Genomic DNA, 72,089 nt, shown 5'->3' with positions numbered 1-72,089 from the left:
TTTCACCTTATAAGAAGGTCAGGTAATGTACCTATACTGGCTGGAGACACAGGCATGATGTGACTCAGAAGAAGGTCTCAGCTTTAGCGCTTGTTAGGCCAGACTCCAAGGAGTTTAGAAGTCAAAGGAGACCAGGCCTCTGGGCTGGCCTGATTGATCACGGCATTTGGAGTATTGGTGATGTGGGACCACGGCACACAGCTTGAAGGAGCACAGATCACAGCACAGATTAGCCATCAGACCACAGGTGTCAGCAACTGCCAGGGGAAGCATGCAGGTGGGCAGCCTGTGGTAAGGAGGAGCACTGAGCAAGTACCATGAACGAGAGCAATAGAGTGACAGTAGTCCATGGAGTAGAGCCAGGGGCAGAGCTTGGGGCACAAGGAAGACACCCTGTAAATGGAAATTTCTTTGTATATCTCTGAAGAGCCTTCAGAAAAAGGCAGAGAACTGTGATTCTGAGACTTGGGAGGTGAGTAAATTGATGGAGGTCACATTCAGAGTAGTAAAGTCATGGGGGAGGGGTAGCACCTTGGAGATACGTGGTCTCTGATTGTTGTGTCTTTAGAGAAGTTCTCCCGGGTATCACTAGTGCTATGATGGGTTCTTTGGGGGCCTTAACCTCTTATTTATCTTCTCTTGTCTCTGTTAAAATGGTGCTATTTGCTAATGTCCCAAACTGGCCCATATCCTTTGCTGGTCAGTGTAGCATCGTTGCTTCTCTTCTTCAAGGTTTGTAAATGGACCATTGTGTCATCTTAGCCTCTATCATCAGCTCTTTGCAAAGATTAGGAGTTAATGTGTGCTACTTTTCTGCCTTAATTGTATTCTTTTAATCAGTCTGACTTCCTCCCTCCCTCTCTCCTTGCCTCCCTCCCTCCCTCTCTCTCTCTCTGCCTCCCCCCCCTCCTTCCTTCCCTCCCTTTCTCCCTTCTCTGTGAGTTCTGTGTTTTGATTTTGTTTTTTATTACAAAAGAAGTTCATGTCAAATATAGAGAGTCATTGATTTTTCTGGAGCTTTGGGGAGATTTTCATTCTCTGTGGATGCCCCTTTGGGCAGTTTGGGAGCTGGTGAGTAGGCAGTGCTACCGAGTCCTCAGCAGCCTGGCTGAAGACAGGGCTTCCCTGGCTGAGGCTCAGAACACTGCAGGCGCAGCTCTTTCTTACTACAAACATTCTGGCCCTCGCATTTCCCCTCCACCTTTTAAATGTGTTTAACAGCAACAGCTGGAATTAAATGGCTTTTGCTCACTAGAAAGCACAGCCTAGAGAGGCTTTGTTGAGGACGCGCCCGCGCAGCGCACTCTCTCCCCTTGGCTGGGTAGATATGATTGGAAGCGCCAGCTCATTTATGTAAAATTTTGCAGTTTGTTCTTGCACCGATTTTCCAAGGTTCACTGTAGATTTCTGAGTACTCCCGGGTGGTATGCTTTTAACGATCATCAGAGTAGAAAGATTTGAGTAGTTAATAAAACCTATTGCACGCTGCATATCCTCTGACACTTAGTCCTTGTCTCAAACTCATTACGGTTTATGGTTAATATACATGAAAATTACCTGGTCTCATAAATGCTCAGGAAAGGAATGGTGTTTGAGGTCCATCGGTCCATCACCAACGACTCACGCTCTTCGTTAAACCTGCCGTACGGCTAGTCTTGATCCCCCTGTCTTCCTAACGTTCAGGTCAGACAGATGGGGAAAGTGCAACTCTGAGAGGCTAAGGACTTGTCCAAGAATTTAGAGCCATTTCATTGGTGTACTGGTGATTTCTGGTAAATCCTTAAATGTGGTCTTGGGGTTAAGACCAGAAAAATCTCAACTTGAGTTAAATGAGTTAGATTGTTAAATTGTTAAAGACCATTCTCTGTCTGGACTGGTCAACCCTTCCTCAAGTTGACTTCTCTTTTTTTAAAAAAAAAAGAAAAAAAGAAAAAAGAAGACCCAGCCAGCCATGTGCCCAGGGACTGACATTCCACCAAGGCCAGGTTTGAATGTGGTCAGGGCACTGACATGAAAATCCATGGGCTTGGCTGGCTGCTGGGGACGGCAGCTTGGTAATGGGCTTTGGAGAACGTACATATGAATTAGGCACCTTTCATTTCCTTTGCTGCAAAAAACATCAATTAAGGTTGAGTAATCCATGGGTTTGCCCCCATTTTCAGTCAGAAGAAAATCAGCACAAACTATCCGGAGTGTCTCTTCCCGTGGGCGCTGATCACTATTCCTCCTCTTTAGCCCCTTCCTGCTCATTCCTCCCGCTAAGCCAGGATCCACACACTCCCAGTTCCGTCACTCTGCATATGTACATTTACTAGGCAATTTGTTCCCTCCCTGCTATAATGAAGATATGCATTGTGTTTTGGAGCTTGGTTCTATTGAGAAGGCGCCCATCTGTTTTGCTTATGGCAGGAGAAGGGCTCATTCAGAGTCCTTTCGCAGGTTGGTCAATTGGCTTTGACCTCACAGCTTGGTCCCTGGCCAGTGCTGCCCTGTACTTTAGCCAAGCAGATGTGTCTCTGCCAGCCCCCCCCCCCCCCATCTGATACAAGCCAGAGAAACGCTCATTTGTCTTTGCCAGCTCTCCCCGAGCCTAGACTCCTTTGTTGAAATGGTCCTGGAAATGCTATGTTCCAAGGATGGGTCTCAGTAAGGACCCTTCCATCATCCAGGAGTCTAGTGTGCCAGTGGCATAGGTGGTTCTGGGCCAGCCTGACAGGAGCCTGGCTGCCTCGGGTGAGGAGGCCTTTCAGGAAGCCATTTACCTCTACCCTTGCTTCTTGGCTGGGCTTCTCCCGAAGCTTGCAGAACACGTCTCTTTTCCTAGGGTGACAGCTTATTGAAATGGATCGCGTACTCTGCCTGGGTAAAGCACTGGTGACGTGCTGATGCGGCTGCTACGGTGATGATTGTATTCAGGCAATTGAGGTTCAGCCCCATTTCCCAGATGAAGAAGTTGAGGCACAGAAATGTTTAACATGGTTATCGTGGTTGATAGAGTCAGAGTTTCTACCCAGGTCTGAATGGTTCCAAGGGCCACTCTTTATTTAGTTAAAAAAAAAAAAGTTATGTAATATTTTAATTACACAAAGAAACATCTCTCTCTCTCTCTCTCTCTCTCTCCATATAAATTTCTTATATAATCAAACTCTTCCTTCAATTTCCCCTCTCTTTCCTAAGAAAGATGTGCTATCTTAATGGTGACATACATCACCCCACATGTCATTTCATTTTCAGGCCATGCATTTATGTGAATGCATGATGTCATTGTTCTGCATTTAAATTCTCTATTTAATTGCCATCATCTAGTGGTTTTCTTCTTTCCTTCTGTGAATTGTTTTTGACTCAATGCTGATGTCTCAGGTGCCATCCATGTTGGTAGTGTCGTTCTATTTTATTTAGGACTGCTGGGTATTCTTTCATTTATTTGATAAGCCCTATTTCTTCATCCATTCTCTGGTTGATGTGTATTCTGGTCATTTCCAATTTTTCAGCATCACAAACAGGGATGCTCTGACATTCGTTATTGTGTCTCTGTATAAACGCTTGGAACTTTCCCCCCAGGAGTGGGGTTTCTGGGTCAGTGAGCACTGGCCTCGTCAAGTCTTTGGTGATTTCTGAATTGCACAGCAGAAGAGCTGGGCCAGCCCCACTCCCCGAGGAGTTTGTTTTTCCTCTGCATGCTCATCGGTGCCTGGTATGTTTAGACTTTTACATTTTTCAGAACTGTTGATATAAAATGGTTTATAATTGTTGGTTTCTCCAGTCCATTTCTCATTTTTATAACCAATTCAGGCAAAGAAAAATAAAGGTGAAAGGGGCTCTTGCTTGGCTCTGATTTGCTTTTTTAGGGGTAAGAGTGATGAGAACTGGGCATATGCTAGGTTGCTCAGCCATGTGAAGTTTTATTCTGTATCTTGGATGTTTGAGATGCATAGCACCCAGCCCTGACATTCAATCTTTCTAAGCTTGGAAAAAAATTCTTATTTTATGTGTCCTGCTCCCTTAGGTGGAAACCAGAAATGAGGGAGCCAGGACTTAGGCAGGGTTGTGATCTGTGAGTCAGACACACTCACGTAGAACAGAATTTGACAGATGGGGGCTGTGTGAGTTCTAGTCTGACACATAGGTGGAGAAGTGCCGTGCTTTGGGGGTCTGCAGTGGTGGCTCTGCCTAGGGTGTCGTCCTTAGCCATGCTCAGTTGTGATCCTGTTTTCCCTGGGGCAGCTGGTCTGGAGGTGCAGTTGTGCATAGGCTGGATGGCTGAGCTTAGGCTTTGATGCTGCAAGGATTAGCAGAATGATTTCCAGTTTCTACCTAGGTGGACTGGAGGTGCAAAATGGGAAGATTTTCAAGCACCGGAAGGTGTTTGGCAGCATCGGGTCCTGCTCATCTCACACAATGCAAGGCATAGTGGGGAACGATCCACTATTCTGGGATGGAACCCCACCATTCTGATCCCCCTGCGTCTACTCAGAGCCACCTTAACTCCCGGGAGTAAACCCTGTGTTCTGTGACCAAGAATGCTGTGACCAAGACCATTGCTCTTCCTTTCCATTTGCCGATGCTTCGTGTAACTTTCCTGAACCCTCTCTTAAGCATTCTGCAGACAAGTACCATCGGTTCGGTTTTAGACCTGAGAACACCCAGGAACACGAAAGAGTAATTCACCCAGGGACTCCAGAGGTGCTGACTCCTCAGCATTAAACCCGCTGCGGAGGCTCTCAGGCAAAACCTGCCTCCTTCCATCCTGGAGGCTCGCCTGTCCATCACAGATCTATATCTATCTGTCTGTCTATGCGTCTGTGTATGTATGTATGTATGTATGTATGTATGTATGTATGTATGTATGTATGTGTGTATGTATATATGTATGTATGTATGCATGCATCCGTCTATCTGTCTGCCTGTCTCTCTCTATCTGTATCTATCTATCAATCTATCTATCTATCTATCTATCTATCTATTTATCTATCTATCTATCTACCACACTTCACATCTTCAAATCTTGGAGTTGTCTGTACATTCACTTCTCATTGTTCACAGGAAGCATTTTCATTACAGAAGCAAGGACATTCCTCACTCCCCATTGCATCTCCGGTGCTGAGCAGAGCTGACCCTCTGAGAGGACTTGTGAGCAAACCAGTGTACCCAGCCATGGATTTTATTGGGGGCAATAACCCTACAGGACTTCAGCCTGATCCTCAGTGTTTCTCATGTACCCTGCCATTCAGCAGTCGCACGTGATGGCATCTCACAACTCAGAATCGGAGGCTCGACCCGATGCGTGCTTTTCTGAGATTCCTTGCAAATTTAGACTCTTTCCAGTGTCCAGTCAAATATGTCCCAGCACCTGTGCCTAGGCCCATGCAAGCAAGAGAGTTCCAGGGGCTCTCTAGGTAAATGACGGGCCTGTGTGAGAGACAGACAGACGCCAAGAGGAGAGGTGCTCTCCCCGGCATTCACTGCCTGTTTTCCACAGTGTGAGCGGCGTCAGTCAGAGGGCCTGTGTGAGAGACTAGAGGCCAAATGGCCTTTGTGAAGCACCTGGAAGGTGTCTGTCACTTGGCAGCTATGCTGTTTCTAGTTCATTCATTTCAGCTTAGCTCTCCTGCCCTTGCACCCTTTCCTATAGATTGTCCATTCTACGTTCTTTCAGGTTAATGTTTCCATGTTGCTGTGGTCATAACAAAAGTCAACACCAAACCTAATGGCCTTTGCACTCAGTTAACCAATTCCTTGTTTGGCTTCTTTTCTTCATGTGCAGGGTATATGCATGTATATGTGTGTGCTCACATTCTTGTGGCTATGTTTGTGTGCATATATATACACGTATGTACATGTGTGCATATATACATAATATATACATATATACATACATAATGTACACACACACATACGTGCATGCACACACCCGCGCGACCTCAGTGTAGGTGTTGGCAGTCTCTCAGTCACTCTCTGCCTTGTTCATTGAAGCTCTCTCAGCTGCACCCAGAGCTCAGCTATGATGCTAGTCTACAGCTTGCTCTGGGGAGCTCCATCTGCTTTTCAAGTGCTGGGGTCACAGGCAGGCCACCATGCTTCCCCAGCAGTTTCAGGGGTGCTGGGGTTCTGGACTCCAGTCCTCAGGCTTACACCTCAGGCAGTTAAGCTGCTGAGCTATATCCCCAGCTCCCAGGCTGGCTATTGATTCCTGAATAAGTAGGATTGTAGAAGCCACCCTGGTCCCCTCCTCCTGAATCCACTCACATGGTCAAATCAGATGACTGGGATAAATGTAATGGGTAGAGAGAACTTCAAAGAAGAGGTGCCATAAAAGGCAAAGAAACTCCACTCTTATCTGTGGATGCTTTAGTTTCTCTCATACTGTTACAGGTGCACAGCTGTCTCCCTTATCTGTGGGTGCCTACAACCTTCGAGGATACTGAACCCTGTGTACACTGGGCATTTCATTTTACTGACCTATGGGAGTTTAACTTAACAAATTAGGCACAGTACAAGATGAATAATAACTGATAATAACACGGGAAAGGCATAACAATATACTGCAACAAGAGCATTACGCAGTCTTCTTTACTTACATGAAGCATTGCATGACTTCTTTTTAGCATATCCGTAGCAGTACTTTTGGAGCAATTGCTAAGTAAAGTTAGAGTTCCCGGATGAGTTAGTACTCCACCACCCAGCTGATAACTAAGAGGACTAGTCAGAACCTAATGGGTGGGTAGTGTTCATGTGTGGGTGCACTGGACAAGGGGAGGCTCACATCTGCGTAGGATGGAGCTGGCCAGGCTGTCTAGAGCTTTCCGTAAAACACTCATACAGGTATGCAATTTCAACTCATGAATTGATATTCCTATTATTTAATATTTTCAGCCTGAAGATCACCAGTCAAGGAAGGCAAGACCTCAGGTAAGGGTTGCTATAGGTCAGTGCCTGATGTGAGCGAAGGAGGAGGAGTGTGTGGAATCAACCAGGCAGTCTTGCATCCAGTTTCACTCTGTTTACTAGCTGTGCGGCCTTGGGGAAATTGCCAAGTTTAACCTCTCTAACAATCATTTTCCTCATTTGTAAATAACCCTATGGGGTATTGTACAGTTTAGACTTAATGCATATAAATCACTCAAAGAGCAGATACTGTTTGTATCATGGCCAGGTCAGGGCCTAGCTGTGCAGTAGTCTCCAGTCCTGGTTCACTTCCCAAACATACACACATGCATACACACACAGACACACACACACACACACACACACACTGCAATGCCACATAGATACATAGAACCATACATGCAGGCACATACCATATACATGTATATATACATGAACATGAACACACACATCCCACGCACCTACACATTGCACACATGCACATAGAATACAGATATCTATGCCCACATATTTCACAAACACAAATACTACACTGCACATACACCGAGCACATGTCACATGTCCATCTCTTGGCAGGATGACCAAAAGCATGTCTTTTTCTGAGGAGGCAATTTGATTTCATGAGTACTGCCGGGCTCAACACCTTCCTAGTTTGTTCACCAACCCACATGAGTTAGATGTTGCTTTCCTTCCCGTTTCACAGGTGACAAAACTGAACCAGGTAACCCGCTGATGGGAACACTGGCAGGTGGCAGCGTCAGGATTCAGAGCCAGCCAGTTTTGTCTCCCACATACTAAGCTAAATGGGATGTCTTCCAGTACCAAGAGGAAGGTCAAAGGCACAACGCCAGGAGCAATAAGCTTCCCCATGGGAGAATAGGCAATGCTTCCTATAAAGAAAGCTGTGTCCGGTCACTGCTGGGTAAATATGCTTGCACCTTGGAGGAAGCAGTGAGAAAACCAGTGGTGGGCGCCATCTGGCTTAGCTTTTGACTCTGCTCTCATTCCCAGCACACAATTGGACTGTAGATGGAGTAAGAAGAGCACTCTTACCATATTGGTTGTTTAGTCTTGACCCTTGAGCACTCAATGCCAAAGTGTGCCTCGGTCACCGTGGCTGTCCCCAGACTCTCATCACCTGAACATCCCCCCACCCTGCTTGAGAACTAAGACAAAGGAATCTTGTAGGAGCCTGGGATGCTAGAGTCTGGAGGGTGCGGGAAGGCGTTGAAGGGGCGGGGCACCCTTCTGAGGATGAAGACAAAGAGGAGAATTAGGAGTGCACTGGAGACCAGAAGGAGGGTGCTGCACAGCAGGGGGTGGGGCTTGAGAAACTCTCTGTGGAAGCTCCGTTCTGGGGAGCAGTGATGTTGGCCTTCCTATAGCCAGCTCCTGCTTCCTGACATTGATCTGCTCTGGACTTGACCTGTGCGATGTGGACTGGGAGACCCCCTTTCACCTTGGGGCAGGGTCCCATTTTCACCTCGGTGGCCCTTCCATGGTCCAGAGTACCCCCTTTGAGAGACAAAGGTACTCCATTCAGTGAGAAACTTGGTAGATTCCACGATTTCCCACAGGCTGCAGCTCTGAGTTAGTAGAACAGCTATTATTGGTAATAGTGTCTGGAGAGAGAGAGAGAGAGAGAGAATATGAGAGAAGGAGGGAGGGGAGAGAATTAGTTGTAGCCTCACTGTCTGTGTTACTATATCTCTATAACAAAATATCTGAGATTTCAATTTATAAACAGAAGGGGTCTGCTTGGGCCACAGTTCCGGAGGTCCCAGCGGGAGGCATCGTACAGCGTGCCAGGTGGAAAAATCGAACTACTCCTCTCAAGGCCAGGAAGAGCCAGCAGGGAGCAGGGGCTCACGGTTCCCTGCAAGGGCACTGCTCCAATGACCCAAAGGCTATATTACTTGGATTTCCTTGGGTGGCCACTCTTTGATCTGGGTAGCAATCAGCTTTGGCCCTTCTTCCTCATATCTCTTATGCCAGTTAATGTTTTTCGCTCAACACAGCTAGAATTATCTGGGAGAGGAACCTCAATTTAGGAAATGCCTCCAGAGTAAGGTGTGGTGGCTCACACCTTTAATCCCAGTGATTGGGAAGTGGAGGCAGGTGGACCTCTGTGAGTTCGAGGCCAGCCTGGTCTACATAGTGAGTTTCAGGCCAGCCAGCATGCACAGTAAAGCCCGGCCTCAAAAATTAAAAAAAAAAAAATAAATAAATAAAAGAACAGAAAAAGGAAAAAGAAAAAAAAAAGATTGCTTGTAGGTCAGCGATTCTCAACCTTTAATGTAGCTCTTCATGTTGTGCTAACCCCCAGCTATGAAATTATTTAATTGCTGCTGCATAACTGTAATTGTGCTGCTGATATGAGTTGTAACACAAAAACCTGATATGCAGGATAGCTGATATGTGTCTCCTGTGAAAAGGTCTTTTGAACCTCAAAAGGGTCAGGACCCACAGATTCAGAAACACTGCTCTAGGGCATTTTCTTGATTAATGACTGGTATGGGAGGCTCTGGCTCATTGTGGGTGGGGCCGCCCCCTGGGCAGGTGGTCCTGACTTATATGAGAACGCAGTTGAGCGCGCCACAGGGAACAAGCCAGTAAGCAGCACCCCTCCACGGCCTCTGCCTCACTTCCTGCCTTGAGCTCCTACCCTGGCTTCTCTCAGTGCAAACAGAAAGAAACCCTTTCCACAGTTGGGTTTGATCATGGTGTCTATTGCAGCCGTAGAGCTCCAACCAAGACACCCAGGATTGACACATCAGCGCATCTGCGGATGCTCCTTCACCTTGGGGTCATCACTCTTCGAACCACCTCCTGCGCTACCACCCTGGCCCGCACCACTGCCAGCCTTCAAAGGACCATACACAGCCCTGGCTCCTTTCCTGATGTCGTTCCTGGCTCTGCCTTTGTTCTCTGCAAGCTAATCTCAACACGGCTGCCAGAGGGATCCTCTCAAAAATGTGATTCAGATCATGTCGCTTACGCTTAAGCTTTCAGCTCAAAGCCCTCCGGTGGTTTCTCATTTTGTTCAAAGTAAAAGCCAGTATTCCCCCACAATGGCGTGGCGCTTCCTGAACCTTTTTTTTTTCCTTCTTCCCTCCTGTGACTACTTTTCTGATCTCATGTTCTTTTCTATCCTCTTTGGCCACTCTGCTCCTGTCACAGTCTTGACTCTCAAATACACAGCAGCCTCCTGTACCTGATCCTCTGTCTAGAACGTGCCCTTTCATGCTGCTTGGCTCCGCCCCCCCACCCCCCCCCCCACCCCCTTTATAAAGCTCACTGCTGTGATCATCTCAGTGAGTGAGGCTCTCCCTGGCCACTTTTAAACAGCAAGCAGCTCTTCCCTAGTCCAATGCCAGTTATCCTTCTCATGTTGTGTTTGGATCACAGCAGTTGCTACCGCGCCTCACAAACCAGGTCCCATACTTACCCGACAATGTTTTTTTTTTTCCTCCAAGCACCTAAGTTCCACAGCGGCAGCTGGGGGCGATTTTTGATGAGTTCACTGGTGTACTCTTGCAGCTTAGAGAAGTGTTTGTAAGAGCTGAGCAGGCATTTCACTCAAAAATGAAGTCTCCATCCAGATTACCTGTAGGTCAGGAGTTCTCAGCCTTCCTAACGCTGCGGCCCAAAATACAGTTCTTGTGTTGTAGTGACCCCCAAGTATAAAATTATTTCATCGCTACTTCATAACTGTGATTTTGTTATCCACGGGTTGCGAAACATTTTCTTGGCAAACGATTGCTGGGGGAGGCTGCAGCTCACTGTAGGTGGTGCCGCCCTTGGGCAGGTGAGTGAAGTACTTGCCCTGTGTGGGAAGGGATCACCCGAAATCTAACTGAAATGCTTTCTAAGGCTTCTCATGTCTTGGTAGGAGAGCGTGAAGTCCCTTGTATAGTCCCATCAACCTGTGTTTTAGCAGTTCTGGCGAAACCCCTGGGATAGCCTGAGCTCTTGGGTTATCTCATGTATTCTGCCCAAGCTCTGACCAAATTGGTCCAGGACACCACACCTTTCCACACCCCAGTGGACCTCTGGTAGGTAGGCTTCCTTTCCCTAGAGTCTGTCTCTGATCTTATTATTCTCTTGAGCCCTAAATTTGAGGCCAGAGTCGGAGGAGAGACAGAAGAAGCAGGGAGTGAGCTCCTTTGAGGATGCCCTAAACAAAATGAGGTTGGGGAGGCACACCATTTCCTCAAAGCCAGGGAAGGAAAATTGTGTTCTGTTGGTTTAATGAAAACGACACAGTGGCAAGACAGAAAAATAATCCACCCATTCTAAAAGTTAGGCTCCATCAGGAGGTTAGGAATTCTTTAAAATCCTCCCAGTGTTTATTCTGTTTTGCTGGGCTCAAAAAGCAAAGATGGGCCCCAGGCAGGACACAGAGCCTGACGCCTGTGTGTCCTGGGCTGTGACATTCAGCTTCCGTATGAGCCTGAGATTCTGCTCAACTCAGGGGGTCGCCTTTGGGTTCTCAACACTGCAGGGAATGATTTAAATCTAAATAATAATAAAAAGCGACTGCGCTTTATTGGACTTTTATTTTGTAACTGGATGGAAACATCTCCTACCCACGTTAGGTTCTGCAATCTAATCTAGGGACTTGCTGAGTCCCAGAGGGGCCGTTCCACTGCCTGGGAGTTCCCTGGCATTTGTATTTTCCCTCCAAGGCAGAAAGGGAAAATGCTTTTAGTGCAGCCACAGTAACATTTTTTTTAAATTTATTATTTGAAAGAATCGACACTGGAGGAGAGGCACACACATTCACAGGTCCGTGCACGCACAACGGTCTTTTATACCAGATATATTCTAAACTCACAGAGTTTTAGATTTGAAGGGGCCCTGGAGACTGTCTGGTCTAACACTGGCATGCTATATATGAAGAAGCTTCTGCTCCACAGGGTAAGGACCTTAGCCAAGGTCACGGGCGGCTAGGGCACGAGAGCAGGCCATCCCTCAGCTCCCTCCATTCGGGTCTAATTTCCTTTCTGCTACACCACATTGCCTCCCAAATAAGATAATGTATATGAAATCACTTTGAAAAGTAGAATGCATCACACAAGTATTGGGTATGGAAAGAGAGAGAATGCTGATGAGCTGGGCTTTCTTCGGGGGGCGGGGGGCAAGTGTGACCTGTTCAGGTCTCTTTCTGAATAAAGAATATTCATGTTTCATGAATCATGAACCCTATTTCTAATTGTGTTTCCACATTTGGTCTACAGAAAATGAGCATCAAAGGTGCCAAACAAAATACATTCTTCATTCATGTACGTCAGCCAATAGTTGACCCTCCATATTTGAAGGTTTTGCATCCATAGCTGCGAACAACAGTGAACTGAAAATATTAGAAAAAAGAAAAGAAATTTAGCCTGTATTGAATATGGATAGGTTTCCCCCGTCATCATTTCTTAAACAATGCAATAAAGATTTACATTGCAGTAGGTTTTATAAGTAATCTAGTGGTGAGTGAAAATATCCAGGAAGCTGTGTGGAGCAAGTACGATGACGTTTTATATCAGGGACTTGGTATCCACAGATTTGGATATCCATAGGGAGACCCAGAGCCAGTCTCCCCCATACCCAGAGAAGGCTCCCTGCCCCACACTCTCTGTCCACCTTCCTCTAATGTCTGCTGCAAATTACTGCATATAAACCAACGGGGTATATCCCTGGTGCACACAGATCGTCATACTATGTCATTTGTTTGAATGAACTGGCCTAGGTCTTGATGTCAGCACCTGTTATCAAGGTCAATTACAATGTTTCCCACACCAACAGGAAATAACGTACTACTGGAAAGGCTTGGCTATTATTAAGAAAGGCCTCTAATATAGTTTTGCAATTTGAATGGTAATGTTCAAAGTTTGGTTATTAAATTGGTTTTTATAGATTTGAAGCACATAAAATTGCTTAAAAATAATTGAAATGTTTTAATTACAAGAAGATATACTCTCTTAGAGGTAGAAGGGCTATTCATTTAATTAACAAACGATTCTTCAAAAGAATAAATTGCTAACTTAAAATACTGTCGATTATTAAATATTATTGCAAATTACTTGAGGAATTAGAATTTTACTTTTGCACTATCAATAGGCTAATTTACTAAATCAAGTATTAATTATGCATAATTTAAAAGCAGTTCTATGTTGCTGTCTCTGGTGTGTGTGCATCCATTGTAAGATCTGAGTTTTCTTGAAAGAACATGGCAGATTTTCACCCTTCTAGTCTACCCATGCTTATGATAATGTGTAAATTACTGGTGGGCACACCCATGCTTCCCTGTCTGGAGACTCTTTGGTAGCCTTGGCTAAGCGCTCTGGATTGAGTAAAGCAAATTGGCTGTGAAGAGTCTGTGGACTTAGGATCCTAATTCTTGTTCATTCACATGTTAGCAACTGGGGGGGGGGGGGAGGGGAAGGGGGGGAACCTTCCTCCTGTTCTTAGATCTTTCCAGTAGGTGACAAGTCAGCTTTCTCCTCCCCACTTGACCCTTCACCTGTCCTCCACCCCCTCATAGTCTAGACACGTCTACTCGGCATGTGCGTTGCATGAGTAGGCAGCCACACAGCCATCCTGGAGGTTGACCAGCAGGAGCCAGGTCTTGGAGAAGAGAGGAGACCGGGGCTGGCTGCGTTCGCTGTTTCACTGCGTGACTCAGCAGGACAGACTTTCCTGTAGGCTATGTTCTTTTTGGACAACTCTTTTTCAAAGGAAACTGTCAAATAACATAAGAGGGGAAATTCAGCTTCAAATGAAAATGTTTACAGTTTTAAGGAAAAAGCAAACAGTGTTTTAACACTCAGACATGGCATGCTTTACTGCCAGGTGAATGAACTGAGCCGGCTCGTGACCTCAAGGATGGGCTTAATCCTGCTCTTAACGCAAGAGAGCTGGGCGGTCACTGCCTCATTGCCTTCCCTTTCTCTGCACCTTCTCCTAGTGGCAGACCTGCTTCCAGCCTATGTGATGGACCTATGGCCTAGAAGAGATCATCACAGCCGCTTAGATCCAGTCCCAATGGACACAATTCAGAGATAGACACACTATAGCAACCAGAACCCTTCTCTGAATTTCCCTCTGTGAGCTGTAAGGGGAAAGGGCTCTAGCAGTCAGGGAAGCATCCTAGCAGGGTGGACCGCTGAAGGGCAGCCCACCAGGGACAGACACAGAGATGCAGGACGAAGTACGTCCTGATGCTGTCCAGGAGGCCACTTGTGCTCCTTTTCAGCAGCTTAGGATTTTCTCCCATTTCTGGTATAAGTTAATTGGAACAGTTACTTGCAGCTTTGAGAACCTCAAATAACAGAAATAACTCCGGGGGGTTTGGGTGGGAACATGGCTTACCGAGGCAGTGGTTACAAGGGCAGAAGTGCTATCGCTAGTTAGCCTTAGCGCAAAAGCCATGCGTTGGCGCCCCGGAACAGTACTGTTTGGAAGTCGCTTTCCTGTAGACTCCCCTGGACACAGACAGCATCTTCAGAATCCCATTTTCCTCTGACCCACTGCTTTGCCTTGCAGAATTAATTTGGCTCTCAGATGGCGTTCTGTTCATGTGATAAATCTCCCCAGCTGCTGCCTGCTCCATCCACCCAGGGAGTTTCAGGCTTGCTCCTTAATTTTCAAAATGCAGAAAGACCCTTACCACCACCACCACCACTACCATCACCACCACCATCATCTCTTTCTCTCTCTATCTCTCTCTGTCTCTCTCTCTCTGTCTCTGCCTCTCTCTGTGTCTCTGTCTCTCTCTGTGTCTCTGTCTCTGTCTCTATCTTTCTGTCTCTCTGTCTTTGTCTCTGTCTCTGTCTCTGTCTCTCTGTTTCTCTCTCTCTCTCTCTCTCTCTCTCTCTCTCTCTCTCTCACACACACACACACACACACACACACACACACACACACACGTTACCCCCAAGGGTTCAGGCACTCCTCTTGGTGACCTGGAGACTGGGCCACATTCAAACTTCATGCATAGGATTGTTACCCCAGATCTGGAAGGAGAGGCACCTATATTTGATGGGGAAAGAATAGGACGACATCGAAGATGGAGTGCTTTGGCTGTAATATATGGAGCGTGGGGCACAGGAATGAGAAATGCAGATGAGGAGGCAGATGTTCAGGAAGGGGTTTCAGGAACCTTATCCAGCAGGAAGTCATACGATCCCATCTGGGAAGGCTGGATTCAAGCATCTGCCACACTCCTATGCAAACACCAAGGCAATGCCCGACTCAACCATTGGATTGGTATCAGTGACCTAGAAGGAATGGGCTCAGGCAGCCTGTATGCTGGACCATACAGGCCAGGACTAGCAAAGCAGCCACCAGAACAGCCCACTACCACCCTGTATGTACTGAGCACTCGTGAAATCCTCCCACAGGCTCTTTCTCTTTTCTGTTTACTCGACCGGGCTCCTCTCTCTTTCTTGGCTTGACCACTGTGAGAAGGAGGGAAAGAGAAAGGACTTGCAGACACTTTGCCAGGATCTTCTTCACATGGCACAGGTGTGTGGCTGCTACCAGGTGTCACCTGGGATTTCCTGCCTCAGACTGGTCAGGTGTGAAAGGCCGGGCTGTTAAAGAATGCAGCTGGAGTGGATGGGAGGGGCTTGCAGCAGGGGTGTGTTCATTCTGGGAACTCTGGTTACTGGAATTTCTTTCTGCCACTCTCTACCCGGGGATGACAGCGTTGGAAGTGTCTGGAAAACATCTTTGGGGAAGCAGGTGTTTATCATTTTGCACCAGCTCTCTCTCCCCTTTACCACAGAAATGGGTTGGCAAGACTTTGCAGGCTGAGAAGTAGGTTAGAGGGGAAGGAGATGCCTGGCATCTGAAAAGGCTGCGGTTTGGGAAGGTGATGTAGATAACCTCACCCTGCCCCCTTCATAAGGGGCTCCCACTAGCAGGACTCTAAACAAAAAGGGATTCAGAGGCAGGTCTAGTTAGCTGTGGAAGTCCTTGGCAAGGCCATAAATCCATCTCAGCTGAGAAAACTGTTTACTTACGGAGCCAAACCAAGCAAGTCAGCCTTTAATAGCCTAGAGCTGCCTGGCTGCTTCCATTCCTGAACTTGGTCCTGTCCTCAACATACTGATTTAAGACATTTTTTTGATTTCCCACAATCCTCTCAAACTGGGTGAGGAGGAGGCGTGACCTTGGCTTTAAGCAGGAAAGGGCAGAGGGAGTGGGACAGGGCGGTCTTGGTGGTGTGATACTGGCTCCAGATACCACCTTCCTGTAAAGCAGTGGTTGTCAGCCTTCCTGATACTGTGACCCTTTAATACAATTTCACATATTGTGGTGACATCCCCCAACCATAAAATTATTTTCTTTGCTGCTTCATAAATATAATTTTGCTACTGTTATGAGCCATAATGTAAGTATCTGTGTTTTCTGATGGTCTTAGGTGACTCCTGTGAAAGTGTTGTTCAAACCCCAAAAGGAAGTCACAACCCACAAGTTGAAAACAACTGTTGTAAAGGGTCTAGGGTACAGAATGTGGCCCTAGGACTTGTAGATAATGAGCTGGCCTCTCCTGCAGGTACGACAGTGTTGAAGGCTCTGGGGACACGCAGTTAAGCAGCATGTAGCAAGACCCACCAAGACCAGTAGAACGTTTCTCCTCCCTGGGATAGGAGCATCCAGCCCAGGACTTGGGGCTGAGAATAACAGTATCAGAAGATGCTGTTCCCAGGCTGGTCCTCAGCAGGGTGGGGGAGGAGCTTGACATCCATTTTCAGGATGGAAAGAGAAAAATAGGCTAATAAATCACTCAGTACTCACTGGCAGCCTCCTGGGCGGGGCATCGAGGCAGGGCTAGAGAGAGAACCTGGAGCTGAAATGGGGCCCTTAAGTGTGGTAGACCAGCCACCCCCAGATCCAGCGGAGGCCCACCCACGTAGGCAGGGAGAGAGGAGGAGAGCAGGATGGAGGCTGGCAGGGTGCAAGGGTGTGGGCTTTCACTCTGTGTGCCGGGCAGGATCCTGACTAATGAGGGCATGTATTAGGACACGTATGCTATATTCAGGTCTGGAACCCAGAATCCATTAACTAGCACACGCAGAGATAACGGCCACACCTCGGCATTGTCCTAACAACTTAATCTGCCTTTGAATATCCACTTACCAGTGACAATGCATCAGACTGGATTAAGAGTTAGCTCCCTGAGCCCCTGTCTTGAGAACTCAGGGAAATATGAGAGAAGCATGATTTGCTGGGACAAGGACCCCCGTCACTCTGTCCTTAGGGTCCCTGTGGAGGAAATATGTGGCCCACTGCTTCTGCGCCATGTGAGGTCTTGGCTGAAGCCCCATGTTGCCAGGTGTGTTGACTGTTCTTAAGTCTCTGCAGGTAGCACCCTGATAGAGAATTGCTGGCCCTGCATGGTGTGTGTGTGTGTGTGTGTATGTGTGTGTGTGTATGTGTGTATGAGTGTGTATATGTGTGTATGTGTGTGAATGTGTGTGTATGTGTGTGAGTGAGTGTGTGTGTGTATGTGTATGAGTGTGTATATGTGTGTATGTGTGTGTATGTGTGTGTGTATATGTGTGAGTGTGTGTATGAGTGAATGTGTGTATATGTGTGTGAGTGTGTGTATGAGTGTGTGTGAGTATGTGTGTGTGTGTATGTGTGTTTATGTGTGTGTGTGTGTGTGTGTGTGTGTGTGTGTGTGTGTATGGCACAAATCATATCCCTCATAGATATCATTAGCTCTTCCTTTTTTCTGGTCTTGGGGAAGATTCCCATCCCCTTTCTGGAATGAACTGTTCCTGCCTCAGTTGTCCGACTCTTCCAGGTGGGATGTGTTTTGGGGGTAAGTGGGCACTTGTGCACTGTATACTTCCTCCTGGGCACTTGCAACTTCTGGCTGTAGCTCCAAGCTGAGGTGTCAGGAAATCCAAACAAAGACCTCTAGGGATAAGAAAGGGACACACACCTCTCATGTTCTCAGTCCCACTGAAGCCAAACTGAGGCAAGTTATCTTCCCAATCAGCATTTCAGGTTTGGTAGAAGTGGCTCTTTTCACATCTGTAGATGCAAAGAAGCGTAGAGAAGTGAGAGCAGTGTCCTGACAACACCTTTGTTGCTCCTGCGCCCTTCACTTCTTCATCATCACTAACACACACACACACACACACACACACACACACACACACACGGGGGTGGGGGAGAGGGGAGGGCGGGGGAGGGTACTCCTTAGTATAAAACTATTGCGCTTCATGGTAAGCTGCTAAGCTAGCAGCAATAGTTTATTTAGAAAATAGCTAAATCTTTCCTCCAAATCCATGTTGTCTGTACTTGTTACTGCTGTTGTCACCGCCATTATCAGAACTGCCAGTCATATCAGAAAGCAGGGAGAGATGTGACTATTTAGGTCATTGCCAGCCTCTCCCGGAGGACTTTGGGAGTCCTCCCCATCTTTGCTAGGACTGGTTTTCTAAGGGCCCTGCCATGAAGTCCTGTCCCTCCCTGGGGGAAGACAGCTAGATCTCATCACGAGGACATTCTTCCCTTTATTATCCTTCTCCAACTTTCTTTTCTAAATGTCATCCTAGCAATCATTAATCACAGCGAATAAGAAGTTATAATTAATAGAGGCCCAAATCATTCGAGTGGAAGATTATTCTTTTGAATTCTTGTATTTTTCTTGGAAGATGTCCTCGAGTTAATTATTTAGTATTTGGGATCCCCCCCACCACCCCTCCCGAGCTCCAGTCTTGTATCTGAAACGAACAAATTGATCACAGTCGTGTGGGGGCTGAGAGGAAGATGTCTAAATGTATGCAGAGACTGATGAGAAAAAGCCAAGCCAGGCTGGGGGCTCTGCTGCTCCCTCTGCTGGCCTGTCAGGAGGGAAACAAATAAGCTGTCGGACTCAGAGCTGTGCATGTCCTAGGAAAGCTCTGGAGTGCTCATGACACACCCAGCAGATACAGGCACGGGGCAGGGGTTGGTGAATGCAGGGTCCCTGAGGTCTGCCACCATTTCTTTTAGATGGAGCCATCTTGTACCTCCTCCACGCACAGTGGAAACACAGAACATTTCAAGTTCTAAACTGAGTTAGAGGAAGACACAGGAGAGGGCAGATGTGAGACCATGCAGAGTCCTGTACAGTTAAATGTGTCTCCAGACGTACTGGCACTGCCTGCATCATCCAGGCAGTTTCTGTCTTGCTGCTTTGAGGATCATGTTCCCAAGTACAGTTCATATTTATACCCCGATTCCCTTGTTGGGCTTGCTGGTATCAGTTGTTTTTGAAGAGGACATCGCTGTGTGTTTTTCCCAGGCTCAGCAACTTCCGGAGCAGTTCTGTTATGCCACACGCTCTGTGTGGTTCCGTTCATATCTTCCCAGGGTTGGGTTACAGTGCCTGGACCACATTTCTGCTGACCTCAGTTCACTGGTCTTGGGGATGCCCTGCATCAAGGCATCTGAAATGGCAGTGGGAATCTGTGATGGGGAAACTGGACAGCTCTAGTGGAAGTCCTGAGCTATGCTGGTGCTTAAATCCATGTCTGAGGGGCTAAAAGTCATTCATTTATCCATTGCCCCACCAGAAATTAACATAATTATTTATCTGTCCCTATAAGAGCAATATGCTACAAGATGAGCCCATGGCCTTTAAGGAATAATATTTCGTTGTTCTAGGACTTTTCACCTCATGGTCAGCTGTTGGCTAAAGCGGCATCCATTCTCCGCTCTGTATCCACCTTTATTTCTATGCCACCTTTTCAGTTTCCTCTTTAGAGAGATGCTGCCCTTGAAGGTCAGTTGGTTTTCTGATCAGTGACAGTGGCAGGAATGAGGACACAGTTTGGAGGCTATGCCTACAGAAGCCGAGCACTTCAGGACCCAGCGGAAGACCGCCCTCTGATGAAGAAGGATCCAGCCTCCATTGGCAGTACAACCTGCTGTTCTCCAGTCAATATAAGCCCAGCCTTTACTCAGCTTCTGCTGACTGAGGAGACACCAGAGAGCCCAGGCGAGAACACTTGTCCCGCGTAACTCGTGGACACTATGGTGGTTTGAATAGGAATGGCCCCCATGGACCTGTGTGTTTGACTCCTTGGTCCATAGGGACTATTTGGGGGTGTGGCCTAGTTGGAGTAGGCGCGGCCTTGGAGGAAGTGTGTCACTGGGGGTGGGGTGGGCTTTATGGTCTCATATGCCCAAGCTATGCCCAGTGTGGAACAGTATCCTACTGCTGCCCGAAGCTCAAGATGTAGAGCTTTCGGCTCCTTCTCCAGCACCATGTCTGCCTGCTTGTTACCATGTTTCCCACCGTGACGATAATGGACTGAGCCTCTAAAACTGTAAGCCAACCTCAAATGAAACGTTTTCCTTTATAAGAGTTGCCATGCTAGGACAGACATGTTCCTATCAATTGTACTCTTACAAGTCACTGTTTAGGGCATGGTTTATGATATGGCAATATCACACACACACACACACACACACACATACACACACACACACACACACACACACACACACACACACACACACACACGACACCAATTGGGGCATGGCTATAGACAAGAGCACCTTCTTCCGGTACTGAGCACTCCGCTGTTGGTCAGAGCAAGCCTAGGGGGCTGGGGAGGCATTCCGGTTTTTGCCTAAAGTGGAGCCCAGACTGACTAGGGGTTTAGCACACTGTTAAAGGCATTGAGAAGATGCTAAGAAGACATGTCATTCTCAGGGGTTCAGAGGAAGGAGAGACTGCTATAGGTGGCAGTAAAAAGAGTCCACACAACAGTGGGAGTACCATTCTGGGCTCCGAGAAGGGAGGACTTGTGACTCTTTGGATACCTACAACATTGTCACTACCTCCTGTAGTTGTTGACAAGAGTGTGAGAGGAACGGTTGCTACCGAGTCCTCTGTCCTGTGGGCAGGGTAGTGTGTACATGTTTATTATGCCATCGAGCCTGCTGTATGTCCCTGGGTGTCAAGGATCCAGGGCATCGCAGCCATTTCTATTGATCATGGCTGTCTGTCTGTCCTGTGTACTGAAGTAGGCGGAGGGGACTCTCGGGGCCCATCTGTAAAGGCTCATGCTGTTGGTACAGGCTACCTCTAAACTGGGCTTGGGCTCTAGTTTATAAAGACAGGGTTTCCCCTAGGTGGTCCCCAGGAGCACCTTGGTCAGTTTCATATGGAAGGCTTGTTAGACAAGTAGAGTCCTTGGTCCCTCAAGCCTCCTGTTTAAAGATTAGGAGGCTAAGAAGCTGCCTCAAGCACTGGGGAACCTCTTTTTGAAGGATCCTGCCCTAGCCCTTCAGGAGCAGCAGGGGGCCTCATGTATAGGCAAGCTCCACAGCCAGGAAGCAGGTACTGCGCTCCCTTAGTCCTTGATAGGACCTGGTTTTCCACACCACAGTCCTTTCCCAGTGGCTCCCTCAAATACCTCCAAACTAGAATTGCCAGACTCGATGTTTTTAAAAGGTGTGTTTTGAGGCTCCACCTGAAATTCACTAAATCAAAATCTCAAAGGCTAGGGCCCAGGAATAAACACATAATTCTAAACAAACAAACAAACAAACACAATAACAAGCCCCAAGCCCCAAAGTCCCCAGTGACCTCTGGTGCTCAGTCGGCTACAGGAATGACTAGACTGTCCCTACTCTGCATCAAATATAGGTGACACCCAAAGGTGACATGTTCTTAAATCAATACTCAGGATCAAAATCTCTCACCAGCTTTTTAGTGTATTTCTTGAGCTACGTGCTTTTTTTTTTCCTTATAATCTGGGGGCGCTGTGAGTCAACTAATTTTAGAGTCTTGGAAAAGTGAAGCCACCATGAACTTGTAGGGGGCAAACCAAAACAACAGAGCATCTGCAATGACATCAGCATAAATCCCCCGAATGGCACCATGCTGCCAAGACAACTCTCCGAGGCCTTCCTGTCTGCCTCAGTGGAGTGCAAGCCCTGGAGAGGTTCAATTATCCTCCACACATGTGCTTTTAGGGAACCCAGCAAGAGAGGGAGCTGCAATGCTCAGTAATGAGGTTCCCGGGGTTTCAGAATAAAGGGAAGGGCAGGTAAACGGGAGCTCAGCTTGCAGTGCCATTGTGGCTGGGATTGCTAACCATCACCCAATGTTTCAGTTGTGATGCTTGCATTATTAACCTAATTGAAAAATAACTGATGGACAGAGTTGCTATTAGGAAGACATATCACAATTGAATATCCATTCACTCAACAAATGTGTGCCTACCGTGTGCGGAACACTAGACAACTCAGATGGCGTCTGTGTCTTTCCTGTTTGTGGGGAGGGAGGTGGGTGGCAAAGAGGGAAGCTACAGAGGAGTTGAAGGCACACACTCAGTTTAAAAGAAGCAAGGCGCTGTTTAGGGGGCACGTGGAATTTGATTAGGGCCTCGAGAAATTGGCTTTGGGGAGGGAAGATAGTACAAACCCTGTGCAGGACTGGCAGTTATAGGATAGGTTGGGGAAGGCCTAGGGTTTTGTTGCTTATTTTTAGTACTTATGAGACTGGAGACCCTTAATGTTAAAAAAGATGTTGATGGCAGCCCTGGATGCCTGAGGCCCCTGGAGTCCTGGGTATCCCACCACCCTCTTCCAGTACTCAGGAAGGATGCCGCCAGTGGCTCCTGGCAACATGGTCACTAATTGTACAGAGCCCAAGAGTCCTTTTCCACTCTGTGCTCTACACGGCCACTAATCACTTGGAGTTGGCTGATGAGGGAAGACTCCTTCTACATCCCCTCCGTCCCCTTTGGTGAGCAAATGATTTAACAGTTCTAGAGACAAGGGCTGGGGGAGAAGGTCTTTTGTTCCCACTCTAAGCTGTTTATAATCAAACATGAACCTTTGGTTGATTAATCTGCGAACAGCATCTGGGAAGGACCAGGCAAGGGAAGGGAGTGAATTAATATAGCAGGTGAGCTGGGCAACTATTGCTGGGATTCAGCTAGGATGCAGCAAGCCCATACATAATTTGGGACATGGTGATAGACGTGACATGGAGAGGTTAGAGGCAACAGACCTTTTGGGAGTTGAATTGCCAAAGCGTGGAGGCTCATGGGATATCCGGGGCTGGGAAATTGGAGAGGTCAGTTGGCAGGAAGTTTGTGCTTTAGAGTGTGTGATGTCCCAGCAGAGGAAGGGGACTGACTCAGAAGGGCAGGAACCTTCCAAGGGATATGTGATGAACTTAGTTCAGGAACGTTGGGCTAGAGATGCCCCAGGGTGGGTGGTGTGTTTGTTGCACGCCTCTGCATGTACATGGGTGAAGTCTAGAAATATGTAAGTGAGATCAAGGAAAAAGAGGAACTTGAAATTCGAGGATGGGAACTGTGTCCCTCCTGCTAATGGGTGAGGGAGGCAAACACTAAGAGAAAGAGTATAGAGAGAACAGGGAGGGAGTGAAGGGAAAGAGGCAGAAGCCCAGAGTAGCCTTTGTCTCGAGTCTTTTATAGGACAGACTATATGCATTTATCTTCCTGCATCTAATTGTTTCCGGCTCATTTGAAAATATCCATTTTCATGCACTAAAAGTCTCTGGTGATTATAGGATACCCTGACCCAACGATCCACCCCCTAATTAATCAGGTTCAGGACAAGACCTGAAACTCAGTCACCAGTTGACAAAAATCAGTTGTCGATCCCTGAGGACACTGGGACATTGTTGGTATGCAGACAGAGGCACGGAGACATGGAAGGCCCTCCCAGGTTCAGGAGCCCAGTGCTTTTTCTCTTAGTGTCCCAAAGCTGTCCCTGCATTATACATGATAGAAAAAAGAAGGGATTTTTCAGGGCCAGCCTAGTCCCTGCCAGATGACCAGGCAGTGTCTAAAACAAAAGAAAGTTTCTTTGACCCTTTGCTAGAGCAGTTCTTTGGGTTAAAGGTTGCAAATGAATCACCCACCCGGGCCTGACCCTCAAACCTGAACATTCCCAGAGCCACAGACACATACATGTCTTAGGTCCTCCAGAACCCTCAAGCACCAGTCAGTATTTAGGTTAAGCTCTCTTGATGGATCCCAAAGCAGGCTGCTCAGAAGGTATCGAGAAAAAAACAAAAATGTAGACCTAAATGCTGTAAATGTTTCAACAAAGTTACTCTCAAATGCCATGGTCCCTTATCAGCTGCCTAAATGTCTTTGAGATCATCTTCCCAGAAGCCTGTGTTGAGCCTGCCACTATCTGGACTTTTTGGTGGCTCCTGCCCAGTGGAAATTCTTGTTCCTCTGGTCTCTATCTGCAGCTTCCTCTTCACTGCTGGTGCTCTGTGGAAATGTCATTCTATGACTCCTTTTGGCTCTCCAGGATCTACCTCAGCCTCCTTCCTGTTCTTCACCTTGATTGCCGTGTCCTTTTATAGAGCATACGTGGCATATGTACTGCACGGCCGGGGTCCCCCTTTTCTGGCAAGCAACATACCTGTCTTGCTATGGGAGTCAGGGCTGGTTTCAGACCAGAGGAGGCATGAACTCCACTTACCAGGTTTATTGGAAACATGGTCTTTGTCTTTGAATCGTCCACTGGCTTCACCATTCTGAGAGGCAGCTCCTCTTCCATTCCTCCCTGACAGTAGCCTAAGAAAGTAAAAATAAGACGGGGTAGGTGAACTGGGAGGCTATGGCAGTATTTCATCTGTGGATCCAGGATGGTGATAAGAGTAGCAAGAACCCAACCGCCGGGGCTGCAGAGAAGGCTCAGCAGTTAAATGTGCTTGCTGTTCCCACAGAGGACCTGGGTTCCATTCTCAGCACCCACACTGCCTCACAACCATTCTTCATAGCTACTGTTCGGGGGGATCCAGCACCTTCATCTGTCCTCCACAGACACCAGTCACTCATGGTCCATATGCATCCATGCTGGCAAAATGTTCATACACAAAATAAAAATAAATATTAAAGAAAGGAAGGAAGGAAGGAAGGAAGGAAGGAAGGAAGGAAGGAAGAACCTGACCACAGATAATGCTAAATTCCCCACAGAGATTAATTCTTATAATAGTATAAAGTCAAAGCAGGCACAGTTACTATCTTCCTTCACAGATGGGGAAATTGAGGTACAGGCCCCCAGGGCACACAAACCTTGAGCACATAAACCAGACTGTTAGGAGATGCATGGCTTCAAGTGTCTGCCTGTTTCCACTTGGCTGTGTGACCTTGGGGGACACCTGGTTTCTGAGCTCTGCCTTTTTTACCTGGACACCGTGGGCCACCTGTTTCTCTACCCCTGTAGCCTTCCTGCGCTCTGCTCATCATGTCACTGTTTTTCTGCAGAAAGAATCTTGTTTTCCCAGATCTCTTCCTCTCCAGCTTTTCCTTGGCATTACAAAGCAGTAATTGCCTGACTACTCTGGAAGCATCAAGAAAACAACTTGAAAAAGTACCCAGGAGGCATTTTTGCTGGCTCCTTTTTCGATCAGAGGCCTGTGGAGCCGCGGCTTCTCCAGCTGTCTCCAGGAGCCTTCATTAAACCAGCATTTTGATGCTAAATCAATGTTTTCCACCCCAGCTTCCCTCTGGGAGAAGCGAGAGGAGAGACTTGGGTCATGACACCCTCGTTCACACTTCTTCCCTTAGATCTTATCTCTGCTGCATTAAGCGGATGAGTCTCAACCCATCGTAGGGCTTGGCAAGAGCGGAGGTTAGAATCCAGGGCTCCCCTTGGCCATCAAACAGTTTCCTTTTCCTGGAATATCTAGTGGCAGACGGTATGTTGGTTTTGCTTCTTGATCTGTTGCCATTTATAGGCGATTGAAGTTCTGAGCTCCTGGTACCCTAGAGAGACAAACAGGCCCACAGGTTGGTCATAAGGGCCAAACACCACAGTGCTGGCAGAATGTCCTCTGATCCTGTTCTATACTGTGTAGTCAAACAACCTCACCGGGACTCCTGTGGGCTCTGGCCAGGGTGCTGAAGGACAGAGTTAAAAGGAGGCTGTCTTTGACTTTTCTGCGGAGCACAACATAGCAGCCTTGCCAGAGCAGTGCGGTAGAAGCCTGCTGGGTATTAATAGCAACAGCTAACATTTATGGAGCGTTTACAGTGTGCCAGCTGCCATGCTAAGCACAGTTAAATCCTCGCTATGACCCTTGGAAGGAGGGGTTATTATCACTGCAGTCCTTTGTAGCTGGGGACTCTAAGACTAAGATGGTTGAGCTACTTGCCTGAGTCACACAGCTAGTGCTTGGCTCCCAACACCAAATCTCATGTCGTTACCTGCTGCGTTCTGCATCTGCCTCTTCAGATCTTTCTGCTAAGGACCCCCCCCCCCCCCGCCCCAGTGCAGATCAGGTGACCTAAAGATACAGTAAAGAGGCTGCTTTAGCTCTGCTTTCCATATGGATCTGTACCTCTGAGACCGTCATTCCCAGGCCAGGATCTTAGCAGCTTAGTAGTCTCAGAAGCTCTGCTATCAGTTTGTCTAGGAGACAGGGAGCTGGGGTGGGAATTCCTATTGCTCTCACAAGAGCATTCTGGACACCAGCCTGCAGATGTTAGCATGCATGACCATCCACTCCTCTGCCTGCATGGTGATTTCTCTCAGCGCCAGTCTTTCAGGAGGTGACTCAGCACTCGGGAAATTATTCAAGGAATTCCATCAGTAACTCAACTCTCATATCCCCTCCCTCCATGGATCTCTCCCCTTCTTCTTTTCTTTTCTTTTCTTTTCTTTTCTTTTCTTTTCTTTTCTTTTCTTTTCTTTTCTTCCCCCTTCTCTCTTCTCCTATCCAGATCTTTCCCCTTGATTGGTTTAGAATTCAGAAAACTTAGAAATCTTTCTTGGAAAAGTTCAAGTAAATTCTTGTTCTCCAAATTTTATTTCTCAATATTCTTCTTTAGGCCCCCAAACTATAGTCATCACAACACTACTGTGGAAACTGTGGGAAGATTTCTGAGATTAATTTTACCTTATAGTAATACGCTCAACTTTCTGCGCTCCAAAGAAGAAATTTAAAGTGCAGTGGATTCGGAAACAGGAAATCGGAGCACCAGCTCAGCTTGGCTGCTGGTAGTGGTCTCTCTATTCTACTTCCTGTCCCACTTCCTTCCTAGAATGCACCTCTGCCTGGGCTAAAATAAAGAGACAACTAAGATTCTCAAATGGAAGGCAGGGATGGTGGTGGTGGGGATGGGGGTGAGGGTGGGGGTGGGGGTGGGGATGGGGGTGAGGGTGGTGGTGGGGGTGGGGATGGGGGTGAGGGTGGTGGTGGGGGTGGTGATGGGGTGGGGATGGGGGTGAGGGTGGGGGTGGGGGGGAAGGGAGGCTCGGGGAAACTAGTATCGTTCCCAGAGCTTCCTATCAAGCAGCTGAGGGTCAGCACCAAGCCTCCCTCAGCCAAGGCTAGCAGAGCCCTGAAACCGTGGGAACAACAACAGAGACCTAAGATGAGCTTGCTGGTCTCTCAGGCACCTTTGTGCCCCTCGAAGGCTGACGCTCGGTATTGCTCAAGGCACTTTTCCATGCTCCCTAGGGGCGTGGAGTGGATTCTGTAAACCCCCCTCTGGAAAGGTGTTGGCCTCCTACACAGGAGGGACCCTCCAGGTCTAATCAGACACTTTGAACTATTTCAGTGTTTCAGAATGTCTCCCAGAGATTGCACATTTCTACAGACAATAACATACGCTACCCAAAATGCTAGCTTTCTTTTCCTTGGGGGTAAGGATGAGGTTACTGTCTTTCGCTGACTGAAAAACAGACTGGCAGCCATGTAGACTCGTTTTGCTTTTGAGTGGGTCTCACTAAGTAGCCCAGGCTAGACCTGAACTCTGTAATCTACCGGCTGCTATTTTGTGAGCAAGCAGTGGTCACCACCTGGGGAGCAGCTGTCTAGATGTGAATTAAGCTGAGAAAAGGTGGTGGCATGCTCTTATTTGCCTGCAATTTACACCCTGTCCTGTTATACAGTAGATTGGAAGTGATTGAATTAACGGCTTACTTCTTCTTCTTCTTTTTAATTATAGAAAATCTTTCACAACACTGAGTGAGTGTCTAGAGGTAAAGCCTACAAAAAGATGTATGAGGGAATGAAGCCAGGGGCCTCTTGTCAATAATTGTCTTTCATCTCAAAGGCAGGTGGGAGGCAAGGGCCACCTGAGGACACCTAACGGTAACTCATTAAGAGGGAGGCCCAAGCTCCCTTCACAGACACCCTCTAGGGTGAAGGCAGTAATGGCTTTCCTTGGCCACTCATGAAACCCTTCCCCATGCTCTGTTCATCTGCGTGCTTGTCTAATGTTGTTGGATAGTTTTCAGGACTGAGGCAACCCGATCTCCTCTCTTGTAGACAGCTTGATCCCCTGAGTGGCAGGTGACCAGGCACTGCCTTGGTGCCTTGGCTGGGTGTTCCTGTGGATCTGTCCCGCCTCTCCATGGCTGCCTCTCCCTCCCACCTTTACTAGACTCAATGCAACACCATGAATATCTCATCTTTTTTATGTAATATCCTATTCCCCCCTCAAAAATGCTTCATGTGGTTTTCACTGTATGTGAACTTCATGGATCAGGTGAGTTCAGTGAGGAGATGTTGATGTCTTTATTCTACAAGGGAAGACACAGGGCTCTTGGTGAGGCTGAGAGGCTTCCGGACAGGTGTTACCAGTGGGCAGCTGTTGTAGTTGGAATAACAATGCTAATGGTCTTGCTTTCTTCCTGCTGTACTATATGTTCTCTGGGTATTCCAGATGTGGTAACTTCCTTTTTTTTTTTTTTTTAAATGGCATCACTTTGCTTTGGTAAATCACAATGGAGACATCTCTTATGGGTGCTGGCGAGTTCTGAATCGGCGAGAAGCTAGCTCAGACAGCAGGGAAGGCCTGGCTGAGGTTTCTTGCTTAGTAGACCTTCTTCTTCCAAATGATGCTCAGAACTGGGGAACCCTGTGGTTCTAGGTTCTCCTTCTGCTATGAGGGCAGGTGAAGAATAGACACCATCCTGGATGGAGCGGTCTGTACACACGGAGGAGTGAGAACCAGCTGAAAGAAAGCCCCTCTCCCGCATTTGCCTCCTGGACTCCAGCTGCCTGTCAAGGCTTGTGGTTCCTGTGTCTTCTTTCTAGTCTCTCTATTCCCACTGCTCACCTTAAGCTCGAGTTCTGGGTTCACCAAGGTGATGAGCTTCTTCTACCCACAGGGCCACTTAGCATCTTAGTGAAGTTACCCTGGTGGCCTGTGTTAGGTCTCAAACTCAGCATAGCTAACTGAGGCGCCTATGATCATATCAAAGCTGACGCTGGCCAAGCACCACCAGGTTCTCCCGGCATCTCTCAGTTCCTGCCTGTTCCAGGGCCCCTCCTGGCTGGCATACCGAGCTCTCTACCCTGAACTCTCCAGCCTAGGGCCTGACCTGCCTTTCCCTCAGCTGCTCATCCCTATATAATCCAATCATTTTGGCTATGCTGGCCAGCCCCTTTTACCTTTTGGCCTCTTGACCTCTTGGCTGCTGCTCTTGGCTCCCTGCCCCCTTTTCCCCCAGCTCCCACACACACACATACACTGCACACCCTCACAGGGCCCAGCTCAGTCTGGTCATGTTCACTCTGAACTTGCCCAGATGTCTATGGATATGCTCTCATACCTACAATAAACCTCCTCCAGCGTCCCTATGAGGAGTCAAGTCCTCCTTTTCTTTCTTTCTTTCTTTCTTTCTTTCTTTCTTTCTTTCTTTCTTTCTTCATTCGATATGCAAGGAGGGAGTTGGCCCATGTTTTGTATAACTTGTAAGTTCACATCCTGCCCCCCTTGGGATATAAACCTGTTTCACCAGCTGACAGGAGGATGTTAGTTGCTCCTTAAGTTTGGATGCTGAGTCTCCAATCCCTGGTGCCTAACACCCCTGGGATGCTGAGAAAGGAATTGCTTCATTCTGAGCCAGTCAAGTGGATAGATGGTGGCAACATCTGCTCTGGAAACGCATCTCTCACAGCAAATAACATTTGCACGCTTGTGCCTGCAAATATCACAGAGACATTTGCAACGCTAAACAGTGCCGTTGCTACTCTGGCCTTCCCCTTGGCCAGCCCCTGGGTATTCCTCGGGCATGGAGTTCAGAGCAGGGAGTGCCTCTCCCCTCTTCTCTGCCCTCTGAGGGTAAGATATCTCTTTCAGAACCTCACAAACAGACCCGGGTTTTAAGCTGATTCTGATCCAGTGGTCCCTTCAGTTCTCTGCTTTTCATGAACCTACACGCAAGATGATGAGCCTTTCTATGTTCACTGTGTGAACATAGCACTGCATCCATTGTGTAAGCATTCCTCTTTGTCTTCATATTTCTGTACATGTGTGTTGTCTCTCCCTAAAGACATACTCCTGAAGAATTCAGAGCACTGAATACTTCAACATACTGAGTCACCTGTGCACACGTGTGTTTAGAAGCACACGCGGCAAGGAACACTAAAGCATGTGTCTGTGTAAGATTATGAGCATAAGGAAGTACATTTGTGGGTATATATTAGATTGTTAGATGTGTTATCTAAGTCAAAGGGGATGCCTCATATCCATGCAGAAATGAGGAGCGCGGGAGGGGTGTTTAAACTAAGAGAAGGAACACAGCTACTCTTATGAGTCCTCCTGATTTGTGACTTGCTGTTTCCTCCTACAAGCTCTAGCGCCCTTCCTTTCCAACTTTGGTCGGGAAGAAATGGTTCTGGCAGAGAAAAGAGGGGAGTAGTAGTAGGGCTGTTCTGAGAATGCACCACTGAAAGTCACAGTGTATCCACAGAACAGCTTTCAAAAAGTCCACACCTTAGAGATTCAAAGAAATCCAGAAATTTCCCATAGAGGAAATGAGGACTCCAGATGTGCACCCTGATGCCAGGCTCAACAGAGACATCTGGGTCCACAGAATAAGGGATGTTTCATATGACATCTGTGTACCTTTGTCCTGAAGCTGCAATGAGGATAAGGGTTCGTCATGAGAGTTCTATACTTTGGTAACCTATGTCCCTTTTACCATGTTAAAAAATCTGGACAACATGGAAGAAAACTCACTTCTGAGTGTCAAGCAGAGTTATAAGCCTAAAAAAAAAAAAGAAAAAGAAAATCTTTCTTCCTGAGAAATGTTCATGGTGCATGAACCTTTGGGAGAAGGGAGGGAGGGAGGGAGGGAGGAAAGAAGGGATATGGTGAAAAGATAAATCATTCAGCAATTTATGATCTTTTATACAATATATGATCTTCTATGAATGTGTACTATAAAGAAGTCAGTATCAAACACAGCTAAAGACTGTGCATATTGTAGACTTTGGGAAACATTCGCGGAATGGCTGAATAGTGTTCTGTTTGTAGATTTGGATTTTCAAGGAGTTGTTTATTTACCAGTCTGTGGCCGTGCCTGCAGTGTGCTCTCACAGTCACACTCACCAATTCCCTTTGGCTCAGGAGCAGGATGATCTGGTTAAAAGTCTACTTACTCTTCAGTTATCCTGTTCACTGACCAGAGTAACTGGGGTGACACTCAGGAAGCAAACAATGGGGAACCATCCCTGTGGACCAAATTAGCACGGTGTGTGTGTGTGTGTGTGTGTGTGTGTGTGTGTGTGTGTGTGTGTGTGTGTGCGCTCGTGCAGCTGGGGAATCTGTATTTTAACAAGCATCCCAGGGGAGTTTTCTGCTTATTAAAGCTTCAGACCCATTGCTCAAGGCATCCTTAGCTGCCAAAGTGACGAGCTGTCTTCTACAATTAACTCTATTCAAATAAAGCAAAGCAAAGAAGGATTTAGTATTTATAATATTTAAAAGAAAAACAAACTATTGTCTGCCCTTCCTTTGTTTCAGTGCCAGTATCTAAAAAAACAAAACAAAACAAAACAAAACAAAACAAAACAAAACAAAATCACCCTGATTTGTATGAACTTTCTAATGCAGAGCTAAAACTTCGCATGAATCTGTAGAACTTGGCAGAAGCTAAGTCAAATGACTCTTATCTCCTGCATGGCAGTTTAGTGTAATGCTGACCTGCCCAGAGGCAAGAAATTTCAAGCCTTTTCTCACCCTAAAATAAATTTCAAAAAAACCCAAAGTCAACAAATATATCAAATACAAACCAACGTGGAGGATAATGTAACAGTCGCCGAGATTTTTCTTCACAGCTTTGTCCAGCCTTGGCGCTTTGTTCCATATTCTTCGAATATATTTCTCCATAAATAAAGCTTTATAGGAAAATTTATGTTGTCATCTCCAACCCATTCTTCTTCTCTCCTTCCCCAAACAAACCGCTGTGTCATTTTATTCCCACACATATTTATATTTATTGTATGATGTGTGTGCACACACAGTTTGCTTAGACGTGGTTTTAGCCTTATAGAAACGGTGTCATGCAGTATGCGTCTCTCTTTTTGCAGATGGGTTTGTTTTGCTCAGTGATTTGCTGGGTTGACCTATGCAACTCCAGCTCATTTTAACTGTTATATTATGTGAAAGTGTGCGACATAGGGTTGACTAGTATAGGGTGTTGTATGAATGTAGCATCACTTAAAAATACATGCTTTTTTTTTTTCATTGCAATTGAATTATTTTCATTTGGTTAACTATTGTGAACAATGGTGAGATCAAATCTTTGGAGAAGTTCTTTTTCCTCTGGTCTGGGGATCAAACGCATGGTCTTGCCTATGTGAACAAAGTTACGCTATTGCGCTGCAGCTCTTATCTGTGAGAAAAAAAAATCTGGGATTCTCTGGGAGTGTGAGGACTTGATATACCTCACATTGAATCAAGACCACAGTGTATACACAACTTCAGCTTCAACAACTACTGTCAAACTGTTCTCCAAAGAACCTGATTTCTATAGTCCTCTCCTGGAATGTTCCTGTAAGCTTCCAATTCTAGAGCAGAAAACAGAATGTAAGACAAAGAGAGAAACAGCATCATGAACACATTTACTTAGCAATGGAACATGCTCTGGCTGTTCTTTGTCCAGCCTAGAAGCATTTTTCTTTTTGCGTGTGACCACCTCCTTTTTGGTGTTGGCTATTCACAGCAGGGCCGGCTTTGCCTGCCCAGGGCAGATACTCCTTTTGTAAGCCCTGTCCCTGGAGACCTCTGGCTGCCAGGCTTCACCGCTAGACTACTCTACCAGTGGGGCCTGGTCCCTTGAGAAGCACAGAGTGGCCAGGCCTCACTCCTGAGAAGCTCCAATGGTCAGGCTCCCACCTCAGCCCTTCAAGGCCAGAAGTGGTGAGGTCTGCCCTATAGAAAAAAAAAAAAAGCCCCAGATCAGGCCACACAGTCCCTCTAATCCAAGGACCCTGGAAATCTCTGCTTCCCTGCCAAAGAAACCCTACATAAACACTGACTTCTGCTTAGTTCTCTGCTGCTTCTGGACCTCCTAGGTTTATTTGTTTGTTTGTTTTCTCCTAATAATTCTACTGTGTGAGGTTTGTTGGGCAGTACAACATTGTGGTATTCCTTGGCTCCCAACAGCCAGGGGAGACCTTCCCCCACCAGAACAGAGTTGTAACGCACTGGGGAAACCTTCCCCTGTTGGAGCAGAGTTCCAAATGAGAAGCCTCTCCCTTAGAGCTGGAACACTTACATTGTTGTATGGGTGAAGCCAAAATGGCCAGGCATTGGAGAGTCTAAGCCATGTGTGTTGATCACTTATAATTGGACACTAGTCCACCATGGATGTCCCCTGAGGGTCTTCACTCAGTGGGGGATTGGGACAGATGCTGGGACTTGCTACTGGGACTCCAGGTGAGAGAGGTATGGGAGAATGGGGAGATAGAAGGACACAGAGGGTTCTGGAACCCTACAAGAAGACCATCAAGGCTGGCAGGTTTGGCCCTAGGGGGGCCTGCACAAACTGCTGTATCAACCAAGGACCAATGCATGCAGTAAACCTAGACCTTCTATTCAGATCTAGCCAATGAACAGCACATTCTCCACAGTTGTGTGGAGAGCAGGGACTGACTCTGACATGAACTCTGGTGCCCCCTATTTGACCACTTCCCCTTGGTGGGGAGGCCTGTTGGTACTCAGAGGGGAAGCAGGCTGACTGGGTGAGCCCTGATAGGCTGTGATGATATGGTGGGAGAGGACGTCCCCTTCTGTCACAGGCCTAGGGGAGAGGGAATAGAGTGAGAGAGGGAAGGAGAGGGGAATGGGAAGATACAAGTGAGGGGATAGCAATCAGGATATAATCTGAATAAATTATTTAAATAAAAAAAGATCGAACAAGAGAAGAAAAAAAAAACCTAACTGGGAAATTCATATGTAAACCATAAATAAGTTAATTATTTAAGTAACAATTTAACCGTGTGAGAGAAAAGATATCCCTGGATAGTATAGATTTGTTACTAAATGAACTATGCCTACATTAATTCTATAGGAGTTCACAAGATGGAGAGGTCGTGGCTTATGCGACTCAGATTCTAATTTGCTGCAGAATGGTTTCCTAGCAACCATCACTAGATGAAAATCAGCTAACTCGGCTGTTTTGAACCAGACCTATCTCTGTTAGAAATATGAGTCAAATAAATGCCTGCTTAAGGTTGCATTTTACCTCGTAAAGCTGTATTTGAGATATGTGACTACTGAACAAAGGGCTAAAGAGGTTTCTCTACCAGACCCAACACAGGTGACGTGTAGAATTGGAAATGGCGCTAGATTTAGGAACTCAGACACCTATATTTCCTCAGGAATTGGAGTTGAGCCCTGAGTGAAGAGGTAAAAGATAGGGAAGATGAGAGGAACATGGAAATGCAGGCTGGGAACGTGGAATCCAGCAAATCTCTAGCCATACCCAACCCAAGAGTGAAGGGACTGGTATCAGCACAAGACATCCTAAGGCCAAGTTCTCATCACGAAGGAAATTTATTAACCCCCCAGGGACAAAAGCGCAGGAATAAGAGACAAAGACAGGAGACGGAGGATGGGGGCGGGGAATGGGGGAAGGAACAAGGCAGAGGGGGAAGGGATTTGTTCCCAGCGGGTGGCATGAGGAGGGTGGACAAAGGACTGCCTCTGGGTTGAGAAGGGACAGGTGTGGCCCATAGCAAATGGTGGCTTATAAAGGTAAAGGGGGGGAAATCCCGTGTTAGGATGAGGTGTTTAATTTTAATTGGGCGTATTAGGTGAGCCCAAAGGGGCTTTTGATAGCTGGACTTCATACTTTGATAGCTGGACCTTGGTAGTCAGCCTCAGGAAGAGGAAGTGGCCAGATTGGGAGTAGACCTTGTTGTCTAGCTTTAGGAATGTAGCCTAATGGCGTTTGCGAGGCAGAGGGAGTGAGAGAGAAGGCCAAGGCCTGCCAGAGCCATGTTTGCCATGTGTAGGCTGGCTAGAGCCCCTTCAAAGATGTTTCAAAGATCTGCCATGCTCAGGCAGCATCCCTGGGCATTTGTTCATTGCTGGCTTGTTACAGGAAGTGGCCTCCAAAGACTGCCTCATGCTTCCAGTAGATAAACAGCATCACGATGTCAGCTCATTTCTACTTGTCTCCTCGTTTCTGAGTATCCCATGGTGACTGGCTGGCTGGGACAGGGGAGACACTGTCCATAGTCCCAGGATGAAGGCCCATGAGATGCTTGTATATATATATATATATGTGCAATTCTTGATTTTTGACATAGGGAACAGTCATCTGTGACGAAGAGGGCTTCCAAACACACTCCTTCATGCCATAAAAAGAGCATGTTCCTGTTTCCCAGAACCTCGTTAGAAACGCGACCCTCAGACTCCTGGAGCTAGATGAGACCTTTTGCAGATTAAATGCATACACTGTGAAGAGGAGGCAGTTCTGCCTTGTTGACAATTTGTGCCCAACTTCTCTGGGAGAAGAAATTGCCTTCTTACCTTTTAATTTTTGTACAAAAGCAGATTTATGCTCAGATACTCCCAGGGACATCTGTGAGAAAAGGCATTTTTAAAAAATTAAGCTTAGGCAGTAAAACTGAGAATAAAATACAAGTTGGGAAATCCTGAAAGGATTTTATGTTATTCTTGATGTCCCTCAATGTCTTAAGCTTAGTTAAAATTTGAGTTAAAAATCAGAGATCTGTTGGTGAAAGTCACTTTTGTGCAATCTTCCAGGCTGTAGTTTCTACTCAACATCAAATGTCATTGAAAGGCATTAGATACCAATGTTAAGCTATTTTAAGAATTTATTGACTGGTTCACTAAACCATGAACCCTTTAGATGGTCCTCATTTTTTTTATATAGTAACTTTTATTAAAGGTAATTACATTCTTCGAATTTAACTACATCAACAGATAGACAACAGTATAGTTGTGCATATATATATATATATATATATATATATATATATATATATATATACACACACAAATATTTATTTGTTTATTTGACTTAACAAAAATCTGCCAAAGCTTGGTGGGCTTCCTAGTTTTGGTCACCACAATTCAGCGTTGTTACTGGTGGGTGCAGTGAGGTGATGGTGGCGAGGCTGACTCGTTCTAGCCTGAAGAGGCATGGTAGGAAACGTTTTTGTCAAAATGAAGTGTTATAGACGCTCTCTGAAGTGAATTGTAAGAAGTACTTCAGACTTCCTCCTGCCTGCCCGTTGGACTGTGTGTTACTATTACCTGTGGGATTTTTGTGCCCATTGAATCTGTCTGTCTGTCTGGACATTTCTGTGTAAGTGCTGCTCTTCTTGGCTTATGCTCAGGGACATCATGATGGACATTATTAAAAGTGGCAAACACCACAAGTCAAGGTTTTTATTGGACAGCTGGTTGTTGGACATTTACTGGCCAACTCCTGGGGTAGATGTCATCTCTGATTGGCATCACGGTGCACTCTAAATCCCCAGCTGACATTCTCTTCACTGCCATTTGCCACCCAGCTTGTGTGTTCTCTGGTCTAAGTAAAATGCAGTCAGAAAGGTACTCTATAACCACTTCTTAAACCCCACAGCAAATCCCTTCCGTAAATGGTTGGTCGGAATACTATTTTATTGAGCAACATCTGTCTCCATGGAAAACACAGACCTTTCTGTAAAGCTGATTCAGTCTTCTCGAATACCCCATATTTGCCTTTCCCAGCCCAGTGGCTCTTCTGTTTGTTGGGGAGCTCCCTACTCCAGCAGCTTTGATGCTGCACCCTTTGCAGAGCCTCAGAGGACCAGAGTCTGAGTGCCTTTGGCTCACTCAGTGCCTATTAGCCGATTAGCTCCTTGAGTGGGAAGCACACTCCCTCATGCTGGTAAAACCCCTTGTTTTTTTCCTCTTGGTTGCACTGAGATAATCTCTAAGTATTCATCACACAGGGCGGCACACCAGGACTGCTGTCTGGAAAGCAAAAAGCACTTTCTCTCACTAAAGCTTGGGGCCAGTCCAGGACAATAGAGATTTAATGAGCAGTTGGGGTGAGCCCAGCAGACAGGTTTGTGCTGGGAGATCTGCCTCTGACCTATGCAAAGCCAGAAGCAACTGATACAAAGCCAGGTGCAACACCTTGTAGTTTTGGTACATTTCTTATGATGCTGATGTACTCTTAAAGGATAAAACAAAAAGTCAGCCATGAAAAATGTACCATCATTAACCCCCAAACTGAAGTTTGGGAGTTAAATCCTTTTAGGGAGAATAGATATCCATCCGTCCGTCCATCCATCCATCCATCCATCCATCATCCATGCACCCATCTATCCATCCATCTACCCATCCATTATCCAACCGTCTATGCATCCACCCATCATCTATCCATTCATCCACTCACCCACCCACCCACCTATTCTATGATCCTATGATCACTTATTAAATAAAACAGAAATGCAGATCACGAGTATGCCTAGGCCCCTGAGGGTTCCTGTAAACATGGGTAGACAAGACTCTGGTGGCAGAGCGTGCAGACTACTGTGTGCTACTGGTTTGCTTCCTTCAGTTGTTGGTTGTTGTGGATGAAACTGAAGGACATGAGTTTGTTAACCACAGAGGAGCTTACAATTTACATTTTAACCCAGATGGCTGTTGGCCACCATGTCATCTACAGTGGTAGGGCTGAACATGCAGAGTTCGTGCTTCCTGTATATTCTACTCCGTTAGCTTCTGAACAAGGTCATTTAAAAAAGTATGAAAAGAACCATTGGTATCAGGGTGCAAGCTCTTCTAAGCCCTGGTCTCTTCTCCAAACATGGCTGCTTCTTTCAGAGAAAAAAAAATTAAGAGCTGAACTCTGATCTCCAGAGGTTTGCTTGCTACCTACCTGGTGTCCATCACATTTTGGGGTCACACAATACACCCCAGTCTCCACTTTCCACTGTGGTGTCACTTTGCACTAGTTGAATCTCATGCTGCATTGGCCCCATAGATGTAATTCGTTACCCAACAACAAAAAACCCTGCTCTGTTGTTGGCAGGTAGCCTGGCACATTACCCACAGAACAGATGGCTACCGGTTCCACAAATTAGATTTCCAGATGATGGCATAATAGTGTGTCAACAGCCACTCCTGCCTTGCCCTTCCAGCCTCTCAGACAAATTGGAATGAGTCTAGATAAATTCACTGGCCCCCCATACCAATCAACCATTCCTCTGGGTGGGAACACTGTAGAGATGGGTCTGAGGGCAGGCAGGAAGGTACGTTCTTTGGAGACATTTGATTAATCTGCAATGTACATCTCCTGATGCCCTTTCTTCTAACTTTCATTTTGGGCTTCTTAAATCATCCATGTGCTGAGCAAAAGGCACTTGCTTTCTCTTCAGTCTGCCTTGGTGACCTGGTGAGAAGTTCTCCTTGCTGCAGCTCTAGCCTCTCCATTCAGATGGACAAGATGCCAGTGTCATCAGACGCTCTGTTTCTGAAAAGTGAGCAGGCAGCTTTAGGCCATGGGATTGCCTGTCCTCGTTCTCCTGGTCATCTTTCTTCTTGGAGGACCTCTGTTAGGTATCTGATAGAAGTATCATGCAGTCTTCTTCTTCCTCCATTTTCCATTGACCAAGAAAAAGCCATTAAAAAAACTGGTCAGAAAGACAGATTTCCTCTCTTGGGAAACGAAAGTGGAGTAGTCATGAAGCAGACCATTGTAACTGGCAGACAGATGAGGGAAAACGTGCTGGTCGGTTTTTTGTCAACTTGACTCAAACCCAGACATAATCTGGGAAAAGGGAATCTTAATTGAAAGGATACCTTCATAAGTTCTACCAGACCTTTTCTTGATTAATAATTGATGTTGGGGGCAGGGACAGCTCACTCTGGATGGTGCCATGGATGGAAGGTTATCCTGGGGTGGATAAGAAGAAAGCAGGCTGGGCAAGCCGTGGGCAGCAAGCAAGTGAGCACCACTCCTCCATGGCTTCTGCCTCAATTCCTGCCCCCAGGTTCCTGCTTTTTTTTTTTAAAGATTTATTTATTTATTTATTTATTTATTTATTTATTTATTTATTTATTACATATACAGTGCTCTGCCTGCACATACACCTGCAGGCCAGAAGAGGGCAGCAGATCACATCATAGATGGTTGTGAGCCACCATGTGGTTGCTGGGAATTGAACTCAGGACCTTTGGAAGAGCAGTCAATGCTCTTAACCTCTGAGCCATCTCTCCAGCCCCTGCTTTGAGTTCTTGCCTTGCTTTCCCTCAGTACTGGAGTGTGACTTTAGCTATAAGATGAAATATGCCCTTTCCTCACTAAGTTGGTTTTGGTCACAAAAATAGAACATCTAAGACAGGAGTCCTAGGCATTGTTCAGTGGTCCCCCTTGTCTGTTTTCTCCCACTTCATCCAGATCATTAGGGTAGATTGAATTTGTTTGAATGGTTTCTGTCTAGCCAAGGCGATTCCTGTGTGGTGTCTCTTCTTACTCTGCTCTATTTTCGAAAGGAAAATCATAGAAGCCACACTGCTAATTTAACAAAGCAACCCTCATATTCTGACTCAAATGTCTACCACTATATCAAGCGAGGCATTCTTCAATCAAAACTGTGGTGGAGTTCAACCACAGATGGAGCGGGACCTTATCTGAGTGTCTTTGCCTGTGGCCTACAACCAGTGCAGCCCACGTTGCTCATGTCCCCATGGCATCACACAATGTTCTTTTCTCAGTTGCCAAAGGACCTAACTGAAGGCGCTTCCCTCTTTGACTTGACTGATCAGTGGGCCTTAGTTCATTTTGCCAATTGTGTTGGGTAGGCACTGTACTGACCACGTCTCTCCTTTGTAAAGGAAGGTGGCTTGTAGTATAGAAAAGCAGTGCCTCTCATGACAGAGGCAGCTTGGGGTGTGGACAGTTCACCAGCAAGGATTGTGTTGATGCTCAGGCTCAGATGAAGGCAAGGTCCTGGAAGCAAGGGCAGGAAAAAAAAGTCACCTGGTCAGACCTGGTTTTTACTTGGCTTTGCTTATTATTTCTATATTTTTCAAACACATTTATGTATCAAGGTATTCTGGGAACCCCTTGTCTCAGTTTTTCAAAGCAGGCAGTTAGTTCTGCATCTGAGGAAAGTGCCCTTCCAGACCACTGTGAGGGAGGATAGAGGCTCTACTACTGACACGCATCTAGGTCCTGTCTAGGCGAGAGACCAACTCAAAACAGAGACTATTCACTCTTTGGGGACAGCCCTGGAGAATGGCTATCCAGATGTAAGAGGGACTCAGGAGGAGGGGCTGTCTCTGTCGGCATATTACATATGACCACAAGCTAGCTGATGAGCCTTGCTCCCTTTCTAGCATGTTCCTTTGGTATGTTTACAGCTGTTTATATATACTTACTGACTCCTGTCTGACAATGAAGTCAGTGTGAGGGATGTGCTAGGCTGGGTAGATCATCCTCTTTGGCCAGGAATGTATGCTGTTGTGGTTTATAGAAAGCAGGACAGAGAAGTCTGACCATATGGAAGAGACAGAGAGAAAAGTACAAAAGGATCATTTCCGACTGCGTCTAGTTTCAGCATCGAGTCAGCTGCCTCGTGCCCCGTGGCAGGGGTTAGCTGAATCGTCAGCAGGAATTGGTGCCCTTCCCGTGATCTGATCTCTCATCTTCTCCACCTGTATGCTGAGCAGGTGTTTTCCCTGAATTCCCTGAGTGCTTACAACCAAGTGACTGTGAAATGTGTTATACACATTTGGAAAACGGGAGGAAATAATAAGACAGCCTTAACCCACAGCCATGTTATTGGCTGCCACAGTTCAAACGCTTCTCTGCGCTTGCCTTGGTAGATCATCCCTGGGGGCAAGGGGCTTGCCCTCATCTGAGTCCTTGGTAAACAACTCTCCTGGCCCTTTCTTGAGAAGATGTGTCGTTTGGCCTCCAGCCTGTAACTCCTTGGAATGGGGACAATTTTGGAAGGGATAGCTGTTGAACTCACCACCTGGAAGAGCAACTAAACCCCAATAGCACGACTAAAATGGATACATATGTAGCAAATAATACCACAAGCTATATGTTAATAGATACAGGCATGATGTGCAGTACATAGTCTTTTCAAAGCAAAAACACATCAAAGAACAAACACATTATAGGGTCTGCGGTGAGAGCTGCAGTGGTTTTACAGGAAAGTTTCCAACCCCAGTCCCTCCCTCTTCACAACTCTTTTCACAGAGCGCTGTGCAATCCAAGACTGACATCACGTCGCTATCTTTGAGTTTACACTAAGCCTTTTCAGGCGATGTCTATTAGGTGTTTGTTTTATGAAGGGTCTGGGATTAAGGGCTAAGTGAAGAAAGAGAGAGAAAGAGATCAGTAGTCACAGCTCTTGTATTTACAGAAGTTACAAGCTCATTGGAAGGTATCCTGCAGGTCAAACAATTTAAAGGTAGTTCTCCGAAAGCATATGCCACAAAGCGCCAGTGGCACCAGGGGGTCCACAGAGGAAAGGGACTGAGACACTGAAAAAAAAAATCCAACACATATTGCATTAAGACACACCCAAATAAGGTTTTGATCTAGCCACGTGCATGAATGTGTCATGAGGGTCTTTCATCGGCTTAGTTTCTCAAATGTCAAGGTTATTTGAGTAGATGTGGTACTGACATCACTCTGGCACCTTCACCTTTGGGACTGAATCCAACACTCCAACTTTGGTAATAGGCAACTTCCTGTATCGTTGTAGTCCTATGAGGTAATATGTATTGCCCCACATAGCAAGCAGTCCTTGTCATCCCTTCACTAATACATGTGAAGCTAGTGTCTGTTCCGGGGAGGAAGGCAAACACGTATGGACACATATGCATCTATATAGGTGTATGACAGAGTGCATATATGATGAATTCCCGTGTTCTTTCAGTATCACAGGTGAATGGCTACACTAAAATGCAAAGTTTTTAGTTTCCATCACTAGCTCTCCTAAAGCTGTTTATTCTGTCCTATGCTCTTGGCTAGGATTCAAGTGGACAGACCCCTCATAGGCATTGGCCTGTTGTTCCTGGCTTCAGTACTCAAGCAGGTTCAGTTCATTTAACCAAAGGGAACAACATGTGCTGCCTCTTATTTTTTTTTCCAAAGAAACCTTTCATTAAAACAGCTAAGCACATGAGTTTCCTAAAACATTACTGCCGACTTTTAAAATTGCAGAGCTATAATTAAAGGGATGATTAAGAACATTTCGGCCTGGATGTACTTGACAAATCTTGGCACACTATGGAGATACCCTGTGAAATCTGAAAGGTGTAGGTCACGGCCAGGTAAAAAGGTGTGGTATGTCCTACACTGGATTGGGACTTTTTTCTAGAAGAGCTAGGACAGGTCAAAGGTGAGAATAACGATGTTTTAGATCCGTTCCTGGGTTGACGACCAATGAGACAGTGAGGAGACGAGGAGAGCATGTAGTACATCTGTAATACTTTTACATGAGAAAGGGCCGTCTCTGCGCTCTGCACCCTGGGAGAACACTCCTAGGGACTAAGTTGGGGGGAGGATGTTGGGCCCATGTAATTCAGCCTAAGAGCACACTGTGTGTGGCCTGACAGCAGCTCTCCTCGTTAAGGTGACGTGTGATGTTATGGATGGCCTTGTCAAAGACAATTAAGAACTGAGAATAAATGGAGGCTCTGGCCCAGCTGACCACCAGTTCAATAGAGACCTGCCAAGCTTGTAGAACTGCAACTGCATTAGGAGGAGCCTGGAGCCTGGACTGAGACCAACGATGGCCTCCCTGCATCCCTCCTTGAGCAGGGCGCTTCTGCAGTGATCTGATCCAGAGATGTGATGCCAGGGGCTCACAAGCTTCCAACTTTGAGAAATAAGGACCAAGCGTGCATGCCCACTCTGACTCGTCCCAGTTCTCAAACAAGAACTATTTAGTGCCTTGTGAGTTTTACAATAGACCCATGGTTTAGCAATCCAGGTGTAGCTCCCCATAAGAGAAGAAATGGGGCTTAGCGAGGTTGCTAGGCTGGCTTCAAGGTGGAAGTCCCAGAACATAATCACAAGCTCCCTGGCTCCAGGCCTGTTGTTATTTCTACTAAACCGCACTTTTGCTACCTGCTCTAGGCCCAGGGGCAGGTGGGTAAGACGAAGGTTCTGGAAACCACACCCTAGAGGAAGTCTTGGAGGAACGGGAGGAAGCCAGACCTGAAAAGAGAGGTTTCAGAGAGTCCCTCATAGCTGTTGTCACCTGTTTCAAATCTGCTATTAAAAAAATAGAGGAAAGAGAATTCTTTGTGTATGGGAATTGGGACTAATTGGTCATGTGCCAAGCCAGAGGGTGAATGCAAAGCGATGTGTAAGAGTGAGGGGGTCCTGGAGCTTCTGAGTCGTGTCTGCACAGGTCAGTGAAGCAGGAACCCGAGAGCTGCCAGGGCGCCCGGGTGGGTGGAGGCCGCTGCGCTGTGCAGGCCAGGCGGCAGAGCAGAAGGGCCATCAACGCGAACGCCCTGCAGCTGGACAGTCGCTGGAGTAGGCTAAGTTGGCCTTCCCTCAATCCCTGCTCTAGTATTTTGTTTGGTTGGTTTAGGTTTGTTGACCGCTTGTTTGTCACAAGGTTCTCACGTTGTTCCAGGCGGGCCCGGAAATGGCTTTGTAGCTTAGGAAGGTACGGCCTTGAACACATGAGCCTCATCCTCCTTCAGTCTCTTAAGTGCTGGGATTACAGAGGTGCATCACCACATCTGGCTTCCTGCTTGGTTTTGGCTTACCCAACAGCAGGTTTTCACTGGAGAGACTTTCTGGAGGGAAGTAGTGGCTAGTGAGTTTCAAATATCATAGTTTGGAGCCCACCACTGACCCTTTGCCTAACCTCGCTGTTGGGTAGGGTTGGTCCACTCGCTGTCACAGAGGGCTCTCCGCAGGCCTGTGTGCTTGCCTTCTGTGAGCTCTTGTGCGCTCTGTCACTCCAAGTCTTCAGTAGCCCCTGCGGTGCCCCCAGCCCTCTGGTGGCTGCCAATAACACCCAGGCTTTCCTGTTGTTGTTTTTTTTGTATTTGGGGCTGTGGAAATACTTCATCCACTCGTTTTGCCATAAATGTCTATGGCTGGCTCTTTTTCTTTTCTGCTTCATGGTTCCCTCCAATTTAGGTGGGGATTTAGGAAGCTTGAAAACCAATGTTGTACCAGAGTATGTGTGAAAGTCATATCCCATTCTCCACTCAACTGTGGAGAATGTCCTGTCCATTGGCTAGATCTGGGTAGGGGTTTGAAGTTTATGGCCTGTATTGTCCTTGGCTGGTGCCATAGTTTGAGCAGAACCCCTGGGCCCAAATCTGCCTATCATAATGTTCTTCTTGTAGGTTTCTAGGACCCTCTGGATCCTTCTACTTTGCTATTCTCCCATGCTTCTCTCATCTAGAGTCCCAATAGGATGTCCTCCCCTCTGTCCCAGTTTCCTAGTAAGTGAAGACTTTCATGGGACATGCCCCTTGGGCTAGTGTCCAGATATAAGTGAGTATTTGACCATGTCCCCTGGATGGGGAGACCTGGTGGCACTCAGAGGAAGGATAGCAGGCTACCAAGAAGAGATTTGATGCCCTATGAGCATAGAGAGGGGGAGGAAGTCCCCCTCAGGCACAGTCATAGGGGAGGGGAGTAAAGGGAAAATGGGAGGGAGGGAGGAATGGGAGGATACAAGGGATGGGATAACCATTGAGATGTAACAAGAATAAATTAATAAAAAGAAAAAGAAAACCAATGTTGTTGCCCCCTGGCCACCATCTTGCTGGATCTTCTTTTCTGGACCTCTGCTGTTGGTCACCTCAGGGTTTTATTTTGTTTTGCTTGTTTCTCCCCCCCCCCCCGAGCTCTGTGGCTTGTCCTAGGAGTCTCCATATTTTTTATAGAATCCAATTATCTCTTAGAAACCATCATTACCCTCTAATAAAACAGACATCTTTTTGCAAAAGGGCTTGGAGTTACAAAATAAACTCTGTTGGAACACAGCTTTAAAAAGAAAACAGGGGAGTCGAAAAAACAGAAATAAACGGTGTGTTTTCCACCATGAGTTGTGGTCCCAGGCCCTGTGAGATAGTCACAAATCACATTTTGCATTCTCCACCCCCAGTAGAGAGAACAATTCTCACAGTTGGGTGTCCAGCTGAGTACCCTGTCGGTTTTGCCTGACTAAAGTCACATCATTGATTGATGCCAAATCTTGCTCAATTAAAGGTTCATTTTTCTTTTGGCCCTTGGCAAATGCAGCATTGATTATGGGTTATTAGCATCCACCCTCTCAGATCCTGACTATGCTGAGAGCGTTTGTCTGCATACCAATGACAGCAATAGCAACCAGGGCTCTGAACCACCTTTCTATTCTGGGCCCAAGGACACCTGCCAGCCTGTGTGACTGCAGCAGGTAGGGGATTTGCTCAGTTAGGCCCTTCCTAGTCAGAGGAAAAGGAACTTTTTCCCAGACTGTATCTAACTCCCTGCCCCCTACTCCAAGTCAAGAAAAATGGGGATATTTTGGGATAATAGCTGGAATCCCTTTACTTGTCCATTCACTTATGCGTTTGCTCATTGATTTATTCATTCAATAAGTATTACTGAATGCTAACTTCTGGGGGAAATAAAAAAAAAGGTGCAGAGATATGAGGGGACGAGACAGGTCGTCTAAGCTGTGGTGTGTGAAGGGGCATCCTTTTGGCAGGAACTCCTCAGCAGCCCATTGAAGCCACATCCAGGATCGCTGCCTCGACTTCCCTCAATAATCTTCCTCTTGGGCATTTTGGGAAGAAGAAGAAAGGCCTCCTTCCCTATCACTCTCATTGTCCTGTCACTCTCGGGATGTCACTATGGCATGGCTCCCCACCTCCTCCAGATGTTGTGTGGAGCCTCCAGCAAGCCCAAGATTTCACAGGAATAACCAGCGCTGCACTTGTCTGCAGGCTGAGTACCTCCCACCCACCCTCAGTGCCCTTCTTGTGGCATGGGTAGGGATGAGGTGCCTGTCTTAGCTGCATCTCTGCACTTTTCCCTGTGCTCCCAACTGGCCTTACAGGCCTCCACCATTCCTCAGTGTTTTCCAGGGCCTTGGAACCAATGTCTATCTACTCTGGCTTAAATGAATATGACATTACTGTCCTGCAGCTCAGGAGCTCAGAAGCCATGCTAGTGTGAACTCTGGGTCTTGGCAGGGCTAGTTCCTTCTGGTGACTTAGAAAAGGATCCACTTCAGTCTTTCTGCCTTCCAGGCGCTGGCTTTAGCTTCTCCTCCACCTCCCAGCATCAAAGTCAGCAGCAGCACAGCCTCTTCTCCATGACCTCAGCTTTGCTGCCTCATCTGACAATTTTGATGACCTCGGCTGCTTTTTGTGAGGACCCTGTGATTGCACTGGATAATATATGCCAGCAAAGTCCTCTCCCACACCCCAGGGTGCTGGGGAGTGAACCAGGACTCTGCTCATGCTAGGCAACTATCCTACCTACCTGAAACCTGGCAAGGTCCTTTTGCTATGGACAATAACATTCTCCAGGTTCTGGAGTGTGGCCATGCTGGAGCAGGGAGCATTATCCTGGGTACCTTCCCAGCTTCACTGTGCTGAGCAAGGGAAAGCGTTTTTTAGCTCAGCTCGACTCCCACAAGCCTGGGATCCGTCAAACTGACAGCAATGAGAGCTAACACTTAATGAGTGCTTGTCACAAGAATCACACACCATATAAAGGCCTTAGATACATTTTCTCTTTGGATTCCTCCCCACGATCTAAGGTAGTCGAGGAAACAGAGGCATGAGAGGTTAAATAGCTCATTCAAGATAATCAAACCAGAAAACCTCAGAAGCTGGGAGGTTCACTGGAATGCACCCAGGAAAAGGCTGGCTGGGAGCGCAGGGGCAGACAGATCAAGAGCTGTTCCCAAATGTGGCCCACGGCAGCACTTCAAATAGCTCATGTAAAAGGTAGAGCATCAAACCCGGCAGATATCTCTCTGGCCAGTGTCAATTAAACACTATGGCCCTAGGAGCCTGTTAATCAGAAACTTAAGTTAAAAAAAATAATGCTGCTAAAGTAAGCATGCCTCCTCAAGCAGCTACAGACAACTGCCAAGCTTGCCGCTGGTGACGCTCCACACGCTTCCTGTATGGTTTGCAGATGAGTCTGTTGAGAGAGTGTCCTGGGTGGGGTGTGTGTGTGTGATATGCACATGTTCACGAGTTGTATATCTGTGTAGAGGTGTATGTGTTTTCTGCACATGTGCAAGAGGTGTATATCTGTATACATATATGTGTGTGATATGCACATGTGCAGGAGGTATATATCTGTGTACATGTATGTGTGTGATATGCACATGTGCAGGAGGTGTATATCTGTATACATGTATGTGTGTGTGATATGCACATGTGCAGGAGATGTATATCTGTATACGTATATGTGTGTGATATGCACATGTGCAGGAGGTATATATCTGTGTACATGTATGTGTGTGTGTGATATGCACATGTGCAGGAGGTATATATCTGTGTACATGTATGTGTGTGTAATATGCACATGTGCAGGAGGTGTATATCTGTGTACATGTATGTGTGTGATATACACATGTGCAGGAGGTATATATCTGTGTACATGTGTGTATTTACCATTGCATGGGCATATAGAGAATGTAAGTAGACACCGATGTCCTCATTTGTCATTTTCTACCTTACTTATTGAGACAGGGATCTATGTGTCTACCTGCTGACTGCTCAGTGCTGAGGTTACACAAAGGTTTTTACGTGGATGCTATGTGAATAAAAAATAAAAATAAAAAGGAAAACACGAGTGCTTCTAGGTATGGTGTTGGAGGGATGGTTTATTTTAGATAAAATGAAGGGTGTAGTTAGAGGTGGGACACCTGGGAGAGACCAAAGTGGACATGACAAGACTGAGCTGCGCACTGTGGGGAAAGGGAGGAGGAAGGAGAAAGGAGAGAAGGGACCCAGATGCAGCAGCCAGCAGGTCCAAAGGTGAAAAGCAGAGTGAGCAACCAAAATGGTTGAATCATATCAGAAAAAGTAGCCCCCTGGGCTGGAGAGTTCGGGGTAGGAGGTGGGGTATGCCAGCCAGGAGGACCCTGTACCAGGTAGGGACTGAGGGACGCAGGGAGAACCTGGTAGCCATTGCCCATTTTGATAGTTAAATAATGTGTAATCTTCTCTATGACTACTTCCTGCTAACACTGGGGTGTCATTGTTTGGGCATGGGGGGGCTGGAATACAGGCCAAATGCAGAAAGAGCAAGCTGTTTTTCTCACTGTCCAGGCTCTGCGGAACAACCTGGGGCTAAGGGGCGCCGGTCATTTTGGAGAGGGTTATGAGACTGGACCGCCTGGACCTAGCTGCTTTGACTCTGTCCAGGATGCAGATTCCATGGGAACACGTGGAGCTGGTGTTGAAGCAGCCTGCAGTGGACTTGAACTCTCCCGGGTCAGACAGGCTAGGCAGTTAAGGTAGAGTTAAGGAGTTTAAAGGGTGATTTTTTAAATCTGTGGGGTACATCTGAAACTTTTAAGCCTACAGTCCTAGCAGTTTGGGGAGGGGAATCCTAAAACCAGGGGATGGGAGAGTTTCCACACTCAGGGCGAGGCCATAGGTGGGGAAACAGGCTGTTCATTGACAGGAATACATATCTGTAGTCTGTTTGACTTGTGAGAGATGGAGCCAAGTTGATTCCCTAAAGCTCACAGGAAGTCTTATTTTTTTTTAGTTTATAAAAAGAGGCAAAAAAATTTTAGATGTGCTTAGTGTTACCAATGTTTGCAATCTGCATTGAAATCCACATTGAAGAAAGAGCAGTAGACTCCTGCCTTTATGTCATAGTAAAAGCTTGAGGGACCAAAAATGATTTTTGGCTAAAAGCATTAACAGTCTTTCCTCTATCCAGGAGACTGGGTATATATAGATTGGACAGATGTTTTCAGCATAAACCTAACACGAGGGAACTCAGGTGCATAACAAGCAATTTACCTACACGGAGACATCTCCCCAGGCCCCTGGAGAGCTTTTTCTAACCGCAGTCTCCAGCCATGATCAGTGGCGCCATTTCTGTGGGTAGGTGGCTGGGGCCCAGTTTTCCTTCCGCATAAGGATTATCGGATCTTTGTAAGAACTCTGCTCGTATCGTCTGTCTGACTGGCCCGTGACGAGACAGAAAGGCCTGCCCTCATGAACAGGAGTGTGCAGAGAATGCAAGGCGATGGGACAAATCTTGTTTGTGCTTTAAAGGATGTCCTTAATCCCCAGCTTTGGGGCTGCTGTCTCTGCTCAGCAGTGATTGCCTTTGGATCAGCATCTTTCAGCTCCCTGGGCTGACATTCAGGGATGTTTAGGCCTGGGAAATGTTTGCCTTGGTAGGTGGCATTTGGCTCTTTACATGTCTTATTTAAGACATAAATGTCAGGTGTTCTCTCTCTGTCTCTGTGTCTCTGTCTCCCTCTCTCTCTCCCCCCCATCTCTGTCTGTCTGTCTGTCTGTCTGTCTGTCTGTCTGTCTGTCTGTCTCTCTCTCTCTCTCTCTCTCTCTCTCTCTCTCTCTCTCTCTGTGTGTGTGTGTGTGTGTGATACAAACACATCATTACTGTGCAGACTGCTGTAACAACAACCATGACATCACAGATAAAGTCTGAAATATTCAGAGGTCTAATATCCCGATGGGGTTTAGGTCAAGTCCAAGGAAAAGCATGTCAGTACCAGCAACAGATGTGCCCCAGTCCCCAGAGATAGGCTGTCCCAAACCAGAAGCAACTCTTGTTCTGACATGGCCCTGTTTTAAACTAGGTAGGGAAGGCAAAGACAGGAATACAAAGGTTAGACTTTTTTAATAGATGGAGTTACAGAGTTCATGGCACCAAACCATCTGTTTGGAGAGAAGAAAGCAATGGTGGCTGAGGAGGATATTAGAAATCCACAGCAAAGGTTCCACTTTGAGGAAGAAAAGAGCCAAAGGGGAAAGAGACCGTAAGCTGTATGGATGTGAGGTAATGACTGAAGGGATGAAGGATGCTAGCCAATGAAAAGAGAGCAAGCACTGAGTGACAGGGTAGCACCAGGTTCGAAAAGCATCAGCATGAGGGGCAGATAGTTCCATAACTGTATTCACCAATAGTGTGTGACGTATGGGGAAACTGAGGCAGCGTGTCTGCACATGAGCTTACAGAAACATGAGCGCAGTTGTTTCACTGGCTTTGGGGCCGTCTCTTGGGCTCAGGAAGAGAGTGTGATGAGAAATAACAAGACATATAGAATTGTGACACTACCTTGCTGCTGGCAATAGTCACCATGAAGCTGCCTTGGAGGATAGGGTTCCATGTGGCTCGGGAATACCAGTGGTGTGTATTTTATTTCCACAATGAATGCATTCTCTAGCAAAGGTTGGCAAATGGTTTTATTGGTTAAATGGCTACTGCTCAGTGAAAGCCAGGAACCAACAGGCTTGTAGTGTTATAAATACCTGTCATGTAACACATGCCATCAACTGGCTTTCCAGCAGCCATAGCATGGAAGGCAGACAGGATCCATTTTGGATAGACAGGGATCTGGGATCAGAGCATTTCCAACTACTCAAAGTCACACAGCAAAATGTCAGAGTCTGGCAGGACATGGATAATTTGGCTTTATAGGTCGGATGCTTTTCCTTTGTTCTGTGTTCCCATTCCTTGCTCTGGCCCTTTGCCCAACCAGAATTTCTCACCGTTGCTCTCCATGGGGCAGAAGAAGAGCTGCCCTTTGGGCAGACAATGGATGGAATGGAGGCCCCAGATGTCTCTGAGATTCTCTCATGAGAATACTTCTTTGGGCTTGGCATCACTCTGGCCTTTAACAGCCCTGCTCTCCCTCAGTCTCCACACATCTGGGCTGAGACCTGGTAGCATCATTGGTGGTGTATAGTGGCTGCTTCTCATTGGATAACGTTGTGGAGTTCCTTCATGCCAGTAGCACCCTGCTTCTGACTCGAGTCAAGCCCATCATTTGAAATGAACAAGTCTATAGACAGATAATTAATATCACCTGATGATGATTTGATATTAAGCAAATGCTAACAGAAGGAAACATCATTTCCCCTGGGAGGAGGACTTGGAAGGAAAGGAAGGCTAAGTCAAGCATCATATCAAAGACAGCCAGATCAGTGGGAGAAGGCAGAAGGCAGCCAGCTATCCCTGCCTCTACCGTTGGCCTTAACCCTTACAGAGCAGCCCTGAGTTCTCCTGCCCTCTCACTTTTGGGTGACATTGGCCAATGGAAGGTCTGTGAGTGAGGTCCAAACAGAGGTCCCTTCCTGGACTGTGGTGTAGCAGTTTGTGCTCCCATCCTGGAAGCTGACCTCTGCCAGTCACAGCTTCTCCCCGTCTTGCCACTGCAGACCAAAGGGTGGCAGCAGTTTGCAGCCCAGGGTGTTTCCACAGTCTTGTCACTGTCCCTTATACCCTTACCCTTACCCTTAACCATATCCTTCATTCAATTTCTTCATTCATCCTCTTGGAATGTTCTGGCTATTTCTGACTGGGACCATGACCAATAGCCTTGCACTACTTCAAATGGAGCTTCTACCCAGCTGGCCCCTGGAATTGGACATTATGGTGGCTCTTCTAGATCTGGGAGACCATGTTACAGACATGGACCTTGATATTCTCTTCTCCCCGCCTCCCCCTCCCACTCTTTCTCCATGTGCATATGTATATGGAGCCTGCGGGACAATGTATTTCTTAATCAGTTTCTACCTTATTTTTTGAGCCAGGGTCTCTCACTGAACATAGAGCTTGCTAAATAGACTTAAATTGGTGCTTGTCAAGCTCCAGGAACCCGCCTGTCTCTTTCTCTTCAGAACTGGAGTTATAGGTTATTGTTGTTGTTGCTGTTTAAACAAATGTTGGGTATCACAAAGAAATATTTATAAATAAAACACGTGCTCAGTAGTGCTTGGTGACTTAGATAGAGAGGGCACAAAAGGAAGATCGTGGATGGCATCAGGTAAATTCTTATCATTGTCACATGGTGGATGGCAATGCCCCTCCTGAGCTGGGAGTACCAGGCCAGAGCCACTTTAGGGACAAGGTTGAGAAGTCAGTCACAAGGAGAGAAACTCTGGGGGGTTTTTAAAGAGTGATGTGCTACCAATGACTTAGCTGGGAGGCATCTGGATAAAGTACCCTGGAGAACACTCATTATGGAGTCGTTTCCATGGGACAAAGCCAGGTTGGAGTGGGCTGAGAGCCAGGTCCGGGGTGAGGAATGTAGCCAAGGGAGCTCAGGTGAGGCTGCTGGGAAGAGAGTAGCAGAGGGAGGAGACAGGAGGACGCTGCCTGCAGGAGGAAAGTGCGATGAGCTGGAGCACTTTGCTTTGTTTTGTGTTTAGTAAGAGAAAAATCACTGGGAATGTAGAGGGCCATAAAGACCCCGGAAGAGGATAAGATACAGCACATGGGAACAGGGGAAGGAAGTCCCCTTAGCTAACTCCACATTGCATCTCTGGACCATAGTAGAGGGAAAGGCAGGATGTGCATACAGGTGCTGTACTGGCTCTTTGAACGTGCTCCCAGAAACACTCTCCAGATCTTGAGTCCTCTGTATGAAGTAGGAAGTGGCATCCAGGAGTCATTGGCTCAGAGTGTGGGTATGTGAGTGTGTGTGCAGGCATGCCATGTGTGTGCAGGCATGTGAGAGAACTCATCCTCATGTGTGTGTAGGCATGTGAGAGCACTCATGCTCATGTGTGTGTAGGCATGTGAGAGAACTCATCCTCATGTGTGTGTAGGCATGTGAGAGCACTCATGCTCATGTGTGTGTAGGCATGTGAGAGCACTCATGCTCATGTGTGTGTAGGCATGTGAGAGCACTCATGCTCATGTGTGTGTAGGCATGTGAGAGCACTCACGCTCGTGAGTGGTCCTCTCATGACTAGAAACTCGGATAATTCAGCCCTGAATGGAAAGTTTGAACTCATAAGACTAGAAGGGCCAGTCTGGTAAGCTGAGAAGGCCGGGACTCCCCAAGTGTGGTTTGCAGCTGCACCCGCTACCCACCCACCCCACGCCACCTGTCCTGAGGAGCAGCATATGAGGAGAGAAAACCTAAAGATGCGTTTCAAATGTTACTGTGACATTTATAGGCCTGCAGATGAAAATAGCAAGTCTGTAGGCGTGGCTTACGTGCAAGAAGAGAAACTGCTCACTCGGGAGTCTGCCCTTCTCTGATCTGTGGAGGCTTTCTAGGACATGAACACACAGGTGAGTGATGTGAGTGCTTTAGGACCACAGACTGAAGGCACCGGGCTTGGTGTAAGATGCCAGGTTCATACGTATGTAGCTGTGGCATGTGTCACCTGTTTGAGGGGTGTTTCTATGAATTGCTGTCGTTGTTCCAGGCATCTGAAATGCTAGCTCTGCTCTCCAGATGGAAACAGGCACAGAGTGACACATCTTCTCCCTTTTGACTCTGGATGAAATGTTAAGATGTCCACTTGTTGCCTATAGGTAGGTGGCTTCTAAGTTAGTGTTTCCTGTGTATCTAATTAGCTCAGATCATGGAAGAAAATGTTGGGGTGACTTACCGCTCTCCTTTGACCCTACCGAGCAGCCATTCAAAGGCCTCTTTGTACCAGTACCAGACTAGGGCTTTTACACTTTCTCATTCCATCGTGTGTGTGATTTTAATCTCTATTAATACCTATCCTGGTAGCTCCTTACAACAACTTGATGGGATCTAGAGCATTAGCTTTAATGTATAGATGAAGAAACCAAATGTATAGATGAAGAAGCCAAAGCTTAGAGTCGTATGGGATCAACTCTGCTCATAAGCGACCGTACTATGGTGGAGCCCAGAGACTCAGGGTGCCTTTCCAGGACCATGTCTTAAAGACAGCTGTGGGGTGCACTGCCTCCATCTGTGCTGTCTGGATATTGTGATTAAAATCAGACTCTTGCCTATGCCTGAACAATGTGCCCCTACCCTACCCCCACTCTCTTCCAAGTTAACCTGGACAGTGACTGCTACATTTTGAACCTGAGGTGTCCCCTACAGATTCATTCGTTTTCAACCTCACGGTTTAGCTAGTGGTGTTATTTGAGGAGACTGTAAAATTTTTAGGAGATGGGGCCCACTTGTCCACTTTTAGAAGGAAGTAGGTGACTGGGGGTGGCCCTTGGGGTGTATACCATCTTTGGGTTTTGTTCCTACCTCCTTATGGTGTCTCCTGGTCCAGCTTCTCTCTGAGAAGCTCTGCCACACACTCCTGTTTTCGTGGAGCCACCCCCTCGTGCCTTTCCTGCTGGGATAGCTGGTATCCTCTGAAACTGTGAGCCAAAATAAACAGTTCTTCTTTTATGTTGTTTCTTTTGGGAATTTTGTCACAACAATAACAAAATAAACTAATATAGTCACAAACTCTATTTGTTTATTCCTTCTTGAGATAGAGGGTCTCAGTCTGTAGTGCAGGCTGGGCTTGAACTTTTAGTCCTCTTGCCTCAACCTCCAGAAGGCCAGGATTACAGTTATATGCCATGGTGTGTATCTACCACAAACTATGAAAGGCAGCTATTGGGTAGGACAAGGCCAGTGCAACTGTGATGGTGCAGGTGCAAACCAACTCACTCAGAAGTGCATTGTGACCTGGGCTGCTGTCTGTGCTCTTCCGTTCTAGCCTTGTCTGTCTCCCTTGGGAAGTCAGCATTTACCATAGGGACCCATGAAAGCAACCAAAGCAACTGGTCAAAAGCCCGGGCTCCAGGAATCATAGCAGACTAGTATGGCCACTTGTCCTCAGGTACCAATTAAATGGTACAAGATGGAGAAAGGGGATTTAAGTAACATGGTGACATTGGAAAGAAAAGAAGAAGATAGGGTTCAGTGACCCCCAATCCTTCTTCAAGCACTGACGGAGCTTTAGATTTAAATAGAGGAAGGACTGAAGCAGGGGACAAGAGGTATGAGTAATTGCCACCTTGGTCAGTTGCTTGGGTGGCTAGTATCAGTCTCTGTCTTAGTTGCTTTTCTATTGCTGTGAAGAGACACCTTGACCAAGGCAACTTATAAAAGAAAGCATTTAATTAGAGGCTTGTTTGCAGTTTCAGAGGGTGAGCCCATGACCATAACGGTAGGAAGTATGACAGCAGACAGGCAGACACGGGGCTGGAGTAGTAGCTGGGAGTTTACATACACAAGCAGGAAGGAGAGAGAGAGAGAGAGAGAGAGAGAGAGAGAGAGAGAGAGAGAGAGAGGGAGGGAGGGAGGGAGGGAGGGAGGGAGGGAGGGAGAGAGAGAGAGAGAGAAGAAGAAGAAGAAGAAGAAGAAGAAGAAGAAGAAGAAGAAGAAGAAAAAGAAGAAGAAGAAGAGGAGGAGGAGGAGGAGGAAGGGCAGGAGGAGGAGGAGAGAGGAGAACACACACACACACACACACACACACACACACACACACACACACACACACACACACACACACCTGGATCAGCATGTCCCCTAGTGACACACCTCCTCCAACAAGGCCACACCTCCTAATCCCTTCCTAAAATAGTTCTACCAACTAGGGACCAAGCATTCAATCATCTGAGCCTATTCAAACCACCGTAGTCCCTTTGGGGGAATATTTATTTTTCAGTCCCTTTACTCCTGGAATCCAAGGTGATGACTGAAGAGGGTAGCAGTTCTCAACCTGTGGGCCACAACCCCTTTGGCAAAATTCTGTCTCCAAAAATATTTACACTGTGATTCATAGCAGTAGCAAAATCACAGTTATGAAGTAGCAATGAAAATAATTTTATGGTAGGGGGTCACCCCACGAGGAGCTGTATAAAGAGGGTTGAAGCATTAGGGAGGGTGAGAACCACTGCTCTAGAGGAAAACACCAGAGCAGAGAGGGGCTTCAATCAGGGAGGCCCATGGTTGGTGGCCTTCCTTCAGTTGTTTTTGTTGATCTGAGTTTCAGGATTTTGTGTGCATTGGAGACAGATGTTTTTTACACCCCCCACAAAGCCCTTAACAGGTTTTATTGCGTTTGCTGACAAATTACTTTTTCAAGGGCAGAGTTCCAGACCCAGGCTTGAGTCCTTGGCTCAGCCCCATGATCTCCTCTCCTCCATCTGACCTGTCACTGCTGTGCCTTGGAGGAGGACTCAGGCTCAGCGTGTTAAGAACTCAGGCAGACTTAGAGCCTGCTTGGCTCGGAGCCACTGAGATTTGGACCCATAAAGGCTTCACTTCTGTTCTCTCTGGTAAACTCCCTTCTACCTTTCTGATTTCAATTTAGTTAGACTGTACTGGCTGCTCTGTAAATCTGAAAGAGTTTCCTTCTGTTTGGAGGTGGGGGTCTCATGCAGCCCAGGCTGGCCTTGAGCTCAGTATACCAGGGAATTAGCGAGAATTCCTTGTTCCTCCTGCTAAGTGCAGGGATGACATGTGTCCCCATGCCCAGTGGAATTGTCTGTAAATCATGGCTTCCTGGGACCATTTACTCCTTCCTAATAGGATTCCTTTGTATCTCCCAGCTATCCTGAGGCTTTGGAGGGGCCACGGGGAAACAAGAATCTGGAAGCAAGCCTGGTGTGGCTCCAGCTAAGGTAAGCTTATCACTTTTATTGTCCAAGTTTTTTTCCTAACACTCTTGAGGGGGGGGTAGATTTTAGAATATTCTTACTTTAATTAGTAAAGTAATGTTCTTAGGAGATCTTGCTTCCAGCAGGGCGGGGCTTATCCTTAGTGTCAAGACTTGAATGACAAGGTTGGGGTCACTGCGTTTCTGGTATTACCTGAGGGTAGCAAGGATAAGGGAGTTGAGGTTAAACGTACAAAAAGGAGAAGACTGACTCCTGGGATCAGTAATCTCTGGAGGAGAGGCATAAAACCCACTGAGACTGGGGCGCTCAAACTCCTCACCAATCGAAGGGGAGTAATAATAGCAATGCCGATTATAACAAACTCTCCGTGTAATTTATTTGCCCTGTCATACTCCTTATTTCTGGGATATGTGTGAGTATATGGTGCCTGAGAGGTACCACCAAAATGGCATTCCTTGTAGTTCATGCATTTATTTAATGAATACATGTTGAGTGACTACTTAGTTATTTTATTGATCCCCGCCTTCCCCACCCCCACCCCACTTAGGCATATTGCCTAGGGCTTAAAAGCTCGTCAAGTGCCTACAACAGAATTTGAGACCTACAATTAAATTATTAACTTCAAGACAGAAAGCAACATTTCATAAATGTCTAATTGAGTGTCTACTAAGCTAACATCATGCCAACCAGCCAACTGTTAATGATTTAACACTTTTATAATTATATATATATATATATATATATATATATATATATATAAATTATGCTTTGCACCTCAAAAAGAAAGTGATGAATTTAACACATGAATGGCTAATGTTAAAAAACAAAATAAAACCATGACTGTCATCTAAGAATAAAATGTGAACATGCATCAAATATTTTATTAATCAGCCAGAAAATCATTAAGATGTAACAAGTAATCCAAAGACTGGAAGTATGTAGGTCATGACATGAACTTGCAATAAATGCAAAACTCTTTCCCAAAATGGGGGTAAAAATCAGGTACTCTTCCAGACAGAATTAGTTTGCATGCTTAGAGACAAAAGTCATTTACACTGCTATCATTTTTTTTTCAACACGGAGTTATGGAGCCTATACACAGGGCCAGGTAAGCCATAGTATTTGTGGGATGCATGTAGACAAGACCCTATTTTCAAGTGAAAATACATAGTGATCATTTAGGCACATTTTACAATCTTTCACATTTCTTCTCAAAGAAAACTAATACTTGATCACCAAAATAAATAAGATTGATTCCAGCTAGGTGTGGTCTGATTGCTTATAGAGAGGAGGCAAGTATGATCATTAGCACGTTGTCTTCTTCAGTTTGCAAAACTTAAAAAACCTTCAGCCATGTATATTGAGCAACGAGCCACAGTATGTTAATTTTTTTCTCTAGGCGTTCTTACAGGGAATCCCAGATGGATTCCAGCTCCTCTTCTATTTATTATCTGAAGACAACTTTGAGATCTGAACAAGAATGGTCCCCATAGGCCCGTATATTTGAGTGTTTGAACCTCCGTTGGTAGGACTGTTTGAGACAGATTAGGAGGTATGGCTTTGTTGGAGGAAATGTTTCACTGAGTATGGGCTTTGGGGCTTTCAAAATCCCACACCATTCCCAGTTAGCTCTCTGCCTCCCCGCTGTTGTCGCAAGCTATGAGTGCACCATGTCTTAAGTCAGGCTTACTGCTCCAGCACCATGCCTGCCTGCTGACGTGATCCCTACCACGAATGAAGCTCATGGACTCTAACCCTTTGCAAGCCCCTCAATAAACTCTTATTTTCTATAAGTCGCCTTGGTCATAGTGTCTTACCATAGCAATAGAAAAATAACTAAGACAGACCGGGGATCCCAAGAAACTCTCTCCATCAAACTCCACCTGCAGGGCCTATGAACTTGGGTGAATTCCTCTTCATTTAAAGGCCCTAAAACTCCCACTCCACTTTGAAATGACTCATGAGCACCACCAACATCTATTTCTAAAAGTAAAGCCTTATCTAACTCTGAAATAATGACCTGTTAGATTCAACCTTGATTGTCCAATGAATTTGCCTAATTATATCTTGGTGAAAAGATGACTGATTCTTACCAAAATTATAGAAGTAGCCATATTGCACTGGAAGGTATGAAAAATCTTTAAAAAAATCCTGATATTTGAGCACTCATCAAGAATAAGATATTTTAAATGTTTTATTTGAATAAAAAAATACCCAGAGTTTGTTGGTTCTTTTCATAGGTCCAGAATATTAAACATCGAAAGTAACAACATTCTGTTTAGTTCTGGGCTATGACTTCAGATCAGTGACGGAATGTCAGCACATTCAAGCCCTGAGGTCAATATTCTTTCTTTCCCTTCCTCCCTCCCCTTCTATTTCTCTGCTTTATTTTTTTCCCTCTCCCTCCCTCCTCTTTCCTGTCCTCCTCCTTGTCACATAGCCCCGGAGATGTCAAGACAATGGTACATTTGAATTCTAAAAACATCTAAATGTATTTCATAAGATAAAAGAAATCCTGGGGTATAACATAATAATCTTGGTTAAAGTGCACTCACTATGCCAAGAATACTAGGTTAAAAATAAATCTGTATCTTACTTTACATTTAAAACAATCCCATGGGTCAGTCTAATGACTTAAGACATTGAGACATCGAATAAGACATTGAGAACCAATGCCGTAGAAGCTTCTAGCTTTAAATAAAAGAAGTAAGGTATTGTTTAAGCAAGCATTTCAAAATAATACTTGAGTTGATAACTGATAACCTCACACTGATGCTGCTAATAGCTTTAGGCAAAGCATTTCCAAGACAACAATGATTACAGAAACACTTGAAAGGAACCATGGCTCCGTGGCTGGTGAGTTCTGATCAGCTCTTTCCCCAAGGTGAGAATGCATCCTGGAAGGTAGGAACACTGACAAATCCCCAGGGATCTCTCACAAAGCATACAATTCCCCAAGTGTTTATCTCACGTATACAAATTTCACTCAGGGCAGGCTGCCTCTTCCTACAGCACTTCCCACATTAGTCCCAGATCAAACAGAGAGAATTATTTCTAATACTTCTGTTTTCATAGCATAAAAGAAAAAACAACTTCATGATTTCCCCCAGGTGCTTTTTGTAAAATGAAACATCTCAAAAGTGTTGGATTTCTCTTCCTTCCTTCTCTCTCTCTCTCTCTCTCTCTCTCTCTCTCTCTCTCTCTCTCTTTCATATTCCTTTCCTCTCTCTCTCTCTCTTTCTTCATATTTAGAATCCTATTTGGAAAAGGTAAGATTAAAAACAGCCAGTCTAACAAACCAGCTAAAAGGCCCAAATACTCCATCCTTACCACACCACCCCTAAGGCTTAGGGGCCATGCCAGCTCAAAAGAGAGTGAAAAGATGGTAAGAGCCAGAGGTTAAAGAGGACCAGAGGAAAAAAGTGAGTTCTGTTTAAGATAGGCTCTTGCATGCTTGGGAGGCAGTATTTGATAACTTATTTATTCAGGGTAACAACGAACACATACAGTTGGAGATGCAACTGCAAAATATATAACCTTATCACTTTTGTAAATAAGGACATTTTGTTCTTTTCCTCCTTAAGTAATCAAAGACATAATGAAAGCAACACAACTACTGACTCAAAGACACAGAATCTTTTCTCTCTAGGCAGAGGGAATTCATTAATTCTGCAATACTTTCTGTATAGAAATACAGAAAGTAATGAATAGCCGTTGACCCTATAAGGTCATTCATCAGAAGAGGAGGGATGGACACCCACCAACATAGACTGACCTTGGCTAAGAGTCTTAACACATTTCATAACTTCTTTTAAGACTTCTGATTTAGCTACAATGTTCATATCCTACTTTTTTTTTCATTTACATTATTAGACTGTAGAACAAACTGACACTTTTATTAAGACATCTCAAGAGATCCACAAGATAAAAGTAAATTCTTAAAATACTAAAACACTATCTAAATGGACATATAATCTGTTTATCAGTGCACTTCTGAAACTACATATTAATTTGTGGTTTAAAATGTTCTTGGTAGATCAGCTTGTAATTCTAATTCTAAGGAGGCTGAGGTAGCATGAACACCGTGAGTTCAAGACCAGCCTGTATCTACCTAGTGAGTTATAGGAGAGCTTGCCTATAGAATGGGACCCTGTCTCAACCAAACCGAATCAAAGTACCAGCAGTGACAACAGCGACAATTCCAGTGTTCTAATTTCAATGATATTGACAGCTGTCTCTCCTTACACTCCCTCTGGAGTCTTCAACAAGTCCCAAAGGTAGGAAACCATATTAAGACCAAAACATTTAACAACTACTGCCTTCAGATAAAACTACTATTTTCTCCTGAAAATTCAAGACTCTCGTGCACTTGGATCTCTTTTGCATCATTGCTCTGAAGCGCAGTTGCCACTGCACATACTAATTATAACTTTTAACCAAAGTAACTAACTTGTCAGTCATAGAGAAAACCGGATGGGGTAGGGGAAGTGGGTACCTAGGGAATTTCCTGCTATCTACTAGATTTATAGCTGGTTAGAAAAAGCTCACAAATTCCATCCCTATAGTTATGCATCTCTCATTTACATGTTCAAAAGATGGCAAGAGTGAACACATCCATCACCTTCACCAATAGATATAGACCTGCTCAAGCATGTAATTCATTATTTATGGCATTCTGTCTCAGAATTTATCTAGGCCGTCAATGGCTATCTTTTAACTCAAGAGAAGTTCACATCTTTAAGCTACTTAAAGAACAGACCCAGAGTCTTACCTCCTGCATGCTAGGCATGAGCTCTACCATCGGACCACGGCCTTAGCTTCTAAACAGTCTTGGTAATTATTTTCAAGTTATCATGCTATAAAAACATAATTACTTCTGTGTTAGGAGTGTACCTCGGAGGTAGACTTCTTGTCTAACATGCATAAAGCCCTGGATTCCATCCTCAACACTGAAAAAAATTGAAATAAAGTTATGAAAGACAAGATTCAGTTTCTCTGAACGTGCATTTACATCATGCAAGATTTTAATGCCAATTTATTTGCTCAGCAACCTGATAATTACAGAAAAAAATGCAAGTAGAATAAATGTATGCTTTGATTATATTTAGCACAGACAAATCAAAGAAGACATAATTGTTTTAATAAGCTGAATATTAAACTAGTTTTATTTGGTGAAAGTTTACCTTGATTATGTGAATCTGGATTTTTAAATGGGTTTCTGAGTTCATTTTGAGGGGAAGTTCTCTTTCTCTTCTTTCCTTTTTTTTTTTTTTTTTTTTGGTGTGGTGCATTAAAGTACTAGAAACTGTTCATTTTATAAAAATGTAAGAATTCTTGGCTGATGTCAGCACTTGTCAATCAAGCCAATCACCACTGAGACTCTTGGACATATGTCCTAATTTATTGCACTCTTGGAGGGTAGGAAAGCACTTCAATTTCACAGAAGCAGGGGCCATGCACAAGGTCACTCAGGAGAGCTTAGAGCCTCGATGCTGCCCAGACATCAAAGAACTGATCTGCCTTCCAGTGGGCACAAAACTCTGTGAGCTCAAAAGAGACAAACTGACAAATAAGAGGAGCCAGCAAGGGGCTGGAGAGATGGCTCAGTGGTTAAGACCACCACCTGCTCTTCCAGAGGCCCTGAGTTCAATTCCCAGCAACCACATGGTGGCTCACAATCATCTATAATGTGATCTGATGTCTTCTTTGACAGATAAAGCACTGATATACAATAAATAAAATAAATAAATCTTAAAAAGAAAAAAAAGAGGCGCCAGCAAGATTCTCCTCACGTCACCTCCTTACTTAACAGAAAACGGATTCCTGGGATCTCAGATGATCAGACCATAATCCACCTTCCCAGTCCTTGCCACTACCATAGCCGAGTGACTGCTCAGCCAACAAACAGAAAACAAACAACTGAATAAATCTTAAAAGAAAGAAAGAAAGAAAGAAAGAAAGAAAGAAAGAAAGAAAGCTCACACAAGCTGTGGGGCTGGAGAGTGACTAGAGAAACAGCTAGTTAAGCCTTGGAGCTGCCTAAAGTTCATCTCACTTAAACATTTATTTCTATATTTCCCACCTCATACCCTGCTCCTTTTTTTGTTTTTGTTTTGGGTTAAGAATTTACAGCTTGGAGCTTATCTGTCTGGGAAAGTCTGTCAGTTATTAGGCACAACCATGGAAGTCTTTGTAAGCCCTTCAAGAACAGTTTTCTAAAGAAGGAAACATGACCGTGGCACAGACAAAGTGAGCACACACCCATAATGTCATTTAACTTAATAAGAGAGCTGGTAGGATGTTCGGCTAAGAAGAGGATTGAAGGGCACAGACAGGAGCATGTACGGGAGAAGAAAAAGAACATACCTTTTTCTAGTGTCATTTGAATGAGTCTCTGTGACAAAAGACAGATTAACAGTAAAAGAAGCAAGTTGCTTTATTTTGTTGGGGGGATGCGTGCTGTCTTCTTTTGGATACAGGAGCCATCATCAAGAACCGAAAACAAAGTGGAAGTTGAGTGTCTTTGTTGTTTTGTTGTGAGACAGGGTTTCTCTCGTGTAGCCCTGGCTGTCCTGGAACTCACTCTGTAGGCCAGGCTGGCCTTGAACTCAGAGAGATCCACTTGCCTCTGCCTCCTGAGTGCTGGGATTGAAGGTGTGTGCCACTGCCACCTGGCTCGAACCTGGGTGTCTTAAGGAAAATCTAGATGGAGACAGGTTTTGTGGAGCACATGACAAGACCAGTGAGGACTTGGGGGGGTCTGTCCAGTTTCCCCATGTGCTCTTCATCTTCAAAAACAAGGATGCTCCAATCATCTGGGGACTCTCCACGGGTTTATGCCTGCATGTCAGGGCAAAGGGTCCACGGAAGGTCAGAGAGACCTGTACATGTTTTTGTTCAGACCCCTTCAATCCTAAGTGTCTTGACATGCCACGGTGCCACGTTTTGGAATGACATGTTCTAAACCCTGTCACCTATATGAGTTTACAAATAAATATATAAAATCTGCTTGTTTTTCTGTAGTGAGATGACTGGGGAGGTCGATTGTTTGTCCACCCAATGGGATGAAGTTTCTGGTTTATAGAACAGAGTGATTTGCGTTGCTATCAGCTATCCACAATTTACAGAGTTGTAAAACAGCTCAAAGACAATAAAAAGTGTAGACCTCATAGATCAGAATTCCTGAAGGGCGTGCTTCAGACAGAATATAGATTTCCATTCTTTTTATTTTGGCTCATTTCAAAACCATTCCCATACAAAGCTCAAAAGTATGAAAATGATAAAATACATATATATCGCACAAATTGCTTTAGAGTTTTTATTAGTGGGCTATCAGTGTACTTTATGAGGTTCGATTTAGTGCAGAATAGGCACGTGACTTGATGTTGGTGCCTAGCATCTAAGAAGGTCACCCTGGGGTCTACCAGGTGCTAGTGTTCTGTTAGGGTGTATGTTGAGGGTAGGGTTCACTGTGAAGATAGAAGAAACTCAAAATCCAAGCAAATAGACAAAATTAAAGAAAACTATTAATATGCCATCAAGAGAGAGAATTGGGTTGAATAGAAGAGGGTGGTTGGTGCCCACGGAATGTGTGTAAATGAGACACCATTGGCTGCTGTCTTAGCAGCCTCACCCCTGCTTGGCTGAGATCTGCTAACTAGTTTTTATTTTTCAGATATAGAGAGGCCCAAGGTATTTAAGAAAGGTAGATTCCTCTCCTAGTCTGTGGTCCCAGCTCACAGTGGCAGTTCCTCTCTCTATGCCTTTCTCTAGTTAGTGTAGAAATTAGTTTTTTTTTCTTCATAATTATCTCTCTCTTTTGGGTTATTGCCTACTTCTGGTATTGCCAACTTCCAGTGATTTTTTTTTTAAACTAACTTGTTTTCAGTTATGAAAATACCCACATAATGAAAAGCATATAAAACAAAAAAGTAAGGAATAGCTTCTAATAAGGTGAGCAGTACAATTACCATGCTTATGATAATATTTGCATGCTCGTGGTCTCCCGCACGTAAGCTTTACTTGAGAGTAGCCGCTTCCTCTCTCCCTGCGGTGACCACCGCTTGATGTGGAATTCCACTGGGTCTCTTTGATGTGTAGTTCCACTGAGCCCTGTCTCTCTCCTCCCCGCCCCCCACCGCCCCACTTCGTAGCTATGGCCACTTAATTATGGGATTCTATTTCACTCAACCATTATGCCTTTGAGATTCATTCATTTCATGCTGGAAAAAAAAATTTAATTTACTAACTTTCATTGCCAAATGGCAGGGCTCTCAAACATTCTAGTCTTGCGGACTTTTATACCGTCAAAAATGACTGTGGACCCCAAATCCATTTAGAAACTGAAATGAGAACTCAAAAAACACATTAGAAATAACAATAATACCTTAAAAGTGATCAGGTATGTTTAACAGAATTACAATTCTATTCCTATGTACACAGGTAGAAGAATTAAGATCAGAAACTCAAACAGCTACTGGTGATCCATTTTTTTTCCCACAGCAACCAAAAGATGACAATAATCCAAATGTCCATGAATTCAGCTCCAAATATCATCAAAATATGAAGCAAGCCCACCATGTGCTGTTAGTCAGCTGCACAAAGGGATGCGCCTCTGATACATTTTCAACGTGAGTGAACCTGGGAAACATGTTGTGGACAGTACATGAGGCTAAAAAGGACAACCATTATATATTTGAGTTAGATGACATTTTTAGAATAGAAATTTTATAAAGACAAATAGTAGATTTGAAGAAGGGCAGGGAGTTATTGCTTGAAGGGTTTGTGGTTTTTATTTGTGATGATATAGTTAGCACCGCAAATCACATCCTTAAATATTGTTTGGGTGGAAATGTTGTTTTATGTTCATTATAGCATAATCAAATCTATGTACAAAAAGAACGTAAACAGTGACCAAACCAATGCATGCTAAGGCAGTGGTTCTCAGCCTTTGTAATGCTATGACCCTTTAATACAGTTCCTCATGTTGTGGTGACCCCCAACCACAAAAATTTTTTCATTGCTATTATAATGTAATTTTCCTACTGTTATGAATTGTAATGTAAATCTCTGATAATTCTGATGGTCTTAGGCGACCCCTGTGAAAGGGTCATTTGACTCCCCGCCCCCCCCCAAAGGGTTGTGACCACAAATTGAGAACCATTGTGCTATGTAAGCTTTGTGGTCAATGTTTGCGTCTTCCCCATGAGTTCCTATGTTGAAATCCTGACCTCCAGTAGGTCAGGGGCCTTTGGTAAGTGCTTAGGTCACAAGGCATATTAGTTACTTTTCTGTCTCTGTGATAAAACATGTGACCAAGGCAGCCAATAGCCATCTAGAACCTTATCTAGATACCGAAAGCTCACAGGCTCTACCTTCTCCACTGACTTCAGAGTCTCAAGGATTTAGTGTCACTTTAAGAAGAATCCACACATGTAGCCGATGCCCTGGCTTCCATGCTACCAGCTGCATTTCTTCTCCTGGTTGCTGGTAGCAACATGGCTGAGCGTCTACCGCAGGAGGATGAGTCTCAGATGGGTTGGCTAGCAACTGTGGAGGTGTGTGGTCATAGGTTCACTCTTGGGCAATGGGAAGACGGGGAGAAATGAGAGTTTCACAGATATACCAGGAAGCATGTTGCATAACCTCAAGAGTGCTTTCTCAGCTGAGGCTCCCCAGAGACTGACTGCCACTGAGCGTCAGGATACATCAGCAGGAGACAGCGTCCTCCTTAGCGGGAACCTGAACTCCGGGTTTGCCTGTCGATCTCTGGTGATCTTTCAGACCAAACTTAAATGTTTGCATGCGTTAACTGTTTTTCCCGTTCCATGAGCTTTGGCTGAGTGTGTTCTACAAGCCAAGCACCACGGGCTTTGATCTATCAGTGCTCGGGGAGGAAAGGTACAGAAAACACATCAAGGGGGGGGGAGAGTTTTATAACCTCGGCTCCTCAGCTGCAGGCAATCTAATAAATAGACATGGGTGATATGGCAGCAAGACAGGTAGGCGTCCCAGGATTGTCACTTCCATTTCTCTTCTAACACTGGTTGCTATAAAACAGAGGTTGGCAAACTACAGCCTGTGGCCAAAGCTTGACTCAGAAACAAATCCGGCCTGTGGCCAATTTCGGCTCACTGTCTTTATTTAATAAATAAAGTTTCATTAAAATGCAGCTACGCTTACTTGTTTGTGTATGATCTACGTTCGTTTTCATCCCAGTACAGCAGAGCTGAATAGTTAAATAGCAACTGTATGGCTATCAAACCTTAAAATATTGATTTTTTTGGCTCTTTATGAAAAATTTTCATGAGCTCATGATACGAACTCACATCCAGGGACAAAAGATTCCATGGTGCTGTCTGCAAAGAGCCAGAAGTAAACCCTTGTGAGAAGGGATGACCGGGCAGGAGACAACGGGGCCGTGCAGAGAGTGGCCATTTGGAGGCTGAGCCTTGGAAAGTTTTCATGTGCACTTCTGCTAGGGCAGCTCAGGTGCTCCAGCTGAGCACACAAGGAGGATGCAGACTGGCAAAAACAGAGCTGGTTCTCACTGCATCTGACTCTCCTGGCTACTGGGACGAGGTCAGTATGAAAACGATGAGTAAATATCATGAGTCTATGCCCACAGATGCACCAGTTAGACACACTTCGTATGACGCATACCTACCCACATGATGTTGAAGGAAAAGGTCGGAAACAGTAGGGTCTATGATGTTGAACTGTTTAGGTGAATTTAAGATACATGCATGTAAGTCAATTCCTTACATATCATTGCTTGCAGCACTTAGAAGCAAAAAGATATAATATCAGTCCTTCATATCTTGGATTACAACCATGGATTTATGCTATTATATTACAGCAGTGTGTGATGAACATGCATAGTCATTTTTGTTATTCTCCAGCAATACCACAGCTATTTACATAGCATGTACATTTGTATTAGTACTATAGATGTTGTAACTCTACAGGGAGGTATGCGTAAGCTATATGGAAAATACTTGCCATTTAATAGAGAAGGCTTGGACACCTGCCGATTGTACACCCAAAGAATTTCATAGAATCAATCCCTCATAGATATCAAAGGGTGACTATGCATTAATCACAATGTAATTGCCTTGTGGAGTTAAAAAAAAAAAGTGGCCTTGAGAAATAAGAATGGATCAACCAATCAATTAGAGTGCAGAGGCCTTTATGGACTGATTGTGGGCCATGAGCTGAGGCACTTAACTGACTCAGCCCTTGACATCTGAGATCAAAGACCATAAAGTAACAGCTGAGAAAAAGAGGAAGGAAGAACGAAGTCTAGAGGAGTCTGGAGGCTCCTCTAGAGTAGGGAGAACCCTACTTCTGTTATGGTTTTCACAGCTAAGTAGATTTGTGACCTGGTGGTGACCTTTAGGGACTAGGTTTCCAAATGGTCTACTGTGTTAGTAGAGACAGTGGTGGTGGCCTGTTTCCTGTGTGTGTGTGTGTGTGTGTGTGTGTGTGTGTGTGTGTGTGTGTGAGAGAGAGAGAGAGAGAGAGAGAGAGAGAGAGAGAGAGAGAGAGAGAGAGACGGACGGATGGACGGACAGGGAGTGTGTGTATCAGGGGTAGGAATCTAAGTCAAATGGAACCCAGTCCTGCCCAGGGCTAGGTAGAATATGAGAGCCTCAAAAAAGGTGGAGTTGAAGTCCTCGTTAGACTCTGCAGCTGTCGAGGACCTGCTTTCTTTGGCGATGGGCACAGCAGTAGTATGACATAGAGGAGAACATCAACCCTTGGGACACTATTCTCAAGCGTATTGGGACTTGAATTTAGTCTAGCCATTCTTGAGAGTGACATCAGAATACGACACCAAGTTCTGACCTGTCCAGGGACTGTGCAGAAGGCTTGGGCAACAATCGATTAAAGGATTTCAGAGCAAACACTGGATTCTTTGGACAAATGTCTCCCTCATCTTGTCCTTGATTTCCACAACTTGGCATTACTCTCTGTCCTGACTCGCGACTGTCTGAGGCGCACAGAAGGCTCATAGCTGAAAGAACTGCAGATATATACAAATCTCATGCACCTTAGTCATTTGCACATTTTGGCAGTTTCTAGCAAACAATTTCTCCTTTCAATTTACTCCATCAGCCCAGTTTGGGCAGAAAGCAAAAACAGAGCTGGTAAAAACCTCAAATAGCCAAATCATTCCAAAAGACTTGAGAGAGCACCATGGCTTTTATGTCATTTTACTTGTTTTCTTCAAAAGGAATATCTAGTATTACACATAATTACATCCTTCAATCACGAACATTAAATAAAAATTAAATCAGTCCTTTCCTATGGTTTTCAAACATACTTCTTGTGCAGCCCAATCAGCCTATTCCAGCTGCCAACACTGGGAGCTTCATCTTCTCCCAATCCTTCAGCCTCAGATAATAATAAAAACTGAGACAATTTAAAAAGATCACAAGTCAGTGGACTTTGTTATCAGAATCAAAAAGAATGGAAAACATACTGTAAGACTTGCTTTTGTTCGCCATGTTGCTGCAGCTGTGGATCAAAGCATGGCCCAGCCCCCTTCAGAAGCTGTTTCTTGTGGTAGATGGGGATTAATTAGGACAGGGACCCCCCCCCACACTCCCCGTATCTGAACAGTGCAGACACAGTGAGAGACTTTGGCGCACTCAGCCTCACATGGGATGCCTTTATTAAAGCCTCCCATCAAGGCTCAGGGATCCTCATGGGAGAGGAGCTGTAAAGAAGCGGTGGGTGACTCAAAGGCAATAGCGTCTTTCAGACACAACAGGACTGACACACGTAGGGATTCACAGAGACTGATAGTACGCACAAGGCCTGCACGCATTCAGACCAGAGAAGATACTGGCACCGAGAAGGGGAAGTGAACACAAAAGTCCCACCTCTAACCACGAGATACCTGTCGGGAAACGGAGGGAGCAAGTAGGGGAGGAAAGAGATTTTTGGCGCATGCTTCCACATCACTGTTCATCATCGAAGGAAGTCAAACAGGATAGAAACCTGGAGGCAGAAGCCATGGAGGGTGGCTGCTTACTGGCTTTGTTCTCATGGCTTGCTCAGTCCCCTTTCTTATAGAACCCACCCAGGAGCACCAGCCCAGGGCCGGCTCCACCCACAATGGGCTGGGTCCTCCCTCAGCAATCACTCATTAAGAAAATACCCTACAGGTTTGCCTACAGCCCAATCATGTGGAGGCATTTTCCCAACTGAGGTTCCCATCTCTCAAACAACCCTAGCTTGTGTCCAGTTGACAGAAAACTAGCCAGCACACCAACACAAAATGGACTTCATGTTTTTTGTGTACTTTTTCTTTTGTTTTGGTATTTTTGTTTAAAAAAATTTTTTTTTATATTTGTTTTTGTTTTGTTTTGTTTTTGTCTGTTGTCTTGTGATTTTTGAGAGAGGGGAGGATGGCAGGGGAGACTTAGGTGGATAGAGAGGTGGGAGAATCTGTGAGGAGTTCATGGAGGGGAAAGAATATAATGAAAATATATTGTATTAAAAAATTAAATAAACAATAGTAAGTGAATTTTTTAAAAGAACCATTCTTTTTTGCCTGCCCCAATATTCCAAGTGTTTTGAGCAATAGGCACACGCCATGCCATGGCTCACACCTTAGCAAGATCCCATCTTAACAAATAATGCAATGCAGTAGTAATACATCACTCATACATTTTCATGTTGATAAAATTTTCTCAGCAATCGAATTTAGGAGTATCAAATAAAATTCCATCATGAGAACATGCCAAGACTTATCTACATCCCATTTTTAATATTTCATTTACTTAAAATGCTTGCTACTCTAGGTCACATTTTCATAAATATTCTTTTATGTAAATCTTTGACAACATTGATAACTGTTTCCTGGGATAGATTCATGGACCTGCAATTACTTGAACACAGCCGATTAACCCTTCAAAGCCTTTTGATATGTATCATCTTTAGAACCATTGAAACACAGTAGCTCAAGAGCATCTCTGGCATACTACGCTCCCACGGGATTGAGTTTCATCTTACAACCCAATCCTGGCCTATTTGAAAACTGTAACTAACAAACTGCTTTTTCTTCCCAGCATCACTTTGGAAACATCCTTTTCGCTATTCCCTAGCCATTTATATCAGATACAGAAACACAGCGCTCAGTGATAGCACGGGTACGATATGCTTCCGTTGGATAATGCCACAGATTTTATTGCTTAAATTGTCTTTGTGTCTTGTAGAAAGAAAGAAAAGAAAGAAAGAGCTCCCACAAACTCCTGATAGCTTATACAATGTCGTATGCACGTGGCATGCAGATGACCAGTCTGGACGGTCCAGGTCCTATTAGATTGGGTCTTCTTTTTCAGCAGTGGTGAGCTGCGCGAGGTACAGTCTCCTTTTGGACTGGCTCTATAGAGTAGATTATACAAATGACACTGTTCCTCTAGTGGGACACTAGAGCCCAACTAGAGCACACTGTGGAAGGGAGGCACGTAGAAACAGGCCAGCCAATCAGTGTGAAGTGAGCAGGAAAGAGGGCAGCATTGTATGAATTTATCAAAGCACACAGGAGTCAGGATTAAAATGAACATGCAGAATGGAGCTGAGGACAAGAGACAGCAGTGGGAGAGGAGGGCTGTGCCTCTCAGGCTCGAGACACAGTCTAGCTTTACACACACGCTGGTGTCAGACATGTTGCTGGTTTTGTCTATTCTGCCTCCTCCCACACACTGTCTAGTTTTGTCTCCTTCCTTCCTTCCTTCCTTCCTTCCTTCCTTCCTTCCTTCCAGAAAGCATCTTCTGTAGCTCAGCCTGGCCTAGAATTCAGTATTTAGCCAAGGATACCCTTGCATTCCTGAACCTTTTGCCTCTGCCTCCTGGGTGCAAGGATTATAGGTAGGTGCTTACGGCCACACCCAGCCGTGAGACAAATAAACAAGCAAACAATACAGGCAGCTGTGCAGAAAGCTGTTGTAGAGCAGCACCCAGCACTGGGCTGGAGGATTCAGGTTCAGACACCACTTACTGGCGTCTCTTTCTGGATGAGCATAGGCACCACTGGAAGCACCTGTTCATGCACAGCTTTGTTCTAAGAACCATCTGCAGAACAAATAGTGCTTGTCATCAGTGACTCAGGAGCTAAGTACCCAATACGGTTGTTTAACTAAAGAGTTAGGATGTTTTGGAGCCAAACCATACTAGCTTCGTGGTGAGTGCTTAAATCTCCCAGCCATTTCTGACAAGAGCTTATTCTTCACTTGGAGTTCCATGGCTTCCCTTTGGCAGCTCCTAGAACAGTGTGGAAGCCCTTAGAATTGTCTGGATAGACTAAGCCAGTCTCTGTATGGTTAACACGGTAAACATCACCACAGACTAGTTGCTTCTGAGTC

General features: G+C 45.6%; 1 long non-coding RNA gene across 1 annotated transcript; it reads left to right on the top strand.

Moving 5' to 3' along the window:
- The first annotated feature begins 20,090 nt into the window (after positions 1-20,090).
- LOC311602994 lies at positions 20,091-58,609 on the top strand. Its single transcript, XR_014780914.1, has 4 exons — positions 20,091-20,210; positions 53,277-53,394; positions 56,647-56,718; positions 58,115-58,609. It is a non-coding gene; the product is annotated as an uncharacterized lncRNA (long non-coding RNA).
- Positions 58,610-72,089: the final 13,480 nt, after the last annotated feature.

Source organism: Acomys minous (assembly GCF_964271855.1).
Source record: "Acomys minous genome assembly, chromosome: 8".
NCBI lineage: Eukaryota > Metazoa > Chordata > Mammalia > Rodentia > Muridae > Acomys > Acomys minous.
Note: the sequence above shows the minus strand (reverse complement) of the source record. Positions and strands in the feature narration are given on the sequence as shown.